The sequence below is a fragment of the Zingiber officinale genome, chromosome 3B (assembly GCF_018446385.1).
Source record: "Zingiber officinale cultivar Zhangliang chromosome 3B, Zo_v1.1, whole genome shotgun sequence".
Classification (NCBI taxonomy): Eukaryota; Viridiplantae; Streptophyta; class Magnoliopsida; order Zingiberales; family Zingiberaceae; genus Zingiber; species Zingiber officinale.
In genome coordinates, this window is record NC_055991.1 from 12337917 (window position 1) to 12410005 (window position 72089).

Sequence of the window (72089 nt, forward strand, 5' to 3'; positions counted from 1 at the left end):
ACACTCAATCAAAGTGTTAGACAACAACAAAATTAACTTAACCTAATTTGTCATTCATCAAAATCTGAGTTAAACCGTTAGTGCTAACCACACCAACAGAAGTCAGTGACTAAAGCCGAGATAAGACATCAAGATCTGAGACCAAGACATAGGCAATGTGACGACTAAGACTGAGCCAGATAGATGATGTCGGGATCTGAAACTGAGTTGGAGTGGATGTCGATGACTGAGACCCAAATGTAGGTGATGTCAGCAATTGAGGCTGAGCTAGGTAGGTGGTGTCGGGATCTAAGACTAAGTTGGATTGGATGTTGATGACTGAGACTTAGATGTAGGTGTTGTCAATGACTAAGGCTGAGACATAAGTGATGTGGCAACTAAAGCCAAGCCAGATAAGTGGTGTCGAGATCTGAGACTAAGCTAGAGTGGATGTCAGTGACTGAGACCTAGATGTAGGTGATGTCAATGACTAAGGACGAACTCAGATGTAGGTGATGTTAGTGACTGAGGTTGAGCTAGGTAGGTGGTGCCGGGATCTAAGACTGAGCTAGAGTGAATGTCGATGACTAAGATCAAGATGTAGGTGATGTCAATGACTAAGGTCCAACTAAGTAGGTGGCGCTAGGATTTGAGAGTTTTTGCAGAGAAATGATTCTCAATGGGGCAATTGCGCAGCCTCCCTACCACATGTCATAGGCCACGAAGAGTTTGAGCATGATTGAAGAATGAGTGAATGACACATTGAGGTTGGTGTTGAGCTGCCTTGAGAGTAGATGAAGTCAACAATTGAGGCCGAGACGATATGACATAATCTAAGATTGAGCTGGAAGCGATTTTGGCCGCTGAGGCTGAGCTAGACTAGTAGTGCCGAGATCTAAGACTGAGTTAGAAGCGAGGTTGGGAGCTGAGACATGGAGGATGTCTAGATATGAAGCCAAGACAAAATGCATCAGGGTTGGGTGCTAGGAATCAAAGGATGTCTGAGTCGGAAGACGAGACAAGAGTAGTGTCAATGACTAAGGCCAGAATAGGTGTCAGGATCAAGAGCTAAGATAGGAGCCATTGTGTTGGTGCAGGGTGCACCAGAATCAAACCTGAGTTTTGATGTTGTCAAAGGTTCAAGTTAAGTCTTGTTGTGATCTAACAAGTTAACTAAGTGTGCAAGCTATTTACTCAACCAGTGAAAACCCTAGTCGCGGCTAGGCAGGGAAAGTCTTAGCAAATCGTGGATGTCAGGCAGGAAGCCCAAGTGGGTCAAGAGGACCCGACACTTGGCAGGGAAGCTCGATAGGTTTGGAGGACTAAAGATTGAGAAGAAGTCCTGGTGAGCTAATCCGATACTGAGTGACAAAGTCCAAACATGTCTGGAAGATCAATGTTTAAAAGGTAGGTTGAGGGAAACAACTGGAAAGGAGCGACGGTGAGGTCGTGTTCCGGAAAGGAACAACCTTAGTTCGTTGATTCAGCTGAAGAAATTGGGAAGGTTTCTAAGTTGAGATTAAGACAGTATTACTGTCAAATACTACACATGCATCATATAACTGTGCTAACCTTTGTTTTGTAGGAATATATCTATTTAAGCCTATTTTATAGGAACCGACCTGATCGATTTATCGAATCCAGGGATCGATCGACCGAACCAGGTTAACTTAGACCATAGATCAGACTAAGCAAAGTTTGGTTAATATTGATCGTTCGACCGAACCAGCAAATCAGTCGATCGAACCGTGATGACATGACAGAGATCAGATCGAGCCTAAGCAAAGAAGGAAGCCAGGCTAATTGATCAACCCAACACAGTGATCGGTTGACTGAACGATCACCTCATTAATAATGAATTAAGTGTGAATCTCGACGAATAGGGAAAGTTCATTGTTCGGTCAACTAAACAAGGTGATCGATCGATCAAACCATTAAAGCTCATAAATGCGCAAGGATCGAATCTCAACAAAGAAGGAAAGCACAGAGTTCAGTTGACTGATAGGAGGTTCGGTGGATCGAATGTATTAGTCGACCGATGGATTTATCAATCGACCGAACCATGCTTATAAAAGGAGAGCTCGAGGTCTGAGGCAGCAATCAAGTTTTCTATTCACCTTTGTGCAAAGGCTCGGTTCATTTTACTGCTCTGTAACACATCTTCAAGTAAGCTATTACTTCGGCAAGACACCGACAATCTTTATCTATACTCATTTTCTGTATCCTTTAATTTAGCTTTCATTGTACAACAACAACCAAGACTTTTTCCACTAGGTGGGGTCTGCTGTATGAATCCTTTTACGTCATTAAGCTCTATCTCCCAGTATATGATCATCTATATTTAAATAAATTTTATCTTATTTTATTGTTGCTGACCAAGTCTTTTTTAGTCTTCCTCTTCATCATTTGATATGCATGTTTATCATAGTCTCACATCTCCTAACTGAAGCATTTATTGGTCGTCTAAGTACATGTCCGTACCATCTTAAACATGTCTCTCGGAGTTTTTCCTCAATAGATGTAACTTCGACTTTTTCTCTAATGCACTTATTTCTTATTTTATCCATCCTCGTATGTCCACACATCCACCTTAACATTCTCATCTTTACAACTCTCATCATCTGCTCATGTGTTCGAGTCATAACACAACATTCAGCTCCATATAACATAGTGTAGGATCGAAAAGCGCTAGATGGGAGGGAGGGTGAATAGCGCTCGTGGCTAATTCGTTCGTTTCAAGTAAACTCAAAGTAAATACGCAGCGAAAATAAGAGAGAGACAAACAAAACACAAACACCAAGGATTTACTTGGTTTGGAGCCTGTGGCAACTCCTACTCCAAGGTTCGCACGTAAGAGTGCTTTTCGATGGGCAATCACAATAGATTCAAAAAATTACAACTTTCAATTACAACATTAATGCACTAATTAAAAGTATACCGACAAATAAGGAAGCAGAAATTAAGGCTTTCAATTGTTGGAGTCGAGTTACAGCTTTGTAGGATTGTCCTTTAAGCAGCACACGGAAGAAGGATCACAAGTTTGTGTTGTTCCTATGCATCTGCTCGAACCAGGCTTAAATAGCCTGCTGAAGGCGCCTTCAGCCTCCATAGGAGGCACCTTCAGTCCCGAGTCAGCCGCGTTGATAGGCTCTGCGGCGTTCGCTGCTTATCCACGCGAAGGCGCCTTCAAGCTCAATGGAAAGCACCTTCCATCGGTTGTCCAAGGCACCTTCAGAGTCCTTGGAAGGCGCCTTCTGCCTGCTTCCTGCGCAGCTGTAGCCAAGGCGCCGGAGGCGCCTCCAATAGCCCGGAGGTATCTCAGACACTGTTCATCTGAGCATTCTCTTATGCAACTCCTTTCTTGCAAGGCATATTATTCTACAAACAAAGTATACCCTGTAAAACAAAGTTAACATAATAAAATAAGATAAATACAAGTATTTGACAATCATCGGACTGCCCGATTCTGACTTCGAATTTCACTCCGAAAATCCTAGGTCGAATCGACGTCTATTGTTCCCTCACCGGGGAACACGTCATCACCTACTCCTCTCAAGAGAGTTTACTTGTTGCCAAATTGATCCTCCAGACCAACTAGACTTTTGCTCAGCGTCCAAAACTTCTGATCTTTATGTTGGATGTCCGCTCCATGACCCGTCCAGACATCCACCCGGTTCGCGATACCAAGATTTCAACCTAGAGTCCCCGACTCTAGGATTTTTGTCTGAAGTCTTCAACCCGCCAAGACTTTTCATCTAGGGTTACCACCCCATAAGACCTAGGGTTACTACCCCCTAAGACCTAGGGTTACCACCCCCCTAGGGTTTTCCTCTTGTCTAACCGCAGTTAGGACTTTTGCCTAAGAACACTTAGGACTTTCTTGCAAGCTCATTTAAACTTGTTAGATCACAAGACAACTTAACTTTGGACTCTTTAACATAATCAAAACTCAGGTTCGATCGTCGGATGCTTCCTGCACCAACACATTGTTGGATAGAGAAGCGCTAGAGGGGGGGGGTGAATAAGGTTCGTGCCTTTTACTTATTGAAGTCAAAACGTATCGAGTTAAGCAGTAGAAATTAAAATAAACACACACACAGAGAACTCCAAGATTTACTTGGTTCGGAGCCTAGGGCGACTCCTACTCCAAGGCCCACGCTCGTTAAACGTTTACTTTGGGAAACAACTATAATCGCACAAATTTACAGATATGTAATACAAATAGATCAGTTATTAATCTTATACCGACAACAGAAAAAAATGAATTTGAAGCTCTGGGTCGTCGGGGTGTTGCTACAACACTTCTGGAACGTTTCTGGAGCAGCACACGGAAGAAGGATTGCTTGGGAATTGATTAATCCAATGTGCTAGTCAAGTGCTCCTTATAAAGCTTGCTGAGGGCGCTCTTAATCCCCTTGAGGGCGCCCTCATCCGCGCCAAATCCGCCGCACGGATGAGCTCTGAAGAAGTCCTCACTGATCCTCCTGAAGGCGCCTCCATACTCCTTGAGGGCACCTTCAAAGCTGTCCGAGGTGCCTCAAGCCTCCATGAGGGTGCCTCCAGCCTTGCTGCGCGAACTTCTCAGCCTTGCACCCGAGGCACCTCCAAACTCCATGGAGGGCGCCTCGGGTTAGGGGTGTAAATAAGTCAAGCCGCTCGTGAGCTATTCGAAGCTCGATTCGATAAAAGCTCGTTTGAGCTCGTTTAATGAGGCTCGTTAAGATAAACAAACTAAGCTCAAGCTTCACAATATTCGGCTCGTTAGCTCGTGAACATATTCGTTAAGCTCATAAATCAACTTTTAAATAAAAAATAATAGTTTTGATATTGAATTTATAAATTTTACACTCTACTTATGAAAAATATAGACAAATATATTAAATTTATTTATTAGAATAAAATTATAAATTTTAACAAGAATATTATATTTTTTAAAAAATATATAATTTTGTTTTTAATGAATATTTAAATTTATAATTTATATTTATTAAGCTCGTTTAGGCTCGATAAAAGCTCGAATAAGCTCGTGAGCCATGAATATATTCATTAAATAAAACTCGAGCTCGGCTCGATTATAAATGAGCCAAACTCAAACATCCAAGAGTTCGGCTCGGCTCGATTACATCCTCGGGTACTATTCACCCGAGACAAACTTTGCTCTTTAGTCCCTACAAAATATGTTAGCCTACAAAATAATAACATACCTTGTAAAACAAAGTTAACACATAATAATAACATAAAATAAGTGTATGACAATTACCGGACTGTCCGGTTTTGACTTCGAATTTTTGACCGGAAATCCTAGGTCGAACCGACGCCTACTGTTCCCTCCGCGGGGAACGCATCCTCACCTACTCCACTCAGGAGAGCGTACCTGATGCCAGTCTGGTCCTCCAAACTGATTGGATTTTCTGCCTAGAGTTACCACCCACTAGAACCTAGGATTACCACCCCCTAGGTTTTTTCGCCACCTAGTGTTACCCCTCTAGGACCTAAGGTTACCGTCCCTTAGGGTTTTCCACCACCTAGGGTTACCACCCCTAGGACCTAGGGTTACCACTCCCTAGGATTTTCCACCTACCTAACCATAGTTAGGACTTTCCTGCAAACTCATTCACATATATTAGATAACAAACCAACTTAACTTGAACACTTTGACATAATCAAAACACCGGTTCGATCGTCGGATGCTTCCCGTACCAATAATCTTCCCTTTTTTGATTATGACAACACGGTTCAAAGTTAAGTAAAAAAATATAACAACAAATAAGAAATTATGACAATAAATAAGAAATATAGACATGAGCATGAATGTAAAAATTTATAAAACTTATGCTTCTTCTTATGTTTAAATTCTTAATTTACTTAATTTCTTAAAAATTCTTAATTTACTTAACTTCTTATTGACTTTTCTCTTCCCCTTTGACATAAATAAAAAAGAATAGGTAGAGAGAAAAAATAGAAATATATTCTATGTAATTCTAAGCTCCCCCTGAAGAGTAGCATTTAGCTGAATTTAGTTTTAAAAATGCTTAGCTACTTTAGAAATGCTTTGAAAAAATATTTAACTTTTTCAACAAAAACATAGATAAACATAAGTTTTGTATCTTTTTCAAAAAATAAACTTAGCTAAATTTTCATCTTTAAAATTGATTGCGTTGAGAAAATACCTTGCCAAATAGCTAAGTTTAGAAAATATTTTAATTTAATATTTAGTTTTGAAAATTACTAAGCTAAAAACTTAGCTGAAAGGGAGTTTAATAAACATTAGGGGTTGAAAGAAAATTTTCTTGCAAAAATACTTAGTTTTTTCAACAAAAACTTACCCCCCCCCCCCCCCTTTTTTAAAAAAAAAATTATTTGAATTATTTTCTTTGAAAACATTTTTATCAAAGACTTAGCTAAACTTTTGAAAATAATCGTTTTGTCAAGTATTTAGTTTTAAAAAGACTTAGCTTTAAAAAGACTTTGAGAATTTTAACACTTAGCTTTAAACGTAAAACACTTAGCTTCAAGTAAAGGTTTAAAAAAGTACTCGACTTAAAACAGATTTTAATAAAAGCTTTAGTTAAAGAAAAAATTTAATAGAATCTTAGATTTAAAGTTAAAAACTTAACCAAAAAAATATTTTATTGAAAAACTACTTAATTAAGTAAGTGATTTGAAAAATACTTGAGTAAATACTTAGTTTTTGTATATAATTTACTTTCCATTTTAAAAATAATTTGAATTTTTGGAAATATTAAAAAAAAAATTTAAAAAACTTAGCTCGACTTCTTTCACTCCCCTTTGATTAATGCCTTAATAAATTCTTAGGGTCCTAGAGTCCAAGCATGTAAATTAACAAAAACTTAGCAATGATTTTCCTAAATTTTCATCTCACCCATTTTAGGTTATCAAACATGTTCAGCTTATGAGTGAGTATGAGACAGAGCTAACTTTATTTAATTCTTATCAATATTTGAAATTGAGATAAGTTTGAAAATTTAGTGAGTTTGAATTTCAAATGAGTAAACATTTAAAATTTTGAAGATTTTGAAAATATAATTAATTTAGTTTTAAATCATAATTTGAAAATATGATTTGAGAATTAATTAAGATTTTTAAAATTAATTATCATTAAGATTTTGAATTAACTATAATTTGAAAATTAATTATTATATGATTTGAAAATTGAAAATTTAATAATTAATGATTTGAAAAATTCTAATTTTGTAAATATTGATTTTGAATTTCGAAATTCTTATGATTTGAAAATTATAATTTTGTAGATAATGATTTTGAATTTAGAAATTATTATGATTTGAAAATTATAATTTTGTAGATAATGATTTAGAAAATAATTATGATTTCGAAATTAAGATTAAAATTAATTAAGTTAAATTTATTAAATTGATTAAATTGATTAAATTGAATTAAGGTTGATTAATTAGATTAAATTAAATTAGGTTGATTAAATTGAACTAAGTTCATCCTAGGTCTATCTCACCCGATTCAAAGTTGTCAATCAGGGAATATTATGTATATTTGTGGGATGGTTATGCTTAATTTAGATTATGCCTAAGGATTAATTTACATTTGGGTTAAACTCAGGTTTTCCAATTAGTCAATTAAATACACATTTCAAGGATCGGCTCCCAGGCTGTGGCGAGACACTAGGCTTTCTTGGGTATGAGATCATCCATCACTTCTAGACAGAGTCTTTCAAAGAAATTATATATTTAATTTTCTTTTTAAAACCCCTAGGTTTAACTAATCAAGTGTAAATTATGCCTAGGTCCTTAATCTATCCTGATCTAAGCATGCATATTGTAAGGAAAAGAAAATAACAATCATCAAACAATTCTATTTATTTATAAAGATAATTTTTCTATTGCCTCCCCCTGGATCATAGACTCGATATGATCTATCAAGGTAATGGACTTGATCCTTGGGAATTCAATATTGACCAAGTCCAACTTGATTGACCAAGTTAGACTTAGGTACCCATGCTTGGACTACCTTTCTATTTGGTTTGTTAACAAGTGATAGATAAAATCGGTATTTTCTTTTAGTTTTAAATCCTAATCCGGATCAATTGTATATGACCTTCTGTTTTCCAAGAATCAAGTCGAGATTCTTGGGACCCAGTGTAAACCGTTCCAATGTTATCTTCAAATCCTTGACTTGAGTTTTCAGGCTGGAATTCTCTTCCTCAAGCTTTTGGACTTGAGTTGAGGTTCCAATCTGAATCGGGTTAGTCAAGAATTCGGAGTTAGTCACTTCTTTAAGGGTTGTTACCTCCTTTAGAAGTGATTTGATCCGAATGTTAGATTTAGCTAATTTCTTTAACAAATAAGAAACTAAATTTTCTAAATTAATACCAGAAATTAAGGAGCTTACAGTGAGTTTGGGCCCTTTGGAAATGGATACGGATCTGTGACTTTGTTCAAACTCAGTTTCTGACTCGCTCTCGGTTTCGGACTCGAACTCGGACTTGGTTTCGATAATATTTGCTTGTACCGATAGAGCGAGAAAGCTTACTTGTTCTTCTTCTTCGGATTCGGATTCGTCTGATGACTCGGACCATGTTGCCTTCAATACCTTCCTTTTCCGTTGCCTTTGGTTTGGACAATTCGGCTTGTAGTGCCCCTTTTGGTTACAGCCGTAGCAAGTAACTTTAGTCTTGATCTTCGTGTTCGTTTGAGTTGCCTTTTTCTTTTTCTTGCTAATCTTCCAAACCAGTTTTATTAGTTCGGCGGTAATCTCGTCGTCGTCTTCTGAGTCTGTTTCTTCTTTGGACTCGGGTTCGGTTCTGCATCTTGGTTTTCATTTGCGCGATCTGCTTATACCTGCAATCAAGGCTATACCCTTCTCGGTCGATTGTGCGTTAACTTGTTCATGAAATTCAAATTCAGCAAATAGTTCATCTAATTTAATTAAAGATAAGTCCTTAGAAACCTTGTAAGCATCTACCATGGATGCCCACAAGGTGTTCCTTGGAAAGGTGTTTAGGGCATACCTTAGGATGTCGCGGTTCTCCACTTTCTGTCTGATTGCATGGAGTCCGTTGAGTAGATCTTGTATCCGGGCGTGGAGCTGGCTAGCCGTCTCTCCTTCCTGCAATTTAATATTATACAATTTATTGAGAATTAGATCCCTCTTACTTACCTTTGTATCGGACATGCCGTCGTGCAACTCGATCAGCTTCTCCCATAGTTCTTTGGCCCTCGAGAACGGGCCGACGTGGTTCAGCTCCTCCTTCATCAGTCCACATTGGAGGGTGCAAGTCGCCTTGGCGTTAGCTTCTACTTTCTTTATCAGAGTTGCGTCCCAGTTCTCGTATGGTATTGGTTTGCTGGCTCCGTCAGTTGGTAGTTCCATCCTGGTTTTAACAATTACCCAGACTTCAAAGTGAGTCTGAAGATATAACTCCATCCGGCCCTTCCAGTAGCCGAAGTCCTCTCCGGTGAAGAGCGGTGGGCGAGCGGTGCTATAGCCTTCTTGGAGTACCATAAACACGAAATCAACTGCGCAGATAAAAATAGAAAAACTCGTCCTGGGACTTAATCTTGGATTAGTAGTGTGGTTTTTTTTAAAAAAATAAAATACGATCTCGAGTGGTGTTGCACCGACTTCGAGAGAAGAATTCGATTATGAAAAAACTAGATCGGAAGGCGACAAGAATGTCGATTCTGATCGACTTCGAAAAACTGAAAAACACCACGAAAAACGTGCTTGATTGGTGGTTGCACCAAATCAAAGTGACTTTGCATTGATACCAATTGTTGGATCGAGAAGCGCTAGAGGGGGGGGTGGGGTGAATAACGCTCGTGGCTTTCACTTATCGAAGTCGAAAACGTATCGAGTTAAGCAACGGAAATTAAAATAAAAACACACACACAGAGAAATTCAAGATTTACTTGGTTCAGAGCCTAGGGTGACTCCTACTTCAAGGCCCACGCTTGTTAAACATTTACTTTGGGCAACAACTATAATTGCACAAATTTATAGATATGTAATACAAATAGAACAGTTTTTAATCTTATACTTACAACAGATAAAATTGAATTTGAAGCTCCAGGTCGTCAGGGTGTTGCTACAACACTTCTGGAGCAGCACATGGAAGAAGGATTGCTTGGGAATTGATTAATCCAAAGTGCTAGTCGAGTGCTCCTTATAAAGCTTGCTGAGGGTGCCCTCAATCCCCTTAAGGGGCGCCCTCATCCGCGCCAAATCCGCCGCGCAAATGAGCTCTGAAGAAGTCCTCACTGATCCTCTTGAAGGCGCCTCTATACTCCTTGAGGGCGCCTTCAAAGCTGTCCGAGGTGCCTTAAGTCTCCATGAGGGCGCCTCTAGCCTTGCTACGCGAATTTCTCAGCCTTGCACCTGAGGCGCCTCCAAGCTCCATGGAGGGTGTCTCGGATATTGTTCAAGCGAGACAAACTTTGCTCTTTAGTCCCTGTAAAATATGTTAGTCCACAAAATAATAACATACCCTGCAAAACAAAATTAACACATAATAATAACATAAAATAAGTGTATGATAGTCATCGGACTGTCCAATTCTGACTTTGAATTTTTGATCGGAAACTCTAGGTCGAACCGATGCCTACTGTTCCCTCTGCGGGGAATGCGCCCTCACCTACTCCACTCAGGAGAGCATACCCGATGCCAGTCCGGTCCTCTAGACTGATTGGACTTTCTATCTAGGGTTATCCCCCCTAGGATCTAGGGTTACCACCCTCTAGGATTTTCTATCACTTAGGATTACCACCCCATAAGACCTAAGGTTATCACCTCGGTAACAGTAGATTTCGACTACAGAATATTCTTGTAAGGTTCTGTCGAAGGGGGCAGTCGACTGACACTTAGGGCAGTCGACTGATACCAGTCTAAAACTGTTTTTAGCATTAGTTTGTGACCATGTCAACTCGCTTAGATGTATGGGATCCAAGGGGGATTAATACATGAGTTTAGGGTCAGTTTGGATGATAAGTTTTCAACAATTGGGATATTGTTGGAGAACTTTTTGGATGTTAGGCAAAGGGGGAGAAGTAAGGTTTAATTGGGAAAACCTTAAGTTCCTTTGTGTAGGGAGAGCCTTGGGATAGGTTCTTAAAAAGCCTTGTGATAAAATCCTAGCTCAATGGGGAGCTTAGGTGTAGGGGGAGCCTTGGGATAGGTTCTTAAAAAGCCTTGTGATAAAATCCTAGCTCAATGGGGAGCTTAGGTGTAGGGGGAGCCTTGTGATAGGTTATAATGCATGTTTGCATCTTGTTTCGGCGGTTGCCAAGTGTGTATCCTTGGCAATGTAAGTCCATTCGGCGGTTGCCAAGTGTGTAGCCTTGGCAACGTAAGTCCATTCGGCGGTTGCCAAGTGTGTAGCCTTGGCAACGTAAGTCCATTCGGCGGAGTAAGTCCAAGTGTGTAGCCTTGGCATCGTAAGTCCATTGTTTTTAGCATGTTTATTTGCTATATGTTTTCCCTAATTTAAACGTATTGCCAAACACCAAAAAGGGGGAGATTGTTGGAGCAATCCCAATGGTCCGCGGGACCATGTGTTTTGGTGTTTGGGCAAAGGGTTTAAGTTAGGTTTACCCTCGTTATTTGATATGTGTACTTGAGTTGTGCAGGACTGCAGGTGACACATGTGACTCAGGTTGACGGCTTCAGGTCCGGTGAAGGATGGAGCATCCGAGGGACCGTGGACAAGGCAGCAAGGACAAGGGCCGAGGGAAGCGACTTCGAGGCATACGCGAAGGATGACATTGAGGACGAGCCGCGGGCTTGAATGCATCCGAGGGACGAGAGCCAAAGGAAGTAGGCTTGAAGGCAAGAAGTCAAAGCTGCAAAAGAAGCATCAAATGAGTTGTAAGGGTGAGGGTACGAGTGCATGAGAGATTGTACTCGGAGTAAAATCCTAGTTTTAGGGTTTTACTGTAGCGACACTGTAGCAGCCACTGTAGCGCACTGTAGCAGTTACTGTAGCGCATTGTAGCAGTCGAATGGTGCATGGACCAGTCAACTGATGCACTGTAGCAGATAGCCGTTGAGAGAGCCGTTGGGCTGGCATCAGTCGACTGGTGCAAGGACCAGTCGACTGGTAACGGGCAAATCATGTTCTGATTTGTTCCAAGCTCTATAAGAAGGAGGTTGGTATGGCCGGCCAAGGTGACGAAATTAGACTTGGTTAAAGCATAATTAGTAGTCACCAAAGTGCTCAAGGTTCCCTTGTGTCCAAGAGGTCTTGGTGAGTTTGTGGTGAGGTTTCTCCACCCACAAGGAGGTTTGAGCTAGCCGGAGTTTCCGGGGACTAATCCACCGACGGATAGGGATCGTCCACCTTACGGACACGCCGTGGAGTAGGAGCTTTATCTCCGAACCACGTAAATCGGCGCGTGTTGGTTTGCTTGCTCTTTCTTGTTCTTTATATTTGTATTTAGCTTTCGTATTTGTGTTTGTATTATTTGTATTCCGCTGCGCAACTAACAAATACGTAGAAAGCGAGCGATTTGGGGGCACCGTCTATCCAACCCCCCTTCAAGCCGGCCGCAAGATCCTCCAACAGTTTTCCCTTTCTCATTTCTCGTTCCAAACCCATAACTCCCATATACCCTCTCATATTCCTCAGTTTTCACTCCAACATGTCATTTAGATCACCTCCTATTAAAATCATTTCATTTGGTGGATATTTTGTAATATTTCATCTAAGTCCTCTCAAAATCTTGATTTGGTAACTTCATTTAATCCTACTTGTGGTGCATATACATTAATTATGTCCATAGTTTCTTTCGCCACTATTATCTTAAGAGTTATAATTCCATCTCCTTTTCTAACTACTCCTACAACTTCATTCTTTAACAAACTATCTACAATAATATCCACTCTATTTCTTGCTTTACTCTTTCCAGTGTACCATAACTTAAAACTCAAGTTCTCTATCATATTTACCTTCTCGCCTATCCATTTTGTCTCTTGTACACACAAAATACTAATTCTTCTCCTAATCATCATATTTATTACCTCCATTAATTTATTAGTGAGAGTTTCTATGTTCCATGTTCCAAATATTAGATTATTAGTTTTTCTATCATATTTGTTCTTATCTAACCTATGGTGTGAGAACTCTTGCCTATTTAACACTACATCCAAGTTCTTATGGAGATGTAGCGGTCTTTGCTGAGACATTACAGTCAGATCCTGTAACGCGAACTCTTACATATTTAGCATTACACCCGAGTTCTGGAGATGTAGTGGTTCTTGTCGAGACATTATAGTTGAACCCTGCAACACGTTCCTTCCGGGGAACAACCTAGCATTAGTACAATAGTTTAATGAATCCATTCATTGAATATTTATCATAGTTTTGACGCTGGCTGGTAGCCTAACGCAACCTTCCTCTTTTATCCGGGCTTGGGGCCGACTATGACCGGTCGTCATGGGCGGAGTTTTAGCTTGCATTGTACTTAAATTCAAATAAGATAGTATGTTGTTACTATCTTATTCTTTTCATTTGTATGAATTGCTTCTTTTCGAAGATTTTGGAAAGAAGAGTTTTAGTGGATTGCCCAATGGTGCGATCAAGAGATCGCAGATCTTGGAATAGGAGTTGACCTAAGCTCCGAACCAAGTAATTGAAACGAGTTCTTTATTCTTCTCTGCATTACTCTTGTTTTAATATTTTAAAAAAAAAATTAACGTGTGATATTCACCCCCTCTTTTATCGCATCTTTCGATTCTTCACATTGTAGTTGACTTATACTTAATCAAACTTGAATCTCTAGGATGAACTTATTGAGCCGATTCAATTTGACTCGAGTCTTATTTGAACATAATCCAATTTCTTTTGGATCATATTTGACTTATTTTGATTTTGACTTTGACTTTGAAATCAACATGACTTTTAACTCCATAGGATACATGACAGTTTCAAAAAACCACCACATCAGTGACAAAGAAATAACTAAAACAAATGGAACAATGGGGTCTGAACTCTGAAAGAAAGCTATGACAAAGATGACTCTGGCCTTATCCCCAAGCCATCCATATAGTCAAAAGAAGCTGCTCCCAAATCCTTAAACAACTATACATAAATTAAACCCTTATCTTGAAAGCACTAAAAATGTCTTTCTCATAACTAAAATGATTGAGCAAAGCGGAAGGTTGGGACATTTATAGCTGGGACAAACGTCTTCATTCCAGTTTTGTCTTTCTTCAATTAAGCACACCCAACTTTCTTCTGCCTACAGAAACTCACAGAGAATCTTCCATTATTGTGCTTGTTAACTTGGTTGAATCCAGCAAACACTCCACTTATCGTTTAGGTGTTTCATGTTTGTTCAACTTTACATAACTTAAAAGTTCCCTTTCAGTTTCTGAAGTAAGGAGCTTCATATATAAGAGGATCCTCAAGTGAGCTTTAGATTGTCAGCCTTCATCTAAAGAAATTTATGGTGATGACTGCTGATTTATTAAAAGAATCAAAATTTAAATTTTAATAGGACGAATATTTTGAATATATATATATAGCAAAACACATGTTTAAGGAGACAATATAAAAATAATTATTATTGTACTATTTAATTAAGAATTTGAAACCTTTAATAACTAATTTTAGTGAAAAAAAAAATTAAATTATATTAATGTCCATTTTTTTCATACTAAAAATAATTTTAAAATTTATTAATAATTTTCTTTGATTATTTTTTATATAAAACATACGTACATTCTCTTTAATCCCACATATTAAGATTGTCAACACCGTGAACAGAGAAACTTCTATAAATAACTTGGGCCAGCGACATTAAAAAGCATCCGTTTCTTAGTCTTTTGACTAAGATCAAGTGTAGTATATATTCTTATCAATTTAATTTTTTATATAAAAAATTAAATGAGAGAGAGTTCGTTACAATAGCTTGCTGCTAGGGTTCTCGAGTAATTACCAAGTCTAATTTATGGACTTGGGATACTAATTTACGCATATTCATATATTATATTACACATGTAATATGTGTACGCGATAGCTAGTAAAAAATTAAGGACAAGAATCTAAGAGCGTCATTTTTTTCTTCGTTAAAAAGACCCTACTTTATGTTTTTTTTTTTATCAAAAATGCATCCTATGTCTCTGGTAAAATGACACAACTATCCTCTACTATACTATTCTCATTATTATATTTCTCCTCTTAAATCTTTAATCTGGGTCACATTGTAGCAACTATGATTTCATGGTTGCTACACAGTTATAGTACCTATGATTTCGTAGCTGCTACAACTGAGCCGCCACACAATCATAACAGCTATGATTTTGTAGCTCCTATAGCATGATTTTTTTTCTAAGACTAAAATTGTTCGCAGCCTCTGAAAATACTTTAAATGATGTTTTTTGAGCTGAAATTGAGTTGTTATGAATTTGAATTGATAATCAGTTGTAGATCTCTGAACGAGCATCAATTTGACATATTGTGTGTCCCGTGATTCAACTTGAGTTAAAAATTATAATTTCTCAAAATTTAGGATTTAACATTTACGTTGTAGTAGTTACGATGCTGCCATGTAGTTATAGTAATTACGGTTTCATAGCCACTACAATGTGAATATTAAATCCTAATTTTTGAAAGGCCATAACTTTTAATTTAGGTTGAACCAAGAGACACATAATATATCAAATTGAAGTCTGTTCAGAGATTTATAATTAATTATGGAGTGGAACCCATAATGGTCTAGTTTAAGATTCAAACAATATCATTTAAAACCTTTTTTATGCTCCAAATAATTTTAGTCTTAATCAGTGGTGGATTTACATGGGGACTGGGGGGGGGGGGGGGGGGGGGGCCCCCCATCTACCGTGTAAATCCCCCTATATATATATATATATATATAATGGTGAAGGAGTACAAGATGATGAAATTAATCTTCCTTTTTAATATATTTTAAATGGGAATGATAGACTTATTAAATATGCTATATAATTTTTAGAGAAAAATATTTCTTTTGGGTGTTTTTTTAATTTACCTGATAGGAATTATGTTAGAACGCACAGGTAAGATTATTTTAAAAGATTGATAGTTACAATAAAAAAAATTTAAATGATACTTTCATTAATAAAAGGAAAATGATCATTAATTATATACAAACATTATTAGTAATAATATTATTAATTTATTACTATATAAATCTTTTCTAATTTATGGTATAGACATTTATCTCGATCTTCTCCAATTCACTCCAAAATCATTGTTATTACTTTTATTGTAAATTATGTCATTGTCTATCGCCAGAATTTAAAATTGATTACATATTTAGAAAGTCTGCAACATAAATTTTCTATTGGTAGTTTGATACCAAAATCTTGAAATCGTTGGCCCTTTTTCATGTCGGAGCTACATTTGAACTTGTTCGCTATTGTTGTCTCATCAACCACTATGTAACCCAGGACGGTGATTTCTAAGTAAATTTTGACCTCGATTTCAGTCCTAAATTGAGAATTCGGAGGTTGTTCAAAGGTGTACAAATTTCCGACGATAATTATTTTTGTCACTTAACATGCGACCCCCTCAAATTTAAAATTCTGGATCCGCTCCTGGTCTTAATTTGTTTTTTCAAATTATAGCACCTACGAAATTGTAACTGTTACAACTGTGTGACAGTTCAGTTGTAACAACTAAGAAACCGTATCAGTTACAATACACTACGATGTTGCCATGTAGTTGTATTCAGATTGAATCACGAAACACACAATATATCAAATTAAAACTAAAAAAATATCATTTAAAGTCTTCTATGAGGCTTCAAATAATTTTATTCTTAATATATTTTTATATATTAAAATAATTATGAAATCATAACCGATACAATGTAATAATTTAATTATAATAGTTATGAAATTATATTTTTTATAATATATTTTAGGTTTATGATTTAGATGAAAAATACTAGAGAAATAATAATACTAATAATATAATAGAGGATAATTAGATGGCGGTGGGATAAAAGCATACCCTTTTAATTTTTACTCAAAAATTAAACTATAAATGGGCACTTAATTCTGATTCCTAAAATGTGTCCTCCACGTGGTGTGGACTCCACACCTCATGTGTATATTTATTATCTTTTTATTGCTATTATTTTATAATTTCAATATCACCTTTAAAAAATTACATTTTTCACATAAGTAATTTAATTGATCACCATGCAACCTAAAATATTGCCTATTTAAACTAATTTTATTTTTTAAAGAAATTGATCATAATTTATTTTCATCATCAAATTTAATTTAATTTGTTTCTGTTATTTGTACTCTAATTGTTTCATGCGATCTAATTAAAATTTATACGTATGTTTATCAATTTTATTTTTTTATTGAAGTTAAATTATATAAAAAATTCACATATATATAATTTGTCGAAAACGTGGACTTTTAGTAAATTTCATCAGAAATTTAATTTGGAAATCACTAACTGTGCATCCCCTAACTAGAGTAAACAGGCAACAACAGCAACAGCCAGCCAGCGGAGCAGCTTCTGCTTCGCTCAGAACGCATCAGCAAATCACGTGCCTCGTCTCCGTTCCATGTTTCACCGTTCACGCATCCCGGTGTTTAGGGTTTGGTGGCAGAATCAATCAGACTCATATTGTTCTGGAGTTGCTCATTCTCTCCTTTTCGTTTCGCTGCTCTGCTGCGCGATTCATGACTTCCTCCGTCGCGGCCGCTGGCTCTTCTTCTTCTCCTCCTCCTCCTTCCGCATTGGGCGGTGGCGGAGATGGCGGAAGGAAGGAAAGGAAGGAGGCGCTGGGGTGGATCGAGTGGTTCAGAGGATGGTGTGCTATCGTCTGGGAATTCCTCTTCCAGAGGATCGCCGCCAGCCACGTAGAGAACCCGTTGCCCCTTCCGCCGCTTGACGACGTTACCTGCATTGTCACCGGCGCCACTAGCGGCATCGGCCTGGAGATCGCCAGGTCCTTCCTCTCGTTCAAATTAGTAATTCTTGGAACTGCTTGCCTTCTTGCATCCTAGTTATGGGCCCGATCTTTCGTTTAAGCAAAATCCTTCGTTTATGGTGTTATTGAATGGTATCTTGCACACTGACAAGTGATAACCAGTCTGAAGATGTGGATTAAGGAACAGCGATTTCTTTCTTTCAGCTGATGTTTACATTCAAATAGATGCTCGTTTTATTTTGGATCACAACAAGTGACCTTGGCTGCCTATTAGGAATGCATTTTGCGGAGGCAGTTAGTCTTATTTACGTTGCATGACATTGCTTTATTATAAATTGCACAACGAGGAATCGGAGACCAATTTGGACACGATGTTGCATCTTGATTCAAATTTGCCACCATTTCTTTTCCTTTGCATCCATGAATGGTACTGGAGAAAAAAAATTGACACCATAGCCATCTCTTGATGTCTTACTGCATAATTATGGCAATTTCAACTAGTCATCAAACAATTGGCTGCCCATATTATTTGAATTTGTCCACAGAAAGTCCAAATTATGGACGGAGTGTTCAAAATTATGGATAGAAATATTGCTCTGTAATGTTTCTGTTATTGTTCTCCTATTTTTTTCATATCATATGCTCTTTGGTTTTGCAATATTATTTGCTAATGTCCAGGTTTTATCATAATTTGAAAGTGCAAATTGCAAACCATATCAGATTGGAGATTGATATAGCTTTTCATTGCATTGCTTTTATCATTGCTTGTCCTTTTATTAATTGAGATTAATTGGTTGCCATTAACAGGCAACTCGCAGAGTCAGGAGCACATGTTGTAATGGCTGTAAGGAGACCGAATTTGGCTCATGAACTAATCCAGAAATGGCAGAATGACAAGTCAGAGAGTGGCCTACTACTTAATGTTGAGGTATATGCAACTGAGAAGCAAAACGCAAACAGATCCCTGTCATCGCTGCCTCATAAATTATACAAGTTGTAACTATTGTCGATCTGGTTGTTGGCCACTATAGAATTATGTTGTTTTTCTTTTTAATTTCGTCTTGCAAGTTTAATGAGGTGGGCCTTACCATCTCATAATGAAAGAAGCATTCTTATCTATTAAGTGAAAATCTTTTGCTGCAATTTGATTATCTCGAGTGGTCTCAAATTCTTAAAATCCCAGGTGATGGAACTTGATCTGCTCTCTCTTGACTCTATTGTGAGATTTGCTGAAGCTTGGAATGCTCGGAATGCACCATTGCATGTGTTGATCAATAATGCTGGCATTTTCTCTATTGGAGGTTTGAATCATTTCTACCAGTTGATAAATTTCAGTAATTTTCATGCAAAATTGTACTAATTCCTTATGTTAGTTTCCTAACCATATGAAGTTAAAAACACTAAATTCAATGGATGAAATGATGTGTCATTTTTAGTCAGTGCAATGACAATAAGCCATTAATCAAAAGTATTTTTCTTTGCAATGATATAGCTATAAATGAACTTTTCTAATAAAGAATTATTACATCACCATTAATTATAATTTTGATGTATGTTATAGTGTCAACTTTCAACCAATAGTCAGTCATTTAGAATGCATCAAGTGACTCTTCCATGTATACTCAATATTTGATACCCAGTCTTTTATATCTACTTTGATTTATTTTACTTTTTAATACAATTATCCTTAGTTCTCAGATACAAATTAATACTTGCAAGCTGCAAGAACAGGATTACTTATGTTGGCCCACCCTCTTTGGGAACTGAATTTTTTATGTTAAGTCATTTCAAGAGTATGATTTTAGAATTATTCTTCAATTGTTTAAAATAGAAAATTGAACAAATAAACTGCTGATTGTGTCAGTTCCTGTTGGACAATTTCTCTAAGGGAATCTTGGATTCATGTTCAGCTCTAAGTATCTGAATCTATGAAATAGGGACTTGGTTAATCATAGAAATTGGTTTTTTCATGCGTCCATGTTTCATGGTCACTAGTACCAGCTTTATCCTGGAGATAGATCATACCTAGTTTGTACTTCTGTTTAGATATCACTTTTTTCTTCACAACATATACAACTTTTATAGCGTGGAGAAATTTTCAATGCATGCCAGAATGCTAGAATCTGCACATTGGCTTTGTAATAAGTCTAGTTAGTGGTATATTGTAAAATATGCTTGAGCTGTGTATGGTTTGTTGACCAGGATTTAACTACCCATTTACGGTTTGCAGTGGGTCAATGCCCCTCCATGCTTTTCTTTTCAAGTACTGAGACCTTGTAGTTACCTAATCCACCCTACATACTAATATCATTAGTAAATCCTTGTTTCAGATGTTAGCCACTGAACATTAAGATGCATTTCTGATGCTGAACATTTGATGTTGAAGTATCACAGTCACGAGTACTATATTATCGGAGTAGGCATGATGAATGTTCACTGATTGTGTGTTCTAAATATGCCATAGGATAACTTTGTTGGTCCAAGAGCTTTTGCCTGATGCCTAGTTCTATTTGTATATTACTCTGTTTCAAATTATTATCATTGGTTTTTCTTATTGACCCCATCTAGTTGAATGTTGATAAAATTTGTTTTGCATGGAGAAGGCAGCTTAGATTGACTATTCTTAGGCTTCGATTCATGGTGGCATCTCTGGTGCACATGGTGACCTCATCACATTTCTTCTTGAACAATCTCCAGTTCTCCATGTTATTATATTCTGGACCATTTAAGCCTTGCTGATGTTATTGTTTGTGATTTTGTAATCTTTGTGTAGATCTAATCTTGTATGGATTCCATGTGCATTTCATAGGCCCACTTAGGTAAAAGAAGTTTGCTTTTCCAATCTTTAGAAGATTACTATTTTGATATATCCTTCATAAACTGTAGTTGTTTGAGTGGCATATTGGTGGAAGCTTCTGTATGCTTAATCTGTTTACAATTTATGCAGACCTGACACTTGATGACTCTAACTTAGCTAATTTTTCTTAGAACCTCAACGTATTTCCAAGGATGGGTATGAGGAACATTTGCAAGTAAATCATCTTGCCCCAGCATTACTTTCATTGTTGCTTTTTCCATCACTTCTCCGAGGATCTCCAAGCAGAATTGTCAATGTCAATTCTATTGTAAGTTGTATGTGAATATTGAGAACACAAGTAAAAAGAACTTTCTTATCAATTGCATCATGTAGTTGGTATGTCTCAATTTGTCTTTCATTTGCTTAGAATTTATTTATTTAGATCATCTTTATATGATTTACGGAGGCAGGGAATATAAAGCCTCAAGGATGATTTCTGAGGACATTTACCCTACCTTTTGAGCACTTTCTTATTTCTTTAAATTGATGAGGTCTCTTCTAGGTAACTTAGGCTTCTGTTTGTTCTTTAGATGCATTGTGTTGGTTTTGTGGACACAGAGGATATGAACATGACTAGCAGAAGGCGTAAATTCACAAGTTTAGCTGCTTACTCAAACAGCAAACTTGCACAGGTAACTGTATTGAACGTCTTGATGCGTTTTAAAACTCATTTTGTAATTTGTATCACTTTAATTTCTGCCAAAGGTGTGTTTGGGATCTATAATTTCTATGATTTTTTAAAGTTTCTAGTTAAGCCTTTTTATATATATAAAAAAAAATTAATGCCATTTGAATCATAATGCAACTCTTGTTCTTTAAATTCTTGACTATTTGAGTTAACTGATGTTGCGACTTCTGGTTTAGGTGAAATTTAGTAGCATCCTTCACAAGCAGATACCTGCAGAAGCTGGCATCAGCATTATGTGTGTTTCTCCTGGTGTTGTTCATACCAATGTTGTGAGTCTGTATTTCATAAATTTCTTCACTATGTTTTAGCATTACATGACCTTTAAGTTTGCGTTTCCTTTTTATTTTTGATTTAGTAATCCCATGACATCTTCCATGTTGGTTCTGGCAAATAACTCATGTTGCCCCACAAAATAGACACAAAGGCAAAGGGAACTCAAGTATTCTTAATAGGCATTTCTATTGAAGAAGGCACCCTGGCCATCTTACTAGGCACTCTATTTGATTTACATAAGCTGCTAACTAAATTTAAACTAGAAACTTCATTGCATTGCATATGGGCTAAAGTTTAATAACCTTTACGTTTCCCTATTTAATTCTTCTAGCCTTGATTCCAGAAGATGCAACTTGGGATGCCAGTATCCATAAGTGAGAGATATTCCAACTTTTGAGTTGCTGACAACATTGTTGTTTCACTGTTAACTTATGCATATGGGCATCTAACGATGTTCACGACATACATATTTTCAATCTGCAGGCAAGGGATCTACCGAAAATCGTCGTAGCAGCATACCACCTAATTCCATATTTCATATTCAGTGCTTTAGAAGGTAGGAACTTTTTGAGTTGGCTAACCTCATTCGTTTTTTCTGATGACTCCTATCAATAAAGAAAAACCACTTGGCCATTGTAGGTTCAAGAAGCACTTTGTTTGCAGCCACTGACCCACAGGTTCCAGAATATTGTGCATTGCTGAAGTCTGACGAATGGCCTGTATGTGCCTACATCTCATTCGACTGTCGCCCAACGAATCCATCTGAGGAAGCCCACAACTTGGAAACTTCTCAACTGGTTTGGGATAAAACATTGGAGTTGATCGGCCTGCCATCTGATGCACTGGGCAAGCTCATTGAAGGGGAGCCAGTGCAATGCCGATACACTTCAAAGGCCCAATGAAATGACACGATTTCCACAGATTGTTTTGCGCCTTCGCTAGTCAATAAGATTCACAATTAGGGGAACTGGAATTGCTATCACTGTAGTGTGCTTTATCCATTGAGGCCTTCGTTGTAATGCCCGTAATGTCTCCTAGTGTACTGAATGGTTAACCATCTTCTCTGTGATTAGTGACGTAAACTCCAGATTCCATGGGTCAGCAGATGTAGTGGTTCTACCAAAGCTATGTTAGATTAGTTAATTAATTACTGATTAGAGGGCAAATTTGACATGGGGTAATTTTGAAGTCTGAAATCGAATCCAAATCTAAATCGGTGAGCATTTTTGCCGCGCCAGATCAGATTCGTAGTAAGGGAAACCCTCGACAGCTGATTCTAAAAGAGGCAGAGAGATGCCTCTGGGGAAGTGGTGGAAGGAGAAAGATCTCCTTTAAAAGGCAGGCACTGAAAAAATACACAAGTAAAGGTCGAACATCAACAACTAGAGGGTTGCTCAATTCCTTACAAGGCAGAGGAATTAAGGTGGTCTTCAGTGAATCGAGGTTGGGGAATAGGGTTGCTATTTCAAATTAAAACGTCCAAATTTAAAATTTTCTAACTTAATCTGCACCAATGGCAACCATATCATTGTTCAAATTCAAAGACAACTAACTTGGGATATTTTCTCTCTAGTGAGAAGAATACTTAAAAATAATGGTCGTCTGGATGAGTTTCTATGAGCGCTTTTCAATTTTATTTCTGATGTCAGATGGAAAATTTCTATGGGACCAAATTAATCATCCTCAAGATTAATCAGTTCGAAGAGCTGGATACATGATATCGACTAAAAAAAAGTTAGCCCTCGGGGCATTGGTGCAAATGTCACCACGCCTTCTCAGTTTCCCATGCATATATAGATCGAGTTTCAATTTTGATGAATTAAGAATGAATCTTCCTTAATGGATGGTTGACCTAAGAACACTAGATTGATGGGTTGTCTGTTGCAAGCACTTCCCAATTTAGCTTGATAGTCGGTGAGAAACTTCTGTAGAGCCGGACCGATCACCCCAGGTATTAAGATTTGTTTTTTAATTACAACGCATAGCAGAAATAATTTTCCTTCAATGGAATGGCAAACCTAAGAACGTTGCACGTTAGATATTGAACCGCAAGCGCTTCACAATTTATTCTGATGGTCAGTAGAAAAATTATGTGGGACTGAATCGATCATCTTCAGAATTAGTTGGTTCGAGCTAGATACCTGAATTATCCAAAATATCAAAAACAAAATAACGCCCCTGAGCTATGTGCAGCGATAGGCGCTCATGCAGTCTCCAAGCATCCACAGTTCGATATGCAACTGCAGCATATTATAGGACATTTTCCTCTAGTAAGATGACAAATTTGGGATGTTAGGCTGTTGGATCACTTGTTGCGAGCACTTCCAGATTAAACCTAACGTTGGTGGAAAAGTTCTATGAGACTAGGTCAACCATCCTCAAGATTAGTCGATTCGAAGGGATGAATACTCGGTGTTAACTTAAAAAAATTCAAAGACAAACTCACCCCTAAGGCTATGGCGCAGGGGCAAGAAGCCCATACAATTTTTCAAACATCCACGGTTCAATTCCCAACCACATCGTACTGTAAGACATTTTCCTCTAGTGGGATGACAAACATTGTGGCAAAAAACCGAATACGCTCGCCCCCAACGCCCCCGCCAACCCGTCCCAAGGTCAACACAGAGGAGGTAAATCACGGACGGTTACTAGCCTTTGAAATAGTGATTAACATAAGGGGGGTATTTACCTCAGTTTTGTCGAGATTCGAACCCCAGACCTCATTGTGGCAACACCTCATGCACTAGCCACTAGACCCATCCGAGGGGACAAAAACTATATGGGTAAATTTTTTATAGTGACCGAGACCACCGCCGAAACGACCCCTTATCAGAAACCCCCGAAGGAATTTTTGGGTGAACGGTACCACTTAATTGATAAGAGCCTGCGCAGGGGGGTGCACCTCAGTCAAAGAGTACAACGTCATAACCAGAGCACCCCTGATTCGATTGTTAGTGGGATGACAAACATGAGAATATGAGATGTTGAACTGTTGGGCCGTCCACTGCGAGCACTTCCGAATTTACTTTGATAGCCGATGAGAAACTTCCGTGGGGTCGAGATTGTTATCTGAGGAATAGTTGATCCGAAGGGCCGGATACATGATGCTAGCTAAAAAAAATCAAAGACAAACTTAATTGCCTTATGGCACAGCGGTTAAGGCTCTCCAACAATTAACCAGACATTTAAAGTTTGATTTTCAACTACATATACCGTATGAATTTTCCTACATTTTCTAATTTACGTTAGTAGTCTTATATTTTCTAATTTACATTAGTAGTCGATGAAAAAAATCAGATTTATCCGCTCCAAGATTAATCAATTAGAAGAACTAGATATCTGGATTATCAAAAAGCATTCAAAGAACTTTTTTTTAGCAAACACCATGTATCTAGCCATTCGGACCGACTAATCTTGAGATGATTGACTTGACCCCATAAAAATTTCCATCAACCATGAAAATAAATCTTAAAGTGCTTGTAACGAGCAGTCCAATAGCTAACATCCTAGGTTTGTCATCGCATGAGAGCACAGTGCCCTGCAATGTACCGTAATTAGAAATCGAACCGTGAGTGCTTGGGATACTGCATGGACGCTATGCTGTTACATCAATAAATAAATAAATAAATAAATAATAATAAATTCAAAGACAAATTTTACCTTTTCCGATACTGCAATGAATCAGAGAATTGACGAAACATGATTCAATTTGAAAATGCAGTAAAAATTACTGAGATTGTTTCACATACAATAAGAGATTCCTTGAGATAACTCCAACTCGGAAGACAGCTTGGCAAATCCTATACAAATTGATGCTCCACAAGTTACTGATATATCTCAGAAACTTGTATGGAATTCCCAGTAAATGATGATTGGGATCTCAAAAGAATTGCAACCCAAAGATCCTTCCATTTAAGCAAGTCAGGACAAGCAACAAAAATCATCAGAGGAAAAGAGACCTTCAAAATGCCTACTGCAAGATCATCCACACATGCAGGACGAAGCATAAGCCCTGCCATTTGGAATTAGCACAACCATTCTTTGATTGCTTTACCACTAGCAACGAACCTTCCGGGATTCTTTCGATCAATTTTCATTGGACTACTTGTCTGAAACATTATCTCCCTAACCAAAATTTTAATCGGAGATTGCCCCCTTCTTTGACTATGATTCCCTGTTCCGCAGATTATGGAGATCTCCAATGGCACTGCATTCTCCTTGGAGAACCGCAGTCTCAGCTCCTGCATCCAATTCAATAGGATTATGTATGCTGAAGTGACATGAAATCCATGCAAATCCAATTTCGACCCTGAGGAAGACCACTCCAAGTTCTCATCCAAAACAGACGAAGCAATTAGATTCTTAACCAGCAAGGCTTCGGTGCTTGACGACGATGGCGATTCAGCCTCCAGCTTCTTCAATAGAGCATCAACCGAGAGAGGAAGAGCTCTTGAATTGGACTCGCAAAAGGATTGAATTGTTCCTTTTGAGCAAATTGAAAGAAGCGCGGGGCAGGAGTTCAGCACGCAATTGAAGGTTCGAACGGAGAAACCAACACCCAAAGCTCTCATTTTTTCCATCCAGGAAACCATTTCCGAGAGCTTGCCATGGTGGCCGTAGCAAGAAAGAGCAATGTTGCAGCATACGGTGTCGATTTCTGCTCCCGCGTCTTCCATCGATCGGAGAATCTTTCTCATCTCCGAGAACAGACCCAGTTGGCCATAGCTCTGGATGACCATCTTGAATTCCGGCGGCGATGGCTCGAATCCGGAGGATGCCATCTCGTTCAGTTTCTCCTCGGCGTCGGCGGGCTTTCCCATCGAGCACAGGGCTTTGATCGACGACCCGTGGAACCGCCTATCGGAAAAGGGAATCTCTTGCAGATGTTCATAGGCCTCGTGGAGGGATTGCGTCAGCCCTTGCTCTGAAAAGGCATCGATGAGGTCGCAGTAGAAGAGGGCGAGGTCTCGAGATGCGTTTAACCTCGCAACAGCGTCCGAGGCTAGGGTTTGGGCCGCGTCGTAGCGGCCTTGCTTCTCGAGCACCGCGATTACGCTGGCGGCCAGCTTTGACTTCCATTTGAACCAGCTGGCGTCGTTGATTTGCTCGTAGATCTGCACAAAGGAATCAAATTGCATACTTTGCAAGACGGGAAGAAGCAGCTCAAAGGGGAATTAGAAGGGAGAAGAGGAAGGGTCTCACGGCGAGAGTGTAGGGGGAGGAGAGGTAGAGGAAGCGGGAGAGAGCGAAGAGGGCAGCTGATTTGGAGGACTTGGCGAGGAACTTGCGAATGAGGCGGTGGGTTGCGGCGGAATCGTGGGGAGAGGCAGTGTGGAGGGCGGAGAGGAGGCGGTCGGCGTGCTTGCCGCTGCCGGGGAGGGCGGCGCAGCGGAGGGTGGCGGAGGCGGAAAGCGAGGAGCCCGCAGCCGTCCAGATCAGCGCCATCACGTGTTCGCTGAAGCTCGCACCGTGGTCACTGGAAGTGGAGAACGATAGGGTTCTTATTATTATTATTATTATTTCGAAATTTACACTTTGTTTCGAGTATTTTTTTAGTTGACATGTATAAATTTTTCGAACCGATTGACGATTGGTTCGATCCCATCCAAAATTTTCAAAATTCGATCAGGATACTTTCACAAATCCGTTATTCATCTCGACCTAGAAATTCTTAAAATCCATATTTAAAAGTCTACTATCGCATCATAATCGGAGGCAGTGTTTAACCTAGTAAGATTATTGTATAATGATGCCGAATAGGATGTCAAGATGAACATCTATTTAACCTAGCGGCACGAATATTGCAGTCTAGGCACGAGCGAACCTATGCAATGAGGTCTACTGGCAAGGTAGATACTAGGGAAGGCGTAGTCTGACTTGACCCGGGCCGGTAACCCTATACAACGTGCTCCACCTTGGACTGTTTGACCGGACCCTATGCACAAATGATCAAGGATTAAGGGGAAATGAAGTGATACAACAAAATCCTCCATGAGTTAAATCACAACTAAGGAGCTCGGGATCAAAACTGTGCATGCCTTAGTATACTTTTTTTTTTCATACTTTAATTATCTGTACTAATGGTTAGTAGTCATCCGTAATTTAGATAAAATTATGATGATGATTTAGTTATCTTTTTTCTTTATAATGATGATGGACTTATAAGGGAAAAATATCTCCATTGATATGAGACCTTTTGGGTAGAGTCAAAAAAATAAAACCATGAGTGTTTAGATCCAAACTAAACAATATCATACTATTGTGGAAATATCTAAATTCTTTTGGTCATAACAATTGGTATCAGAGCTTTGACTACCAGAAAGACTAACTGTCGACTGTGCACAAGAGTCATGGTCTAATCGAGCTATATGAGTGGAATATTAACCTCAAACGAAGAAAGTGAGGGCTCCCATATCTAGATCAAGACGATCAAACACTAGGTAGAGAAGCCTTAGTTGCGACTTAGTAATGAAGACCTAGTAAGTCAGTTGGACTAAGGGGTAAGGAAATCTTAGTAGGTCGGTTGGACCGAGGAACAGGAAAGTCCTGGTGGGTCAATAATCAAATGACATCAAGTGGATAGGCTTGAGGGGGTAGTCTTTTGCTTGGGGGGGGGGGGGGGGGGGGGGGGTTGTTCTATTGTAATGGTTACAAACAAAATCTCACACTGAAATACATGGAAATGATCATGGACTTATAAGGAAAAGATTTCTCCATTGGTATGAGACTTTTTGGGTAGATCTTAAAAATAAAACCATGAGGGCTTAGGCCCAAAGTAGACAATATCATACTATTATTGAGATATCTAAATTTTTTTAGTCCTAATAACTTTCACAATAATTAAAGCTTTTTGGTTTTTTTTTTTACAAACCTATTAAAAACCTAGCATTGGAGATGCCCTTAGTGGAACTCGGTGATCGACTCATCTTTCTACCTTCTTCGATGGCCTAAGTGGCTACCTTTTGCTCGATCCTTATTAAAGAAATGATTCTAATTGATTGACACAATCAATCTATTTAAATATGATTTCCTGAATATATTCTATCTAATTAGTTCATATCAAATAAGGTCTCAGTTTCCTTATTTTATGTATTGAGAAGTTTGTATATATTCTTATAATTTACTATTGATTAATATACAAAAAATTAACATAACTTTCTTCCTACATATTTTCATACTTTTCATGGTATCAGAGTGAGGTTCTGAAAACAATACACTTCTGCTACAATAATGGGAGAAGAAAGCTTGAAGGAGAAGAGAGCCAAGCAATCGAATCCTCTTTCTTTGCATCATTCCAACCACCCTAGTCTGATTCTCGTCTCCAAATTACTTGAAGGAAATAATTATGGGCAATGGAGTCGTACGATGCGTATTGCTCAAAGTGCAAAGGCTAAAATTGGTTTTGTCAATCAGACAATCAAGAGGCCGGAAGAAAATCATGATACATTTCAAACAAAGGAGCATTGTAATCACATGGTACTGTCATGGATTCTTAACAAAAGTGAAACAAAGACCGTCTTCTGATGTGACGTGGGACCGACAGACAAAATACTCTAAACGACTCCACAATCTACCTGCTATCTGAGGAAAAAGATAATATACAACTACAGTGGTGAGTGTGGGTCACTCAGCGTAATAGACAAGATAGTGCATGGTCTATATAAAAATATGGAGATCAAAGTATACAGTCTCATCAGGAAAATAAGAACATGATCATAAACTAACATAATGAATGTACATACACAATATGGATCCAACACGTAATATCATGATCATAATGTTATAGTAAATGAACCTACCCAATCTAGAACTAACATATAAGGTCAAGATCGTAAATTACATAATAAATGCACATACCCAATCTGGAATTGACACATATAGTATAATGATCAGTAAACTCATCGGGGATCAGCAACAGACATGCTTGTAACACCTGAGCAATATAACCGACAGCATATACATGTATAATAAATGAGCATGTATGCAGCATGACATCCATATGCAACAATCATATCTCAAACAAGTGCAACATACCACAATTATATGTAGCTAGTATCTACTAGATATGTATGCAAATATATATCCACAAGATGCACCGCACATCATATGCAAATGCGCATGCATGCCACATGGTGTCACTCTCGCCCGTCCCTCCACTTGCCAGGACCCTTGTGTGGCTAAGGGGTCGGGATAATGACAATTGTATAACCTCCAACAAACATTACTCTCGAGTGGCCGAGGCAACAGTGCGCTAAGTAGTTATCTAACTATATAGCGATGGGGTCCCAGACTGCTCACAACGTCGGATATCACAACGCCTAGTGACGGGTGGCACGATAGGACAAGCGGCAACTACTCCAGCTACCATTACCCATGAGTGGCCGAGTGTGTACACACACAACATGCAAATGGATAATCAACCAGGTGACTCCTACAACGCATACCAATCATGTGTAACTCAACATCAAATGCATAATCAGTATGTTAACTTAGTCAACAAGATCTCCTCTATAATACATACTCTACATGTGTACACACAATAGAGTTTAGATATTCAAAAGTCAAGATTGTATGTGATATAAATAGATCATCTCAAAGGTCAAGCATAAGTATCAAGCAGGATAATAATACAGATAGATTTAAGGTAAAACAACCTAATCTATCAATCAAAAATAACCATGCACTAAATTCAAAGGACTAAAGAGACCAAGTAAGAAATATCCGCTTTAAATGTAGATCATGCCAATATAACTCCCATATTGAGACGCTCGTCTCGTATCAAAATCTTGCAAATCAATACATTTTATTTAGCTAATTCCACCTGAATTAAATAGCTAAATAAAGCCTCCAACCTAATTAGGGTTAACCCAAATCAAATGGCCATTAATTTAACCCTAATCAATGATTAACTCCCATTAACCTCAATTCCTTAATTGAATTAGATTTAACATACATCAACCCTAATTCTCACCAATTCCTCCATTTGATTAGTTTATGTCTAACCCAACATTATTAATTTACCCATCATTTAATCCTTTTGAATCAACTATTAAACATGATGAATCTATAGGATTATACAACGATAATCAATCGTTACCTCTGTTTCTTGTTCTTCGACGATAATGCACAATCTCTTAGATGGCTACAGTGAGCAAGAAGGTGGCTCATGGTTAGAGGGATGGCTGGCATAGGGAAGCTGTTGAAAGATATGGCCAGAGCTTAGTGTATCCACTGCCCCCTAATTCAAACACTCCAAACTTAGCACTAGGTATCAATCAATCTCTCAATTCATCGGCGATCGGTGGCTGAAGGTAGGGATCTGATGGTCAGCGACCAACACTAGGTAAAAATGGCGATGCCAACTTAGAGCATGATAGGAACCTGAGGGCCTATTACGTGGAAAAATCGAAAGAGAAAAATGAAAAGGGGGATAAGGTGATCACTTTGAGGGGATCAACCTCCAATAATAAAATGAAATTGATTAACTAAAAGGAAAATTACTTGTCTTCTAAAATTACATAACGTCTCTTTAAATAGATACCTAAACGACCTTTTCAAAGGAAAATATCTAAAATAAAAATACATTTTTAAGAGAAAATGTCTTATCTAAAACTTACCTTATAAAAGGAAAAGGTCTAAAACTTATCTTAGATAAGGAAATAAAGTTAAAAGATTTATTTGAATAGATCCATTAAAGGATCCTATCATTCCACCACCATTTAAAACAACCTTGTCCTCAAGGTTGTTTAGCAATAAACTCTGGAACATTTTCTTGAATGGTATCATATAATTCATAAGTATTGCTTCGATTCTAACTTCGGATGCATCGAGTTCAATGACAAATTGCTTATTAGGTAGTGCAAGAACTAGTGTTGTCATCATAGCCTCCTTTAAAGTATGGAATACCTTTTTTGCTTCAAGACACCATCTAAATGCATCTGCGAGACCCAGAAAATCACGTAATGCCTTGATACTCTTTGGGATGGGCCACTCCATCATAACTAGCACCTTTGAGGGATCAGTAGCTACTCCTTTTTGGCTTACAATATGACCAAGATATTCCACCTTAGTTGTCCCAAAACTGCACTTAGCTCTTTTCACAGAAAGAGAATGCTCACGCAAAAGAGTGAGTACTTTATAAAGGTGATGCAAATGATCTTTGAACGATGAACTATAAACAAGGATGTCATCAAAGAAATTCAAAAAAACTTACGGAGGTAAGGCTTGAAGATATCATTCATCAAACTTTGGAATGTAGAATGTGCATTAGTTAAACCAAAAGATATGACTAAAAATTCATAATGACCATCATGAGTTTGAAAGGCTGTTTTTGGAATATTTGGATGATGGATTCTTATCTGATGGAAGGCTGAACGAAGATCCAACTTTGAGAAGAATGAGGAACCTCCTAATTCATCAAGTAATTCATCAATGATGGGGATGAGATACTTATCTTTCATTAATTTTATTGAGTGTTCGGTACTCTACACACAATCGCCAATTTTCGCCTTTCTTTCGTATAAGCAGTACTGGAGAAGAATATGGAATTACACTTGGGCGAACGATACCAGCCTGAAGCATCTCTTGTACAATCTTCTCAATTTCCTCCTGTATGAAAGGGTAGCGATAAGGCCTAACATTTGCTTTAGGATCTTTTTTGATGGAGAGTTGCATGAGAAAAATGGAGCAATCTTTCTTTAATAACTACTTTGCCTGATAACTATTGATTGATGTGATAGTATCTTATCTCTTGCCTCTGATACAAACTTCTTTTCTTTGATCTTGGAAGCGCATTGTTAGTTGAGAGAAATTTCATATTATGTCTCCTAATGTTCTCAACCATTGTGCTCCAAGTACAACATCACATCCATCTAGGGGAAGAAGAAAGAGATCTGTCATTAATTGATAATTTGATAAGAAAATTTTAATACTATTGCACTTTCTTGGACTTGTAAGTGATCTTCTATCCGCCACCTTAACATCAAATGTAGATGTTTGCTCTATTTTTTGTTTAAGCCTACTTGCCAAGGTTGAGTCTAGAAAATTATTGGTGCTTCCTGAATCTATAAGTATCATTACTGGTTATTTTTTAATGAATCCTTTTACCTTCATCGTTTGCAGAGTTTGTAGTCCTTCTAAGGCATGAACTGATATTACCATAGAGTCATATTGTACTTCGTTGATATTATCTTGTGTTTCACCTTCATCGAAATCATCTTCTTCCTTAGAGTTCTTCATTGGTTCAATCATCAATATCCTCTTTTGCTTGCATTGATGACCACGGTGCCACTTTTTATCGCAATGCCAGCATAATCCCTTCGTCATTCTTTCCTTGATCTCTTCTTTTGTCAATCTACGGGGTGTTGAACAATGTGATGTGTTTTCATGAATTACCTTATTATTTCTTCTTCCTTCCTCATTGATCTTCTCTTCTTGTAGTCGTGCAAAGGATAAGGCAGCCTTCATAGTGTGGGGTTGATTTATTTTTACTTCTCGTTGTATATCAAGGCGAAGTCCTTCAATAAAAGTGCATAGTAATTACTTTTTTGACCAATCACAAGTTCGATTAGAGAGTTGCTCGAATCATCCTTGGTACTCCAGTACGGTTGTAGTCTGTCGAATTTTGACCAATTCTCCATCAACATTCTCATAATCGGAGGGACCAAATCGATTGAGGAGTTCTTCTTTGAATTCCTCCCATTTTAGAGGTCCATGGCATGCTTCAAGCCAGTCATACCATTGGATGGCATTGCCTTCAAGGTTTATAGATGCTAATTCTACCTTTGCATAGTCCAGTGTGCTGTGGAAGCGAAAATATTTTTCAGCCCTTAAAATCCATCCAATCGGATCGTTGTTCTCCCAGCGAGGAAATTCCACTTTCATACGTGGAAGGTTGTGCTCTCGATCTTCATTTGAGTTCACTCTATGGTTATATTGTTGTTGTCGAGACTGCTGATTGATTCCCCTTTTGATTAGTATGCTTGAGCTGGAATTTGCTTCTAAACGATCCTTTAATTCTTGCACTATTGTGACCAACGATGCCATAGTTTTTTCGAGTTGATCCATCCTTGTCTCATGCTTAGCTTCAAACTCTAGAGCCCATTTGGCATCAAGATGAGATCCTCCGGCCATCGTGTTAGAGTAGATTTTCTTCTCTTGAAGTCGGGTTAAGACCATACGCTGGTTGAAGTTGCTACGAGATACTATAGGGTGATGATGAAGTGAACGTGCTCTGATACCAAGTTGATAGGAACCCGGGGGCCTATCACATGGAAAAATCGAAAGAGAAAAATGAAAAGCGGGATAGGGTGATTACTTCGAGGGGATCACCCTCCAATAATCAAATGAAATTGATTAACTAAAAGGGAAATTACTTGTCTTCTAAAATTACATAACGTCTCTTTAAATAGACACCTAAATGACATTTTCAAAGGAAAATGTCTAAAATAAAAATACATTTTCAAGAAAAAATATCTTATCTAAAACTTGTCTTATAAAAGGAAAATGTCTAAAACTTATCCTAGAAAATGAAATAAAGTTAAAGGATTTATTTGAATAGATCCATTAAAGGATCCTATCAGAGCAAAGGGGAACGACAACACTATCGAGATGGGCTTGGCATTGTGAGTGGACGATGTCGTTCTTGTGCAAGGAAGCGGTGGCGATCGATCAATATCGACCAGTGATCGGTGACACAGTGAGTTGATTCACCTAGGATTCGCAAGAAGAGGGCAAATGGTAACCTCTTGCTCATGGTCGGAGAGAGATCAGTGATGACATGAGAGGAAGAGGGCTCAGCAGAAGGGAAGTTTGCAGACATCTTGCTTGCGAAGATCAGGCGAAAGGAAGAATGGGCAGCAACTAGATCGAAAAGATCAGAAGCAATGGGAGCACCAACGGTGTTGTTGGAGAAGAGATGAGGAAATCGACGAATGAGGAGAAACAAATAGGAATAAAACTTAGGTTATTAGATATATACCTAGGTTTATGTATATTAGACTTAGGTTAATTGATTGCAACTTAATTAGGATAATTGAAATCAATCAACTCCCACTTTAATTAGGTATTCTAAACAGGCTTTTCACTATCCCAATCGATTCATCCCCTTAAACATGTCATATGTGTTGGGGTTGCAAGATTGCAAACATAGTCCCACATTGAAAACACATGGAAAAGATCATGGGTTTATAAGAGAAAGATATCTCCATTGGCATGAGGCCTTTTGGGAAGAACCTAAGAGCAAACCATGAGGGCTTAGGCCCAAAGTGGATAATTGTTGGTTGCTACTCGGAAAGCCTAGAGGTTCCACTGTACAAAAATTTTGTACAAAGGTCTGAACCTTTTCCTAGCTACCATGTGTTCTTTTAAATTAAATTTTGGATCGCCTGCGGAACTTAACACGTTTGATCCAAAACTTAATCTATTTGTTCTTTTAGGTTTTGACTTGGATCTCCTGCGGAACTTAACACGTTCGACCCAAATCACCTTAAGTTATTAATTCCATTAAATATTAATTTCCATAATTGGTTCCCAGTACTGACGTGGCGAGGCACATGGCCTTCTTGGATATGGGAGCAACCACCACCGACTAGACAAAACCTTTTATAGAAAGCTAATATTTAATTTCCTAAAATAACTTTAGGTTAACCGAAAAGAACAATCAAATCACAAGGAAAAGAAAAAACAAAAGAACACAACATCGAAAAATATATTCGAAATTCTAGAATCGTAAGCCTCTTGTATTTGGTATTATTTCCAAAAATAACTAGTATGATGCGGAAAGAAAAATTACTAGTCATACCTTTTAGAAAGACCTCTTGATCTTCTACCGTATTCCTCTTCTAACCTCGGACGTTGTGTGGGCAACGATCTTCCGAGATGAGAAACCACCAACCACCTTCTTCTCCTCCTAGCTAGGTTCGGCCACAAAAAGCTTAACCAAGGATGAAGAACAAAACACCAACCAAGCTCCAAGAGATGCTAGCTTTCTCTCATTCTTCTTCTCCAAGTAGTATCCGGCCGCCACAAGAGCTCCAAGCCTTTGAGAGTTTCGGCCACCACAAAGAGGGAGAGAGGAAGAGGATGGCCGGCCACTCCAAGGAATAAAAGAGGGAGAGAAATAATAGAGGTTGTCTCATGAAGGCACCCTCACCCCTTCTTTTATATTCCTTGGCCTAGGCAAATTAGGAAATTTAATTACAATAAAATTTCCTTAATTCCCTTGACATGATTTAATTGAGAAAAATAAAATAAAATTTCCCAAATTAATCTCTAATGGCCGGCCACATTAAAAGAGATAAATTATACAAGTTTTAATCAACAATTAAAACTTCCTAATTTGTTTCCGGAAATTTTAAAATTAGAATTTCTCTTTAAAAATCTCTTCATGGTTGATAAAAAGAAATTTCTATAATTTTAATTTTATCAACATGTGGATAATTTTAAAGAGAAAATAAAATATCTCATCAATCTACAAATAAGGAAAGAGATCTAATCTCTTTCTTTAATCTTTTATAGATCTTTTACAAGAGAGATATTTTAATTTTAATTCTCTTTAATAAATTATTTCTTCCACATAATAAAAAATTAAAATTAAAATTCTTTTTTAATTTAATTTGGCCGGCCCCCACTAGCTTGGGTTCAAGCTAGGGCCTGCCACCCAATTTATACCTAGGCCGGCCCTAGCTTGGTTCCCAAGCTAGCTTGGCCGGCCCCCTATTGGTGGGTATAGAAGGTAGGTATAGGTGGGTATAGTACTCTATAAATAAGAGGCTACGATAGGGACCGAGAGGAGGAATTGATTTTGGTCTCCCGATAAAATTAAGCATCCCGTGTTCGCCTCGAACACACAACTTAATTTTATCAATAATAATTCATTCCACTAGAGAACTATTATTGAACTACCGCACCAATCCCAAATTACATTTTTGGGCTCCTTCTTATTATGAGTGTGTTAGTCTCCTCGTGTTTAAGATATCGAATGTCCACTAATTAAGTGAGTTACTGACAACTCATTTAATTAATATCTTAGTCCAAGAGTAGTACCACTCAACCTTATCATCATGTCGGACTAAGTCCACCTGCAGGGTTTAACATGACAATCCTTATGAGCTCCTCTTGAGGACATTATCAACCTAGTATCTCTAGGACACAGTTTCCTTCTATAATCAACAACACACACTATAAATGATACCATTTCCCAGCTTATCGGGTTTATTGATTCATCGAACTAAATCTCACACATTGATAAATTAAAGAAATAAATATCAAATATATGTGCTTGTTATTATATTAGGATTAAGAGCACACACTTCCATAATAACTGAGGTCTTTGTTTTTTTATAAAGTCAGTATAAAAGAAACGACCTCAAATGGTCCTACTCAATACACTCTGAGTGTACTAGTGTAATTATATAGTCAAGATAAACTAATACCTAATTACACTACGACATTCTAATGGTTTGTTCCTTTCCATTTTGGTCGTGAGCTACTGTTTATAATTTATAAGGTACTGATAACATTATCTTCTGCATGTGACACCACATACTATGTTATCTACAATATAAATTAATTGAACAACTACAACTAAATGTAGACAATTTGACCAAATGTGATTCTTTATTCATAATGAATGTTTACAAAGCTTAGGCTTTCAGTATACACTCCAACAATAATATCATGTCATTGTGAAGATATCTAAATTCTTTTCGATCCTACAATTGGTATCAGAGCCCGGACTGCCAGAAGGTTTAACTGCCGACTGTGCATAAGAGATATGGTCTGATTGAACCATGTGGGTACAATATTGACCTCGAATAAAGAAAGTGCAGACTCCTATGTTCGGATCAAGAGGACCAGACACCAGGCAAGAAGTCCTAGTTGCGGCTAGGCAAGGAAGTCCTAGTAGGTCGGGTGGACCGAGGGGCAGGAAGTCCTAGTTGCGGCTAGGCAAGGAAGTCCTAGTAGGTCGGGTAGACCGAGAGGCAGGAAGACCTGGTGGGTCGAGGATTGGACGTGGGAAGCCCGTGGTCCTTTGTTTGAGGGGGGGATTATTGGGGTTGCAAGATTGCAAACATAGTCCCACATTGAAAACACATGAAAAGATCATGAGTTTATAAGAGAAAGATATCTCCATTGACATGAGGCCTTTTGGGTAGAGCCCAAGAGCAAAACCATGAGGGCTTAGGCCCAAAGTGGACAATATCATGCCATTGTGGAGATATCTAAATTCTTTTCGATCCAACAATATGTGTTGGTGCGGGAAGCATCCGATGATCAAACCTGAGTTTTGATAATGATAAACGATTCAAAGTTAAGGTTGTTTGTGATCTAATGTGCTGAATGAGTTTGTAGGAAAAGTGTAACACCTGGAAATTCTCAAAATTATTTTAGAGATATTCTATGATTTTTCTGGAATTTTAGAATATTTTTATGGAAATTTTAAAGTAGCGGAAGTAGCAAAAATAAATAGAATTGTAAAATAGCCTACGCGGGAATTGAACCCGAGACCTATTGGGCCCTACGCCTTATAGAGGACTCTAGTAACCAAGTGAACCCAGCAGGGCCGTGCTGAAAGAAGAGGGAATCAATTGTAGTTATATTTGAGTTGGGCGAATTAACCATTTAATATAAATAGGAAAAAATTAAGTGAGGAGTTATTAGTTTCATCGGAAGCTTTTCCTCTCCTCACCCTAATTCCACCGAACCTCTCTCCCTTCTCTTCTTCTCTCGGTGCATCAAGCCAAAGAACCTAGGGTTCCATCCCTAGGGCCATAGGAGAGTCGTCCGACAACATCAAGGGTACGAGGACGCCCCTCTCCGCGAGAAGAACGCATAGACGCGAGAAGATCATCGAAGAGATCCCTTCTCCGGAAAACCTAGCGTTTAGATTTGTAAGGAACTTCGAGCAGGAGGTAAGAAACCCCTCACCTGCAGTATAAGTAGTTCTCGTGTGATTGCATGCTTTAGTTTAGTAGTATAGGGATTTGTGGCACAAAGGGTGTGCAACAGGGCACGCCAAGTGCTCGATAGTATGTTCAGTACAATTAAAATACGACTTAGGCATTTTAATAATTTAGCTAAATGCAATAGAAGCATTTATTTAGCATATGCAGGTTTACTACAGCTTATATGGGACTACGGTCCAATGGGTAGGCTCCCACAGTCGCCTCTAGGTTCAGAGAACCTAGCTCTAGGTTCAGATAACCTAGAAATAGCAAGATAAGTAAAATTCAGCTATAATCAGTATTTCATTTTAGCAATGGCACTGTACTGGATTATATATCCATTGGGTTGGGCTCCCACAGTCGTCCCTAGGTTTAGATAACCTAGTAAACCCTACTAAATTCGGGACTTGTAAACCCGGGTCTAGTTAGGGATGCGCGCATAGCAAGTATAGTTGCCGGGCCCAAACAGCAGCATGATTATTATTTTAACCTATTTATGAAATAGTTTTCAAAACTTCACAAATAGTTATGTGAATTCAGTACAGCTTTAGCATTAGTTTAGAATTAGCTCAGTTCAGTTTGTTTGTATCAGTTTAGTTTTCTATTGATACCATATGATAGCATATGTTAGCACTTGTTGCCATGACTAGTTTGTTTGTATGTCATGCTATGCTTTTACATGTTCAGTATATATATTTCAAATAGCATGCTTTAAAAACATAAATTGCATCGTATGCATGTTTTAGTGAGGTAGATGGTTTCTTACTAAGCTCTCAAGCTTACAGATACTCTTTTCCTTATACTGCAGATAAAGGTAAAGGAAAGATGGACTAGCGGAGGCTGGAGGACAATGCAACGAAGATGTGTGTGTGAAAAAGGAGTTTGGAATGAAGATCTTAGGGATTTAGCAAGTCTAACTATTAGAACCTTGTTACTTTTAGTTTTCGCATTTCAGTTTGCTTAAAAGTCATGAACTAGTGAAATATGCACCATGCCATGTTTAGAATGCTAGTTAATTGTTGTTAGAATGCATTTCAGTTAGTTTAGAGTTGGTATATGAGATTTCTGCTCGAACCAGGGCTGAAATCGGGTTCTGATATGAAATCAGAAACCCCGATCGATCAGCCGAGCGATTGGAGGCTTCTTGATCGATCAGCTGATCAATTGAGCAGCTTATCCCGCGAACAGAATGCGTCTGGATCGATCAGTCGATCGATCCAGCCGAGTTTCATCGCGAATAGAAGGTTTGTGGATCGATCAGCCGATCGATCCGAGTTGAACACGCGTACAGCGCGTCGTCGAATCGATCACTGGATCGATTGGACATACTGGATCGATCAGCCGATCGATCCAGACGTTAGTTCCCGCGTACAGTAGGGTCCTGAATCGATCATTGGATCGATTGCCCAACCGGGATCGATCAGTCGATCGATCCAAATTAGTCTCCGTGCACAGTAGCACGCTGGATAGATCCGTGGATCGATCAGAGGCCTAGTACTAGCTGAAAACACTTTAGTTCAACTCTAGATGACAGCAAAGACCTAGAACACCCCTTCTAGCATAGCCATAGCAATTCAAGGGGTAGTTTAAACATTAAGTTCAGATAGTATAGTGGTTAACAGAAGCATATTCATTAGTTCAGCAAAATTTTCATCAGATCAGCTTTCCGCACATGAATTTGACAGCATAAGGTAACGGTCGGCCTCACAGCCTAGTTAGTAGAAGGCGGGTCGTTACAGAGTGATATCAGAGCAAGTTCCATACTTCCCTCACACACATCAGCATTGAACCTGCAGCTTCCAAGTAAGAAACGTCTCTCACTTTATTATGTTCTTTCTTTCATGTTTATAGATACTGTAGCATGTTAATTTATGATAGTATCTAACATGATAACAATAGTTAGGCAAATATGATTGTCTTAGTTATGTATGTCCTCTATGTCTCTAGAAATGGCACGAGGACGCCCAGCTAGAAGGGCACCAGCTACTGAGGCCCAGCCTGATGCAGGCAGTTCAGTGCCTCCCCCAGACCTTACAGCAGTAGTGGCTCAGTTACAGAAGCAACTAGCTGAACAGCAACAGGAGATAGCCACCCTCAGGGCTAATCAGCAGAACACTTCCACTGTCACCCCAGAACCCAATTTAGCAACCCCAGTGGTGATAGAGGTTCCACCAGTCCAACCTACAGCACCCGTAGCCCCAGCAGTAGGGGCAAGGGGAGAAGCCTATCTGATCCAGTGGCAGAGGGTTAAGCCAGAGAACTTCTCAGGCACCAGTGAACCATGGGATGCTCAGGCCTGGTTCAAAACACTGGAGAGTACGATGGAGCTTCTGGACTGGCCGGAACATGAGAAGGTGAAGTGTGCCTCCTTCTGCTTGACAGGGGATGCACGCATGTGGTGGGAGAAAATTAAAGCGAAGCGCCCAGTGAACCAGATGACATGGGCTGACTTCGAGAAGGAATTCTTCGAGGAGTTCTTTCACATGCGGGTCACAAACCGCCACTATGACGAGTTCACTGAATTTCGCCAGGGCAACCTTTCAGTGGAGGAAGCCGTGAAGAAATTCAATAGATTGGCTCGTCTATGTCCTGAATTAGTCAGCACTGAAAAAGAACTAGTCCGGTTGATGCTCAAGATGCTAAGGCCGGAAATAATAATGAACGTGACCAGCGGCGTCCATAGGCCGCAAACCACTGAAGAACTAGTAAGCAGTGCTTTGACCACCGAGCACTACCAGAACAATATCAAACAGTAGAAGCAAGTCCTCTCAGAGTCCAAAGGTCAGGGAGGCTCGGGTACTCAGAAACCCCAGGGCCACAGCTCCCACGGCTCAAATTGGAAAGGAAACTCCAGCAACAAACGCAAACCAAGGAGTTACCCAAAAGGAGGACCAGCTAATAAACAACCCAGCTGCCCCAAGTGTTCTACTTGTGGGAGATTCCACCCAGGAGTTTGTCGCAAGGGCACACGGGGATGCTTCGAATGTGGACAAGAGGGGCATATGGCTAAGCAGTGCCCAAACAAGACCGGTTTTCCTCAGCCACAGCCGATTCAGCATGGAGGCCAGCCAACCCAGTTACGCCAGATGCAGGCGGCTTTAGACGGTCCATCCATCAGCCAGGGTAGACTAGAAGCCCCCTCAGCCACGACGAACGCAAGGATCTATTCACTCACCAGAGAGGATGTAGCGAATGCTTTGACAGTTGTTACAGGTCAGATTAGTATTTTACAGCAAAGTCCAACTGTCTTATTCGATACTGGGACAACCCATTCTTATATATCCAGGGCATTCGCCGAAAAGTTAGCAGTACCCCCAGAGGTATTCAGTGGTCAGTTTCTGACGACACTACCTTCGGGAGAAATTATGGCATCCAAGCACTGGCTCAGAGCAGTGCCAGTCATGATAGTAGACAGAGAACTCTTTTGTGATCTGATAGTGCTAGATATGACTGATTATGATGTCATTTTTGGAATGGACTTCTTGATGAAGTATGGCGCTTCTATAGAGTGCCGTAAACAGAGAATTGTATTCCAACCCGAAGCAGGAGTGCAGTTTGGGTTCGTCGGAGAACCAAAGAGAAAGGCCAAGAAGTTTCTCTCAACTTTGAAGGCACAGAAACTACTAGATTCAGGATGTACGGGATTTTTAGCGCATGTAGTCAATACCAGTCAGGACAAGGACCAAAAGCTAAAAGAGGTTCGAGTTGTATGTGACTACCCAGCAGTCTTCCCTGAAGAGTTACTAGGCCTAGCACCAGACAGGGAGATTGAGTTTGAAATAGAACTTATTCCCAATACAAATCCCATCTCCAAAGCACCCTACCGCATGGCTCCAGCAGAACTGAAGGAACTTCAGGAGCAACTACAGGAGCTGCTTGACAAGGGCTTCATACGTCCTAGTCATTCATCATGGGGAGCGCCTGTATTGTTTGTGAAGAAGAAGGACGGGAGCATGCACCTGTGTATAGATTACAGGGCACTAAACCAAGTCACGATTAAGAACAGGTATCCTCTTCCCAGAATAGATGACCTGTTCGATCAGCTAAAGGGAGCAGCAGTGTTCTCTAAAATAGATCTCAGATCAGGATATCACCAGGTTAGAGTTAAAGAAGGTGATATACCTAAGACAACCTTCATGACCAGATACAGACACTATGAGTTGTTCGTTGCTACTCGGAAAACCTATAGGTTCCACTGTACAAAAATTTTATACAAAGATCTTAACCTTTTCCTAGCTACCATGTGTTCTTTTAAATTAAATTTTGGATCGCCTGCGGAACTTAACACGTTTGATCCAAAACTTAATCTATTTGTTCTTTTAGGTTTTGACTTGGATCTCCTGCGGAACTTAACACGTTCGACCCAAGTCTCCTTAAGTTATTAATTCCATTAAATATTAATTTCCATAAAAGGTTCCCAGTACTGACGTGGCGAGGCACATGGCCTTCTTGGATATGGGAGCAACCACCACCGACTAGACAAAACCTTTAATAGAAAGCTAATATTTAATTTCCTAAAATAACTTTAGGTTAACCAAAGAGAACAATCAAATCACAAGGAAAAGAAAAACAAAAGAACACAACTTCGAAAAACATATTCGAAATTCTAGAGCGTAAGCCTCTTGTATTTGGTATTATTTCCATAAATAACTAGCATGATGCGGAAATAGAAATTACTAGTTATACCTTGTAGAAAAACCTCTTGATCTTCTACCGTATTCCTCTTCTAACCTCGGACGTTGTGTGGGCAACGATCTACCGAGATGAGAAACCACCAACCACCTTCTTCTCCTCCAAGCAAGGTTCGGCCACAAAAGAAAAGCTTCACCAAGGAGAAAAACCAAAATACTAACCAAGCTCCAAGAGATACTAGCTTTCTCTCCTTCTTCTTCTTCTTCTCCAAGTAGTATCCGGCCACCACAAGAGCTCCAAGGAAGGGAGAGAGGTTCGGCCACCACAAGAGGAAGAGAGGGAGAGGATGGCCGACCACACCAAGGAACAAGAGAGGGAGAGGAATAATAGATGTTGTGTCTTGTGAAGGCACCCTCACCCCTTCTTTTATATTCCTTGGCCTAGGCAAATTAGGAAATTTAATTACAATAAATTTTCCTTAATTTCCTTGACATGATTTAATTGAGAGAAATAAAATAAAATTTCCCCAATTAATTTCAAGTGGCCGGCCACATCATTGGAAAACAAAAGAGGACAAGTTTTAATCAACAATTAAAACTTCCTAATTTGTTTCCGGCAATTTTAAAAAAATAAAATTTCTCTTTAAAATCTCTTCATGGTTGATAAAAGGAAATTTCTATAATTTTAATTTTATCAACATGTGAATAATTTTTAAAGAAAAAATAAAACATCTCTCCAATCTACAAATAAGGAAAGAGATCTAATCTCTTTCTTTAATCTTTTGTAGATCTTTTACAAGAGAGATATTTTAATTTTAATTCTCTTTAAAATATATCTTCCACATAATAATAAAAATTAAAATTAAATTTCTTTTTAATTTATTTGGCGGCCCTACTAGCTTGGGTTCAAGCTAGGGTCGGCCACCAATTTTATACCTAGGCCGGTCCCCGGCCCCTATTGGGTGGGTATAGAAGGTGGGTATAGGTGGGTATAGAACTCTATAAATAAGAGGTTACGATAGGGACCGAGAGGAGGAATTGGTTTTGGTCTCCGATAAAATTAAGCATCCCGTGTTCGAACACACAACTTAATTTTATCAATGATAATTCATTCCACTAGAGAACTATCATTGAACTACCACACCAATCCCAAATTACATTTTGGGCTCCTTCTTATTATGAGTGTGTTAGTCTCCCTGTTTAAGATATCGAATGTCCACTAATTAAGTGAGTTACGACAACTCATTTAATTAATGTCTAAGTCCAAGAGTAGTACCACTCAACTTTATCGTCATGTCGGACTAAGTCCACCTGCAGGGTTTAACATGACAATCCTTATGAGCTCCTCTTGGGGACATTATCAACCTAGTATCTCTAGGACACAGTTTCCTTCTATAATCAACAACACACACTATAAGTGATATCATTTCCCAATTTATCGGGCTTATTGATTCATCGAACTAAATCTCACCCATTGATAAATTAAAGAAATAAATATCAAATATATGTGCTTGTTATTATATTAGGATTAAGAGCACACACTTCCATAATAACCGAGGTTTTTGTTCCTTTATAAAGTCAGTATAAAAGAAACGACCTCAAATGGTCCTACTCAATACACTCTGAGTGTACTAGTGTAATTATATAGTCAAGATAGACTAATACCTAATTACACTACGACCTTCTAATGGTTTGTTCCTTTCCATTCCGGTCGTGAGCTACTGTTTATAATTTATACTGATAACATCATCTTCCGTATGTGACACCACATACTATGTTATCTACAATATAAATTAAATGAACAACTACAAACAAATGTAGATAATTAGACCAAATGTGATTCTTTATTCATAATGAATGTTTACAAAGCTTAGGCTTTGATACACTCCAACAATCTCCCACTTATACTAATGACTAAGCTGCCATATCTTCTACCATACATCTGATTCCCATTTCCTCCACATGCCGATCGAAAGCTTTCGCCGGAAGGGCCTTAGTGAAAGGATCTGCCAGGTTATCCGCTGATGCAATCTTGGCGATGACAACTTCTCCTCGCTTCACGATATCTCTTATCGGTGGTACTTGCGCTCTATATGTTTACTTGCCTTATGGGCTCGTGGTTCCTTCGAGTTTGCAACTGCACCGCTATTATCACAATAAATTGTGATGATTTTGGGCAAACCAGGAATCACATCTAAGTCCATTAGAAAGTTCCTGAGCCATACTGCTTCTTTAGCTGCCTCAGAGGCTGCTACATACTCAGCTTCCATGGTTGAGTCCGAAACGCATTTCTGCTTAACACTCCTCCATGAAATGGCTCCACCTCCTAAAGTAAACACATAGCCTGATGTAGACTTACTGTTATCCCTATCTGATTGGAAATCTGAATCAGTGTAACCCACAAGGAGCAAATCGTCTGCTTGGTAAACTAGCATATAATCTCTAGTCCTTCTCAGGTACTTCAATATATGCTTTACCGCAGTCCAATGTCCTTGTCCAGGGTTACTCTGATATCTGCTGACCATGCCCACGGCAAAACAGATATCAGGTCTCGTATATAGCATTGCATACATTAGGCTTCCTACAGCCGAAGCATAAGGAACTGCTTTCATGTCCTCTATCTCTTTTGATGTCTTTGGAGACATCTCTTTAGATAGAGCTACTCCATGTCTAAAAGGTAAGAAACCTTTCTTGGAATCCTGCATGCTAAAACGAGCAAGGATTGTATCTATATATGAAGCTTGGGATAGACACAACATTCTTTTCTTACGATCCCTTATAACTTTGATCCCAAGAATGTGTGCACATTCTCCTAAGTCCTTCATATCAAATTGTTTGGACAACCATACCCTTACGTCTGATAATACCTTGACATTGTTGCCAATTAACAAAATATCATCTACGTATAGTACAAGAAATACCACCACGTTTCCGTTACACTTCTTATATACACAAGACTCATCCGGACTTTGAATAAATCCATATGACTGGATTACTTCATTAAACCGGATGTTCCAAGACCTTGAAGCTTACTTCAGTCCATAAATGGACCGATTGAGCTTGCACACTAGATGCTCTTTGCCTTTTTCAATGAACCCTTCTGGTTGCTTCATATGGATGTTCTCTTCAAGACTTCCATTAAGGAAAGCTGTCTTGACATCCATTTACCAAATCTCATAATCCATATGAGCAGCAATGGATAAGAGTATCCGGATAGACTTAAGCATGGCTACCGGTGAAAAGGTCTCCTCATAATCGATTCCCTCTTTTTGAGTGTACCCTTTTGCAACAAGCCTAGCTTTGAAGGTTTCTACCTTCCCGTCTGTCCCTCTTTTCCTTTTGTAGATCCACTTGCATCCAACAGCTTTTACACCATCAGGTGGTTCTACAAGCTCCCAGACCTTATTAGAGTACATGGACTCTATTTCAGAATTCATCGCCTTTTGCCAAGATGCTGCATCTGTATCTTGGAGTGCTTCATCATATGACCGGGGATCAGGTTCATGTTTACCCGGGATCATGTCCGAAGACTCTCCCAAAAACATGAATCTCTCAGGCTGCCTCACAACCCTCCCACTACGACGAGGCACTGTCTGTGGTTGTGTATCATGTGTGACACGTGTTGCAGTCTCTTGTGGTACTTCATCTTGTACTGTTGGTACTGAAGTAGACATGTCCTCTCTAAGTTCTTCTGAAACGACTTTACTACTAGGCTTGTGATCCATTATATAGTCTTCTTCTAAAAACTGGGCATTGGTGCTAACAATGACCTTCTGGTCTTTAGGACTATAAAATAAACCACCTTTCGTTCCTTTGGGATATCCTACAAACACGCGAACTTCTGTACGAGATTCTAACTTATCAGCATCTGGTTTCAGCACATGTGCTGGACTACCCCAAATCCGAATATGTCTTAGACTGGGTTTTCGTCCATTCCACAATTCTATGGGAGTAGAAGAAACTGATTTAGAAGGTACTAAGTTCAGAACATACACTGCTGTTTCCAGAGCATATCCCCAAAACAAATTTGGTAATTCTGAATAACTCATCATCGATCTAACCATCTCCATAAGAGTCCTATTCCTTCGTTCTGCTACACCATTCTGTTGGGGTGTTCCAGGTGCAGACAATTGGGATTGAATCCCGGCCTCTGATAAGTAATTCCTAAACTCTCCTAAGAGGTATTCGCCACCACGATCAGATCGTAGTGTCTTGATACTTTTACCTAATCGTTTCTCCACATCAGCCTTGTATTCTTTGAACTTGTCAAAGCATTCGGACTTGCGGCGCATTAGGTAAATGTATCCATATCTTGAATAATCGTCTATGAAAGAGACAAAATATTCAAAACCTCCTCTTGCCTGGACAGACATAGGACCACACAAATCAGAGTGAACCAACTCTAACACTTCTTTGGCTCTATACCCCTTGGCCTTGAATGGCCTCTTGGTCATTTTACCTTCTAAGCAAGATTCACAAGTTGGAAAATTTTCCAACTCTAATGAACTCAAAAGTCCATCGGCTATAAGCCTCTGAATCCTACTTAAATTAATATGACCAAGTCTTAGATGCCAAAGATATGCTTGGTTCATTTCTGAAGGTTCTTTTCTCTTATTAGAATTAGAAGATGAGTTATAAATTTCCATGTTTTGCTTTGTGGAAGAAATTGGATTTAAAATATACAAATTGTCAACTAATGTACCAGAACAGATAATCACTTTATTTCTTTTAATAACTACATCGTTACTGAAAGAAACTGAATATCCATCTAAAAACAGTTTAGAAACTGAAATTAAATTCTTTCTAAAACTGGGTACATAAAGACAATTTCTTAAAACCAAATTTCTATTTCTACTAAAAGACAAGTAGACATCTCCCACTACAACAGCTGCCACCTTAGTAGCATTGCCCATGTAGACAGTAATCTCCCCTTCAGATAGTCGTCGGGTTTCCTGGAACCCCTGCAAGGAATTGCAGACATGATCAGTGGCTCCCGTATCTACACACCAGGTGCTGGTAGATAACACCGCTAAACATGTTTCAACAACTAGAGTATGAGATATACCTTTGTTTTGGTTCTTACGAGGACAGTCCGCCTTCCACTGCTTGCGGATGAAGCACTTGCCCTTCGACTTCTTCATTCCAACTTTAAATCCCGTACACTGAGATTTATTCACTTTCTTTGTTGAACCACTTGTTTCTTCTTCTTCTTTCCTTTCGGTTTAGAAGTAGAACCATTTTCAAGATAGTGAATTTGAGCATTGTGACGAAATAACCCTTCTGCTGAAGTTCTGTCAGTAGTTCCCCTAATGAATAAATCCTTTTATTCATATTATAGTTCAAGCGGACTCAAAACTTCTAGGTAGGGTTTGGAGGATCATATCGATCCGGGTTTCCATCAATTTCTCCTCCAAGGATCCGATTTCGTTCGGATAAGCCATCATCTTTAGGATATGATCCCTTACAGGAGTACCCTCTTGCATGGTGGCTGTCATTATCTTTCTCATGGCTTCTTGCCTAGAAGCCCTATCCTGATGACCAAAGAGTTCCTTGAGATTGTTCATGATATCATAGGCTGTTGGTAAATCTTGATGCTGATGTTGCAATACATTTGACATTGAAGCCAAAATGTAACACCGTGCCATCTCATCTGCTTTTACCCATTTCCTATGATATTCAATCTCCTCTTGGGTAGATTCACCAGTAGGTGCATCAGGGCAATGCTTAGTTAGTACAAATTTATAGCTTTCAGCAGTAAGAACAATGTCCAGGTTTCTTTTCCAATCTATGTAGTTAGGTCCAGTAAGTCTATTTTGTTGAAGTATGATGGACAGTGGGTTGAAAGACATCCTAAGAATCACAAATAACTTTTGGTCAGAACTCTAAATTTAGAATAATATTGATTCCTCAAACAATACTATTTTAAATTAACCAACACCTTAAAACACCGTGAATTTTATATGCCACGTTAGTGTGGACGTATACAAATTCAACATTTGTAAAAGGAGGGTTTTAACCCATTAATTTTGTTATCTTGTCAACCTAACTTTTTGTCAAATAAAATTAATAGTTGGTATTATTTGGTCACACAAATAATAGCAGTGACTCCGTTGGGGAGGATACTATTAGATGTGTCTAAGTGTACATCATTATTTGACACTAAGTCCATTAATAAGATTATGCCCCTTCCGTTGGGGAAGATCATACGCTCTTAATTAACTTCCTATAGTCATCCAAAAATGGAAGTCTGTTCTAGTGATCCGCAAACAAGCTCATCCGTTATGGAGGCAGAGCCAACGCGCAAGCTTGTTTGCATCACTTACAAACCAGTAATGGAGACCATGGGATTTACTTAAAAATCCCTCTCCCACTTAGTTATTTATGAATGAGGAATTTTAACTATGCTAGCCTACTAAACTGTAAACCAACATGCACACACAGCACAATATAAAAGCAATAAATAGAAAATCTAATTTTCAACTATTATGGCTTTTATCTCTAGTTGTCCTCCGTGTGTTGTCATCCCAAGCTGCTGCCATATTTGGCCACCGCCACCGGGATTAGCTGTCGCATCCATCTTGCTCCTAGTTCCGCTGCGCCTCTGGTCCTTAGAAGGTTCCACGCTTTGCAAGATTCGATCCGCGACATAAATAGAATTTTACATTTTTGATCCTATATTCCATAAAAGGAATGTACATGTATCTAGATCAAAAATAAAATCCTAATAAAACTAAATACAGCTCCTGCTGTATTTTAATACAATCATGCACACACATATAAATTGCCCTTGACATGTCCAAGGGTCCAATCACACACATAATAACTAAAAGCCATAATAGTTGGATCCTGCATCCATAGAGTTAGCACATCCTACTATTAACCTGCCTAAATTATGTATGACATGTGCATAATTAAACTAAATACCAAATACACAGAGGCAAAACCCTAGCTCTGATACCAATTGTTGGTTGCTACTCGGAAAACTTATAGGTTCCACTGTACAAAAATTTTATACAAAGATCTGAACCTTTTCCTAGCTACCATGTGTTCTTTTAAATTAAATTTTGGATCGCCTGCGGAACTTAACACGTTTGATCCAAAACTTAATCTATTTGTTCTTTTAGGTTTTGACTTGGATCTCCTGCGGAACTTTACACGTTCGACCCAAGTCTCCTTAAGTTATTAATTCCATTAAATATTAATTTCCATAATTGGTTCCCAGTACTGATGTGGCGAGGCACATGACCTTCTTGGATATGGGAGCAACCACCGCCGACTAGACAAAACCTTTTATAGAAAGCTAATATTTAATTTCCTAAAATAACTTTAGGTTAACCAAAGAGAACAATCAAATCACAAGGAAAAGAAAAAACAAAAGAACACAACTTCGAAAAAACATATTCGAAATTCTAGAACGTAAGCCTCTTGTATTTGGTATTATTTCCATAAATAACTAGCATGATGCGGAAATAGAAATTACTAGTTATACCTTGTAGAAAAACCTCTTGATCTTCTACCGTATTCCTCTTCTAACCTCGGACGTTGTGTGGGCAACGATCTACCGAGATGAGAAACCACCAACCACCTTCTTCTCCTCCAAGCAAGGTTCAGCCACAAAAGAAAAGCTTCACCAAGGAGAAAAACCAAAATACTAACCAAGCTCCAAGAGATACTAGCTTTCTCTCCTTCTTCTTCTTCTCCAAGTAGTATCCGGCCACCACAAGAGCTCCAAGGAAGGGAGAGAGGTTAGGCCACCACAAGAGGAAGAGAGGGAGAGGATGGCCGGCCACACCAAGGAACAAGAGAGGGAGAGGAATAATAGATGTTGTGTCTTGTGAAGGCACCCTCACCCCTTCTTTTATATTCCTTGGCCTAGGCAAATTAGGAAATTTAATTACAATAAATTTTCCTTAATTTCCTTGACATGATTTAATTGAGATAAATAAAATAAAATTTCCCCAATTAATTTCAAGTGGCCGGCCACATCATTGGAAAACAAAAGAGGACAAGTTTTAATCAACAATTAAAACTTCCTAATTTGTTTCCGGAAATTTTAAAAATAAAATTTCTCTTTAAAATCTCTTCATGGTTGATAAAAGGAAATTTCTATAATTTTAATTTTATCAACATGTGAATAATTTTTAAAGAAAAAATAAAACATCTCTCCAATCTACAAATAAGGAAAGAGATCTAATCTCTTTCTTTAATCTTTTGTAGATCTTTTACAAGAGAGATATTTTAATTTTAATTCTCTTTAAAATATATCTTCCACATAATAATAAAAATTAAAATTAAATTGCTTTTTATTTTTATTTGGCCGGCCCTACTAGCTTGGGTTCAAGCTAGGGCCGGCCACCCAATTTTATACCTAGGCCGGCCCTAGCTTGTTCCCAAGCTAGCTTGGCCGGCCCCCATTGGGTGGGTATAGAAGGTGGGTATAGAACTCTATAAATAAGAGGCTACGATAGGGACCGAGAGGAGGAATTGGTTTTGGTCTCCCGATAAAATTAAGCATCCCGTGTTCACCCCGAACACACAACTTAATTTTATCAATGATAATTCATTCCACTAGAGAACTATCATTGAACTACCGCACCAATCCCAAATTACATTTTTGGGCTCCTTCTTATTATGAGTGTGTTAGTCTCCCTGTTTTTAAGATATCGAATGTCCACTAATTAAGTGAGTTACTGACAACTCATTTAATTAATGTCTAAGTCCAAGAGTAGTACCACTCAACCTTATCGTCATGTCGGACTAAGTCCACCTGCAGGGTTTAACATGACAATCCTTATGAGCTCCTCTTGGGGACATTATCAGCCTAGTATCTCTAGGACACAGTTTCCTTCTATAATCAACAACACACTCTATAAGTGATATCATTTCCCAATTTATCGGGCTTATTGATTCATCGAACTAAATCTCACCCATTGATAAATTAAAGAAATAAATATCAAATATATGTGCTTGTTATTATATTAGGATTAAGAGCACACACTTCCATAATAACCGAGGTTTTTGTTCCTTTATAAAGTCAGTATAAAAGAAACGACCTCAAATGGTCCTACTCAATACACTCTGAGTGTACTAGTGTAATTATATAGTCAAGATAGACTAATACCTAATTACACTACGACCTTCTAATGGTTTGTTCCTTTCCATTCTGGTCGTGAGCTACTGTTTATAATTTATAAGGTACTGATAACATCATCTTCTGTATGTGACACCACACACTATGTTATCTATAATATAAATTAAATGAACAACTACAAACAAATGTAGATAATTAGACCAAATGTGATTCTTTATTCATAATGAATGTTTACAAAGTTTAGGCTTTCAGTATACACTCCAACATGAGTTCGTAGTCATGCCCTTCGACGTGACAAATGCTCCAGCTACTTTCATGGACCTCATGAACAGAGTATTCAGACAATACCTAGATAACTTTGTTATTGTCTTCATCGATGACATCCTTATCTACTCAAGAACTCAGGAGGAACATGCAGAGCACCTGAAAACAGTATTGCAGACCCTTCAGCAGAACCAGCTGTACGCCAAGTTCACGAAATGTGAATTTTGGTTAGATCAGGTGTCCTTCCTGCGTCACATCATCTCGAAGGATGGTATTATGGTAGACCCCAGTAAGATAGAAGCTGTGAGTAACTGGAAAAGACCCAAGAACGCAGTGAGATCAGAAGTTTTTTGGGAGTAGCAGGTTATTACAGAAAATTTATAGAGGATTTCTCCAGAATAGCCTCCCCACTGACATCTCTTACCAGAAAGAACAGAAAATTCCAGTGGACAGAGGACTGTGAGAACAGCTTCAGTGAGCTAAAGAGGAGATTGACCAGTGCACCTATTCTAACTCTACCAGAAAATACAGACAGTTTTGACATTTATAGTGATACCTCTAAGTTGGGATTAGGAGCAGTACTGATGCAAGAAGGTAAGGTGATCGCCTATGCCTCCAGACAACTCAAGGATTATGAGAGGAACTACCCTACTCATGACCTCGAGCTTGCAGCGGTCGTGTTCGCCCTCAAAATTTGGAGACAATACCTGTATGGAGCTCAGTGTAGAGTGTATACAGATCACCAGAGCCTGAAGTACTTCTTTACTCAGAAGGATCTGAATATGCGATAGCGTAGATGGCTCGAACTGGTCAAAGATTATGATGTAGACATCCTCTATCATCCAGGAAAAGCCAATAAGGTGGCAGACGCACTTAGCAGGAAGTCCAGCGCCACCTTACTATCACTAGCAGCCATGTCACCACCCCTACAGAAGGAGATCACAGATTTCAGCCTTGAACTTATAGTAGGACAGCTCTCTACTATGACATTAGAATCCACCTTGCTTGGTGACATCCAGACAGCTCAGGGACAGGATCCTGAAATTCAGAAAATCAAGCAAGGACTAGCAGAATCAGAAAGTGGAGAGTTTAGAGTGTCCGCTAGCGGGGTGTTGTATTTTGGTGATAGGCTCTGTGTTCCAGATCAGGAGGAACTACGAAGGAAGATCTTAGACGAGGCTCACAGGACTCTTTATGTGATGCATCCGGGTTCCACCAAGATGTACCAGGACCTAAAGAAACGTTTTTGGTGGCCTGGGATGAAAAGAGACATTGCTAGATATGTTAGTACCTATCTGACTTGCCAGAGAGTCAAGGCAGAACACCAGAGACCAGGAGGAGTTCTGCAGCCTATCCAGATCCCAGAATGGAAGTGGGAAGACATTTCTATGGATTTCATAGTGGGACTACCCAGAACCACGAATGGTTTTGATACCATCTGGGTAATAGTCGATAGATTGACTAAATCAGCCCACTTCTTAGCTATCAGGATATCCTACTCCATGGAACAGCTAGCTCAGTTGTATCTCAAGGAGATCGTTAGGCTACATGGAGTCCCACGAACCATTATCTCAGACAGAGACAGTAGATTCACATCACACTTTTGGGAGTGTGTACAGACAGCATTGGGCACTAAGTTAAAATTTAGCACAGCTTTCCATCCTCAGACAGATGGTCAGACGGAGCGAGTAAATCAGGTACTCGAAGATATGCTCCGAGCATGTGCCCTACACTTCAAGGGAAGTTGGTGCAAATATCTGAGTTTAGCAGAATTTGCATACAACAACAGCTATTAGGCCACTATCGGTATGGCACCTTATGAGGCTCTCTACGAGCGGAGGTGTAGATCTCCAATCTGTTGGTGCAACCTTAGGTCAAGGTTGACCTGGTTGACCAGACTCGAGTTGACTTGACTCGAGTTGTGTTTTGATGTTTGACGAGTTATGTTTGACAATGTTTGATGTGAACAGAAAAGTTATATCTTGATGTTTGACAAGGATATAAGCTTGGGAGATTGTGGGTGCAACCAGTGGTCAAGGTTGACCTGGTTGACCCGAGGTGAGTTGACCAGACATCTGGTGAAAAGTACAAGCAGGGAGCTTGGCACGGGAAAGTCCAAGTATGGAGACTTGGCACGGAGAAGTCCAAGTATGGAAGCTTGGCACATGGGAAGTCGGAGAGGGCTCGGTAGCTCGTTCTCCGGACTGTGGTTAGAGAGGGCTCGGGAGCTCGTTCTCTGGACCGGATGGAAGTCGGAGAGGGCTCGGTAGCTCGTTCTCCGAACTGTGGTCAGAGAGGGCTCGGTAGCTCGTTCTCTGGACCGGATGTGGAAAGACCTGGTGAGTGAAGCCAGGCAGACGGGAAAGTCCTAGTGAGTGAAGCTAGGCAGTTGGGAAGTCCTGGTGAGTGAAGCCAGGCAGTTGGGAAGTCCTGGTGAGTGAAGGCGGGCAGATTGGAAATCCTGGTGAGTGAAGCCAGGTGAAAACCCTAGTGAGTGAAGCTAGGTGAAAGTCCTGATGAGTGAAGCCGGGCAAGGGAAAATCCAGATGGATCAAGGGTGATCGGACATCTGATGTTGAGAAGGTCAAGTAGGTCAAGGGAGTGACCGGATACTTGACACGAAGAGAAAAGTCCAAGTGGGTCAAAGGGATTGACCGGACACTTGGTGGGGAGTCTTAGCAGGTCAAGGGAGTGACTGGATGCTAAGCATGATGTACCAATAGGTCAAGGTTGACCGGATGTTGGTTTGGAAGACTTGGGACTTGGTTTGGGAAAACCAAGCTCTGGATCGATCTGGGGACCGATCCAGTGATACCATGGATTCACTGATCGGTAACCAAACAGAATGCTTCTGTGGATTATCTGATCGGTCTGAAGACCGATCAGGAAGCAAACAGAAGAGAAGAAGGAGAAAGGCTGATCGGTCCCCAGGACCGATCAGGGTCTTCCTGGACCGATCAGGACATAGCCTGATCGGTCCAGGCTTAGCCTGATCGGTCCCCAAGACCGATCAGAGAAGGTCTGGACCGATCAGGAGTGTGCCTGATCGATCCAGGCCCTAGCCATTGCGACACAACGGCTAGTTTATGTGCTTCTTCTTCGCAGGATATATAAAAGGAGATCGAGGGCTTCTACAGAGATAACTCTTCTTCTTTCTACCTGATTGTGATCGAGCTTTGCTGAGCTCCGAAGCTTCGTGTGAGCTTCTTTTACTGAGTTGCTTGTTGGCATTCGTCCGTGAAGTTGGTGCTTCATCTGGGACTTCAGTCGACGAGAAGGCAAGCGAGTATTTGTACATTCATTGTGTATTTTGTTCTTGCTCTTCTTTGTATTTCCATATTGCTGTTGCAAGCTATTGTGGCGAGGTTTCTCCACCCACAAGGAGTATTTATTAGCCGGTTCTCCGGGGACTCATCCACCGACGGATTGGTAGGCTTCGTCCACCTTACGGACACGCCGAGGAGTAGGAGTTTCATCTCCGAACCTCGTTACATCATCGCGTTGAGGTTTGCTCTTCCTTATTTTCGTTTCTATTGTTTTATTTTCCGCTGCGCTAACCTGATTTGTAGAAAGAAACGAACGATTTGGGGTCGGCTATTCACACCCCCCTCTCTAGCCGAGTACATCGATCCTAACACAATCTGCTGGTATGAGAGTGGTGAACAGAAAGAACTAGAACTTCAGACAGATCTAGTAGCAGATACCACAATAGCTATACAGTAAATCCGCCAGAGGATAGAGACAGCTCAGAGCTGCCAGAAAAGCTATGATGATACACGGCGCAGACCCCTAGAGTTTTCTGTTGGGGATACAGTGTTCCTCAGAGTAGCTCCCATGAAGGGAGTAATGCGTTTTGGGAAAAAGGGCAAGTTAAGTCCCAGATATGTGGGACCATACCTTATCATCAAAAGAGTTGGCAAGGTAGCATATGAGCTAGAGCTACCTCAGGAGATGTCAGCTATCCACAATGTATTTCATGTCTCTATGCTGAAGAAGCATATCCCAGATGCCACCCAGGTGATTGAGCCCCAGTCGGTACCAGTCCGCGAAGACCTCAGCTATGACAGTCGACCTATTCAGATAATAGACCGAGCAGTTAAGAAATTGTGGAACAAGGAGGTACCATTAGTAAAAGTTATTTGGCAAAATCACACCACAGAAGAGGCAACGTGGGAGACAAAAGCTAGTATGAGACAGAAGTACCCAGAGTTATTCTAAGTTCGAGGATGAACTTTTTATAAGGTATGGGGGATTATAACACCCAGAAATTCTCAAAATTATTTTAGAGATATTCTATGATTTTTCTGGAATTTTAGAATATTTTTATGGAAATTTTAAAGTAGCGGAAGTAGCAAAAATAAATAGAATCGTAAAATAGCCTACGCGGGAATTGAACCCGAGACCTATTGGGCCCTACGCCTTATAGAGGACTCTAGTAACCAAGTGAACCCAGCAGGGCCGTGCTGAAAGAAGAGGGAATCAATTGTAGTTATATTTGAGTTGGGCGAATTAACCATTTAATATAAATAGGAAAAAATTAAGTGAGGAGTTATTAGTTTCATCGGAAGCTTTTCCTCTCCTCACCCTAATTCCGCCGAACCTCTCTCCCTTCTCTTCTTCTCTCGGCGCATCAAGCCAAAGAACCTAGGGTTCCATCCCTAGGGCCATAGGAGAGTCGTCCGGCAACATCAAGGGTACGAGGACGCCCCTCTCCGCGAGAAGAACGCATAGACGCGAGAAGATCATCGAAGAGATCCCTTCTCCGGAAAACCTAGCGTTTAGATTTGTAAGGAACTTCGAGCAGGAGGTAAGAAACCCCTCACCTGCAGTATAAGTAGTTCTCGTGTGATTGCATGCTTTAGTTTAGTAGTATAGGGATTTGTGGCACAAAGGGTGTGCAACAGCGCACGCCAAGTGCTCGATAGTATGTTCAGTACAATTAAAATGCGACTTAGGCATTTTAATAATTTAGCTAAATGCAATAGAAGCATTTATTTAGCATATGCAGGTTTACTACAGCTTATATGGGACTACGGTCCAATGGGTAGGCTCCCACAGTCGCCTCTAGGTTCAGACAACCTAGCTCTATGTTCAGATAACCTAGAAATAGCAAGATAAGTAAAATTCAGCTATAATCAGTATTTTATTTTAGCAATGACACTGTACTGGATTAGATATCCATTGGGTTGGGCTCCCACAGTCGTCCCTAGGTTTAGATAACCTAGTAAACCCTACTAAATTCGGGACTTGCAAACTCGGGTCTAGTTAGGGATGCACGCATAGCAAGTACAGTTGCCGGGCCTAAACAGCAGCATGATTATTATTTTAACCTATTTATGAAATAGTTTTCAAAACTTCACAAATAGTTATGTGAATTCAGTACAGCTTTAGCATTAGTTTAGAATTAGCTCAGTTCAGTTTGTTTGTATCAGTTTAGTTTTCTATTGATACCATATGATAGCATATGTTAGCACTTGTTGCCATGATTAGTTTGTTTGTATGTCATGCTATGCTTTTACATGTTCAGTATATATATTTCAAATAGCATGCTTTAAAAACATAAATTGCATCGTATGCATGTTTTAGTGAGGTAGATGGTTTCTTACTAAGCTCTCAAGCTTACAGATACTCTTTTCCTTATACTGCAGTAAAGGCAAAAGAAAGATGGACTAGCGGAGGCTGGAGGACAATGCAACGAAGATGTGCGTGTGAAAAAGGAGTTTGGAATGAAGATCTTAGGGATTTAGCAAGTCTAACTATTAGAACCTTGTTACTTTTAGTTTTTGCATTTCAGTTTGCTTAAAAGTCATGAACTAGTGAAATATGCACCATGCCATGTTTAGAATGCTAGTTAATTGTTGTTAGAATGCATTTCAGTTAGTTTAGAGTTGGTATATGAGATTTCTGCTCGAACCAGGGCTGAAATCAGGTTCTGATATGAAATCAGAAACCCCGATCGATCAGCCGAGCGATTGGAGGCTTCTCGATCGATCAGCTAATCGATTGGGCAGCTTATCCCGCGAACAGAATGCGTCTGGATCGATTAGTCGATCGATCAAGCCGAATTTCGTCGCGAACAGAAGGTTTGTGGATCGATCAGCCGATCGATCCGAGTTGAACCCGCGTACAGCGAGTCGTCGAATCGATCACTGGATCGATTGGACATACTGGATCGATCAGCCGATCGATCCAGACGTTAGTTCCCGCGTACAGTAGGGTCCTGAATCGATCACTGGATCGATTGCCCAACCGGGATCGATTAGCCGATCGATCCAAATTAGTCTCCGTGCATAGTAGCACGCTGGATCCATTCGTGGATCGATCAGAGGCCTAGTACTAGCTGAAAACACTTTAGTTCAGCTCCAGATGACAGCAAAGACCTAGAACACCCCTTCTAGCATAGCCACAGCAATTCAAGGGGTAGTTTAAACATTAAGTTCAGATAGTATAGCGGTTAACAAAAGCATATTCATTAGTTCAGCAAAATTTTCATCAGATCAGCTTTCCGCACATGAATTTGACAGTATAAGGTAACGGTCGGCCTCACAGCCTAGTTAGTAGAAGGAGGGTCGTTACAAAAAGTCCTAAGGTATCTTAGGCAAAAGTCCTAGCTGCGGTTAGGCAAGCAGGAAAACCCTAGGGAGTGGTAACCCTAGGCGGAAAGACTTGGCGAGTCGAGGTCTTCGGGCAAAAGTCCTAGAGTCGGATACTCTAGGTGAAAAGTCTTGGTGTCGCGAAGCAGGTGAAAGTCTGGACGGGTCGTGGAGTGGACGTCCAGCGGAAAGACCTGAAGACTCAGGCGCTGAGCAAAAGTCCAGTCGGTCTTAAGGACCGGACTGACAACAGGTATACTCTCCTGAGTGGAGTAGGTGAGGATGCGTTCTCTGCTGAGGGAATAGTAGGCATCAGTTCGACCTAGGGTTTCCGGTCAAAAATTCGAAGTCAGAACCGGACAGTCCGATGTCTGTCAAACATCTTTTTATATTCATTATTATGTGGTAACTTTGTGTTGCAAGGTATTTTTGGGACTAACATATCTTGCAGAGATAAAGGAGCAAGCTTTGCCTCGGATGAACAATACCTGAGGCACCCTCTATGGAGTTTCGAGGCGCCTCAGGAGCAAAGGCTGAAGAGTGCGCGCAGCGAAGCTGGAGGTGCCCTCAAGGAGTGCCGAGGCGCCTCGGATGGCATTGGAGGCGCCTTTAAGGGAGATGGAGGCTCCTTCAAGAGGATAGGCTGCGAAGGAGTCAAAGCTCATCCTCGTCGCGAATTTAACGGTGATGGAGGCACCCTCAAGGGTCTTGAAGGCATCCTCAATGGTCTTTATCAGGAGGTCTCGACCAGCAGCTGGAAATATCAAGTTCTAAGCGATCGTTTAACTGTTTGCTGCTAACAAGACGTTCCGGCTGAGCCATAACAAGATCCCGACGACCAAAAGTTGCGAATTTCAAATTCCTATTGTTGGTATAATTTTTTAGTGCAGTTAAATTGTAATACCTGATTGTACTATTTTCCGAAATTATAGTTGTTGCCCAAAGTAAACGCTCAACGAGCATGAGCCTTGGAGTAGGAATCCTCCAAGGCTCCGAACCAAGTAAAAATACTTGGGTCCTTCTGTGTTGTGTTATTTATTATTCCGCTGCTTTTACTCGTAAGTTTTCCGAATACGAAAAGTGAAAGCTGTTGGAGCAATCCCAATGGTTCGCGGGACCATGTGTTTTGGTGTTTGGGCAAAGGGTTTAAGTTAGGTTTACCCTTGTTATTTGATATGTGTACTTGAGTTGTGCAGGACTACAGGTGACACATGTGACTTAGGTTGACGGCTTCGGGTCTGGTGAAGGATGGAGCATCCGAGGGACCGTGGACAAGGCAGCAAGGACAATGGTCGAGGGAAGCGACTTCGAGGCATACGCGAAGGATGACATTGGGGACAAGCCGCTGACTTAGATGCATCCGAGGGACGAGAGCCAAAGGAAGTAGGCTTGAAGGCAAAAGGTCAAGGCTGCAAAGAAGAGTCAAATGAGTCGTGAGGGTACGAGTGCATGAGAGATTGTACTCTGAGTAAAATCCTAGTTTTAGGGTTTTACTGTAGCGAAAATGCAGCAGTTACTGTAGCGTATTGTAGCAGTTACTATAGCACACTGTAGCAGTCGACTGGTGATGGATCAGTCGACTGATGCACTGTAGCAGAGCCGTTGAGAGAGCCGATGGGCTGGCACCAGTCGACTGGTGCAAGGACCAGTCGACTGGTAACGGGCAAATCAGGTTGCTGATTTGTTCCAAGCTCTATAAGAAGGAGCTTGGTATGGCCGACCAAGGTGACGAAATTAGACTTGGTTAAAGCCTAATTCGTAGTCACTAAGTGCTCAAGGTTTCCCTTGTGTCCAAGAGATCTTGGTTGGAGTTGTGGTGAGGTTTCTCCACCCACAAGGAGGTTGAGATAGCCGGAGTTTGCCGGGGACTAATCCACCGACGGATTGAGGGATCGTCCACCTTACGGACACGCTGTGGAGTAGGAGCAAGTTATCTCCGAACCACGTAAACGCCTTGTGTTAGGGTTTGTGTTTGGTTTATTATCTTCTTCCTTATTGTTTTTAGGTTAACTTTCGTATTTGTTAGTTTATTTTTGTATTCCGCTGTGCACTAACATTATAGGAAGTAAAGTTTTGGGTGAGACGCTATTCACCCCCCCCTCTAGCGGACGTCAAGGTCCTAACAAAAGCCACGAGCGCTATTCACCCTCCCCCCACTCTAGCACATTTTCGATCCAACAATTGGTATCAAAACGGGGTTGCTTCGATTTGGTGCAACCACCAGTCAAGTATATTTTTCGTGGTGATTTTCAGTTTTTCGGAGTCGATCGGAATCAGTATTCTTGCCGCCCTCCGATTTTTTTCATAATCAAATTTTTCTCGAAGTTGGTGCAACATCACTCGAGATTGCGCGTTACATTTTCTTTTAACCGACACTACTAAGCCAGGATCAAGTCCTGGGACAAGTTTTTTGTTTTCCTTATGCAAGTTTCTATGGCTCTTCAAGAAGGCTACAGTACAACTCGACCTCTGCTTTTTGCCGAAGAGGACTTCGGCTATTGGAAGGGCCGAATGGAGTCATACCTTTAAACACACTTTGAAGTCTGGATGATCGTCAAAACCGACTTGGAACTCTCAACGGATGGCACCGACAAGCCAATACCATACGAGAACTGGGACGCAACTCTGATAAAGAAAGTAGAAGCCAACACCAAGGCGACCTACACCCTCCAATGTGGACTGACGAAAGAGGAGTTGAACCGCGTCAGCCCGTTCTCGAGCGCCAAAGAACTATGGGAGAAGCTGATTGAATTACATGAAGGAACATCCGACACCAAGGTAAGTAAGAGGGATCTCATTCTTAACAAATTATATAATATAAAGTTGCAGGAAGGTGAAACGGCGAGCCAGTTGCATGCATGCATTCAAGACCTTCTTAACGGTCTCCACGCAATCGGACAAAAGGTAGAAAATAGAGACATAATCAGGTATTCACTTAATGCTTTTCCAAGGACTACTTTATGTGCATCCATGGTAGATGCTTACAAGGTATCCAAGGATCTCTCTTCAATTAAACTAGATGAGTTGTTTGGTGAATTTAAATTACATGAACAAGTTAACACTCGATCGACCGAGAAGGGTATAACTTTAATTGTAGGTACAAGCAGAGCGCGCGAACCAAAAGCAAGACGCAGAATCGAATCGGAGTCATAAAAAGAACTGGATTCAGAAGATGACGACGATGATCTCACGGCCGAACTCATCAACTTGGTGAGAAAACTCTACAAAAAGAAGAAGGGCTTCAACAAGAAAGACATCAAGAAGGTGATCCAGTCCAAGGAGGCCTAACCAAGCTCAAAGATGAAGTTCGAAGTAATCTGCTACGGTTGCAATCAAAAGGGGCATATCAAAGTAAATTGTCCGAATCAAAAGGATGCAAAGAAGCAAAGAAAGAAGAAATCTCTGAAGGCGACTTGGAACGAGTCTTCTTCAGAAGAGTTCGACGATGAAGAACTCGAACAGACGAGTTTCCTTGCAATGACGGCCTGGGACCAAGTCAACGAATCCGAAAGCGAGGACGAATCGGAAGCTGAGTCCGAGAGAAGCCACAAATCCGTATCCATTTCTGAAGGGCCTAACCCCTCTGTAAGTATTTCTCGGTTATATAACTTAGTTAATTATCTGATGCATAAATTAGCAAAATCTAACATTCGGATCTAATCACTTCTAAAGGAGGTAACAACCCTTAAAGAAGTGACTATCTCCAAATCCTTGACTGACCCGATTCAGACCGGAACCTCAACTCAAGTCCAAAAGCTTGAGGAAGAGAATTCCAGGCTGAAAACTCAAGTCAAAGATTTGAAGATTGCATTGGAACGGTTTACACTGGGTTCCAAGAATCTTGACTTTATTCTTGAAAAATAGAAGACCGTATGCAATCAATCCGGACTAGAATTTAGAACAAAAAGAAAATACCGTTCATATCTGTCACTTGTTAACAGACCAAATAGAAAGGTAGTCCAAGCATGGGTACCTAAGTCCAACTTGGTCAATCAAGTTGGACTTGGTAAATATTGGGTCCCCAAGGATCAAGTCCATTACCTTGATGGACCATATCGAGACTATGATCCAGGGGGAGCCAATAGAAAAACTGTCTTAATAAATAAATAGAATTGTTTGATGAGTGTTATTTTCTTTTTATAATATGCATGCTTAGATTAGGCTATATTAAGGACTCAGGCGTAATTTGCACTTGATTGGTTAGTCCCAGAAGTTTCAAAAAGAAAATTAAATGTATAATTTCTTTGAAAGGCTCTGTCTAGAAGTGGTGGATGATCTCATACCCAAGAAGGTCTAGTGCCTCGCCATAGTCTGGGAGCCGATTCTTGAAATGTGCATTTAATTGACTAATTGAAAAACCTAAGTCTAACTCAAATGTAAATTAATCCTTAGAAATAATCTAAATTAAAGTTAACCATCTCATAAAAATACATAAGATTCCCTGATTGATAACTTAGAATTGGGTGAGATAGATCTAGGATGAACTTAGTCAAATTTAATTAAACCTTCAATTCAATACATTTTAAACCTTAATTAACGTAATTAAACATAACTTAATAAAAATTATTTTACAACTAATTAAGTAATTTAACCTACTTTATTAACTTAATCAAATTAATTAACTTAACCTAATTTATTAACTTAATCAAAATTAACTTAACTATTTAAGTTAATTAACTACTTAATTAACTTAATGAAATTAATTAACTTAATCAAAATTTTATTAAACCCAACAAATATAACTTAATTAAACAAACTAATTTAATAACTTAACACAAATTAAACATAACTTAATTAAATCTATCTAATAAATTAAGCATAACTTAATTTCTTAACAACTTAATTAATCCTTATTAATTTAACATAACACTAATAAAAATTAAATATAAAATTAAGTATGCAGGGCACCTCTCGAAGGCGCCTCCAACACAAAGGAGGCACCCTCAAGAGTGGCAGGAAGTTTCCCGCCACCTCGCCTTAGGGTGCCCCCAGTCATTCCGAGGCGCCTCCGATACAGCCTTTAGGGCACCTTCAAGGGCATTGAAGGCGCCCTCAACACGCGAACTTCCAGCGAACAAAGGCCTCTCTGTTAGCCATTTCTCGCCGTTTTCTCCCAAAAACAACCACACCGAGGCGCCTTCAACTCGGGTTTCTCCCCTCCAAACCTCATCAAAGCTTCACAATGTCCCAATCCATCTTAAATATTTTTATATACTTTTATTGTGCATTTTTATTGTTATATCTGTGTTTGGTTAAAATTAGGAAACAACGCAATGTTGTGTCCACTTCCGGTAGTGCCCTGTCCACCGATCCTAAGTTCCCCACTAAGCGACTTAGGGTTGATTTCATTGAGCATACATATTCACCAATTAAATGTAGATATTTAAGTAGACAATTTTTTACTAGTTATTGTCAGCATGTGGTCCAGATGATTGAGCACTTTTAGCTTGATAAGCTGGTTTAATACAGTAATGCAGTAAATTAGGGCTTATGTGCTCAGTTTTATAACAACTTTGAGAGGGTTGATGACCTGACCTATTCCACCAGAGTTGGTGGAATGAATTTTCAACTTACCCTCGCCTTGTTAGGTACTAGTCTAGGTCTTAGACCCTCTTCATGCCCATTTTTATACTACCCTAGTAGGGATCTACCATTTGACGAGCCATACTCCTACATTATATTGGATACACTCTATATGTACTTTTATAGGGAGGAGAGATCATCTGTAGTTTTGACTTCAGGTCAATCTCTCTTAGGGTCCAAGACTACATCATGTATAGAGTCCTGACTGCATGCATTTTGCCCATCACATCTTGGGACGTCCCGAAGATGTGCCCCTCTCATTCCTTCTTTTTGTATGCATTATGTTAGCATTTAGATATAGACATTACATTACACATATTTCATAACATCATTCATGCGGCCAGTCTCGTTATGTCCCATGTAGTCCACATGTCTTACTGTCATGTCCTGACATATATCTTCTCGACTTTAGAGATTGATACGACTCAGGGGACGATTACCTACCTTAGACCTTATGATGAGATTGGCCAGCGTCACCTTAGGTTAGCTCATATAGACATCACCGCTCAAGGGTTCCTCGCATGGAGAGGTGGGCCGCCGCCGGCCGATCTAGCCGAGGATGTGCCTATTGCTCCAGCTGAGGGTGCTACTCCAGCTGAGGGGTTCATCCTAGCTCTAGATGAGTATTTTTATCTAGCCAAGGGACAGGAGGAGTTATTAGAGTTCACGGATGTTGAGATGTTTGGGGTTCCTCTTGATCCATCACAACCCTCGACTTCAGCTCAGCTCTCGGAGTCAGCCCAGCCTTCCACTTCTATATCTATCGAGGATAGACTTGCTCGACTCGAGGAGTCTTCCGCACAAACGCGATAGCTTATCTCGGATGGCTTCCGTACACTACGGGCTGAGATGACCTCCGGATTCACTACTCTCCGAGAGGAGATTCTTCGAGCACTGCATGCACCCGAGCGACCTCTATCACCTCCTCCAGCTGACGATCCTCCTAGTTGATCATATTTTGGACATGCATTGTATCTATTGGAATTACACTTACTTCTTGTGTAGATAACACTCCTTTCTGTTTAGTCCTGTGCTTAGTAGAATAGAATTTACCTTTATTATTCTATTTTTTAACTATGTTTTTAACTCAGTTTGTTTTAAAATTATAGGAAAAATATTTTTCAAAATTCTAATTTTTATTAGTTTTGAAAAATTCTGGACTTAGCTTAGGAATTTACCACCTAGAAATCATGTACTCCTAGTTTCAGCCAGAGCATCTCACAAGCACACTATATTTAACTTGCTTGTGTATGAAAACACTTAGAATGGTGTGAGATGCATAGGGTACTGTCTGGACTTAAGAATACTTATGTCTGTGCATTAACATAAGTCTGGGCAATAAATACCAATTTACATTAATCAAGTTAAGTTATCCTGACTTACTCAAATCTAACTGGATCACTGACTTAACTTGACCAACCAAGTGAAAGCTAATACCTCTTAGGTAAACATCTAGTAGCTAATGGTTAGACATTTGGATAAGGGAATTTAGTTTTAATTTTTTTAATTACTCATGCTTGGACTTTAGGACTTTTCGGAAAAGAGACCTAAATTTTTAAATTTGACTTGCTCTTTTTCCTAAGTGAAAGTGGCCTTAGTTAAAGTTTTACAAGGTGATTTAACTAAGTAAAATTCTTTTTGAATTTTTTTTAAAGTTTTATCAAATATCTTTTCGCTCTTTTTAAACTAAAGTTGTTTGCTAAGTTACTTTTCAAAGTCAACAAACTATTCCTTAGCTAAAAACTTCTTTCCAAAACTAGTTTATGAAATGTTTAAGGAAAAGATTTTTTTTAAAAAAAATCAGATTATTTTCTCAAAAATAATCTAAGTATTTTCTCAAAAATCAGATTATTTTTAAGACCTAAGCTCCATACTTAACCTTTGATAAAAATTTTAGCTAAAAAGTCTAAAAGCTAAGTTTTTATCAAAATGTTTTCTATCAAATTTTATTTAGCTAAGTTTTTATAAGACTAAATCTTTTTAAAAAAAATTTAGCTAAGTTGTATCAAAACCTTTTGAAAAGCTAAGTTTTAAAAGCTAAAATAGTTATTAGCTGTGTACTTTTTAAGCTATAACTAAGGCCTATTTTTATTAATTTCTAAACTTGTATATTTTTATTATACCCTATTTTTGCTATTTTTTTTATATATGGCAAAGGGGGAGAGTATGAAAATTCAAATATGAAAATTTTAAAAAGAAGAGCTTTAATTAAGGGGGAGCCTTGTATTTAAATTCATTTATGCTTGCATTTATGCTTGCATTTATGCCTGCATTGTTATTTTATGTTATGCTTGCATTTCTTGAAAATTCTTTATAGCATTATCTTTACTTAACTTTGAATTTCGATTGCCATAATCAAAAAGGGGGAGATTATTGTTGCGGGAAGCTTCCGACGATCAAACCTTAGTTTTGATAATGGCAAATTCAAAGTTAAGATTGTTTGTGATCTAATGTGTTAAATGAGCTTGCAAGAAAAGTCCTAAGGTATCTTAGGCAAAAGTCCTAGTTGCGGTTAGGCAGGTAGGAAAACCCTAGGGGGTGGTAACCCTAGGCGGAAAGACTTGGCGAGTCGAGGTCTTCGGGCAAAAGTCCTAGAGTCGGATACTCTAGGTGAAAAGCCCTGGTGTCGCGAACCAGGTGAAAGTCTTGGCGGGCCGTGGAGTGGATGCCCAGCAGAAAGACCTGAAGACTCGGGTGCTGAGCAAAAGTCTAGTCGGTCTGGAGGACCGGACTGGCAACAGGTATACTCTCCTGAGTGGAATAGGTGAGGACGAGTTCCCCGCTGAGGGAACAGTAGGCGTCAGTTCGACTTAGGGTTTCTAGTCAAAAATTCGAAGTCAGAACCGGACAGTCCGGTGATGGTCAAACATCTTTTTATATTTAATATTATGTGCTAACTTTGTGTTGCAGGGTATTTTTGCAGGGATAAAGGAGCAAGCTTTGCCTCGGATGAACAATACCTGAGGCTCCCTCCATGGAGCTTGGAGGTGCCTCGGGTGCAAAGGCTGAAGAGTGCGCGCAACGAAGCTGGAGGTGCCCTCAAAGAGTGCTGAGGCACCTCGGATGGCATTGGAGGCGTCTTCAAGGGAGATGAAGGCGCCTTCAAGAGGATAGGCTGCCAAGGAGTCAAAGCTCATCCTCGCTGCAAATTTGACGGTGATAAAGGCACCCTCAAGGGTCTTGAAGGCACCCTCAATGGTCTTTATCAAGAGGTCTTGACCAGCAGTTGGAAATATCAAGTTCTAAGCGATCGTTCAACTGTTTGCTGCTAACAAGACGTTCCGGCTGAGCCATAACAAGACCCCGACGATCCAAAGCTGCGAATTTCAAATTCCTATTGTCGGTATAATTTTTTAGTGCAGTTAAATTGTAATACCTGATTGTACTATTTTTTGAAATTATAGTTGTTGCCCAAAATAAATGTTCAACGAGCATGAGTCTTGGAGTAGGAGTCGTCCAAGGCTCTGAACCAAGTAAAAATACTTGGGTCCTTCTGTGTTGTGTTATTTATTATTCCACTGCTTTTACTCGTAAGTTTTCCGAATACGAAAAGTGAAAGCCACGAGCGTTATTCACCTCTCTCTCCTCTAGCGCATGTTCGATCCAACAATATGGACTCCATTTTATTCTCGAAAAATTTTTAAATTACCAGAAAATTTAATAAGGCTATTACTCCAATAACACTTATTATTTAATTATTATTTGAGTGTTGCTTTGCTAAAATTCTTATTTTTTTCAAACATGTGTTTTAAAAAATAAAATGCAAGACTTTTGAAATTTGTTTAAAAATACTTTAAATATTTTGAAACTTACTTCGAAAACACTATGAAATTTTTTAAATTTCTTTAAAGGTTGTTTTTCCACTTTGAAAAATAACTTGTCTTTAAAAATAAAAAAAACTATTTTGAAAATACTTTCAAAACTATTCTACAATGATAAGGTGCAACAACTTTTCAAAAGTAGCATAACTTATCTTTTCAAAACTTTTCAAAAATGTTTTCTAAAATTGTTTGTATAATTCTTGCAAATTTTATTTTACAAATGGTTTATTTTCTAAAATCAATTGTCAAAAGATTTTTAAAAATCAGAAAGTTTATGTAAATTTTATTTCTCCCTCCAATAAACCTAAAAGTTTTTTAAAACAAATTATTACTTGCTTGTGTATTTATAATTTGGTATACTTATCTGCTTAGTTTGATGGATGACAGAGAGAGAGAGGGTTAGGGTTTAAGTAAGAAAACTAAGGAAAATCTAAAAAACTCTGGAAAACTTAACCCTAAATGATAAAGAGATTAAACTTAATTTTTTAATTTTTTGTCTCTTAAAATCATTTCTTATATATATGTTGTTTTTTTGCATATATTCTTTCTAATTTTAACCCAGGTTGTCATTACATAAAAAAAAAGAAGAAGAGATTGTTGGTGTATTTGATACCAATGATCAAACCTGAGTTTTGATGAATGACAAGTGGATTAAAGTTAGATATGTTATTAATCTAACCTTGTTATCGAGTGTGCAGGGTTTACTAACTTGACGGGTCAAGAGGACCTGACACCAAGCAAGAAGTCCAAATGTGAAATTATGGCAGGAGGTTGGGATGTTTGATTCCCGATGGGAGGAAGTCTGGATTTGCGATTTAGTCAAGAGGCCGAGATGTTCGATTCTCTGTTGGTGAAGTCCGGATGTGTGATTCCAACAGAAAGACCTGGTGGGTTAGATTGACTTCAAGGAGGTAACTTGATGCTTGGTAAGTGAAGGTAAGTCACTAGAGAAGATTGACTATGTGAGGGCGTGTCTCGGTTGAGGGGACAGTAGGCATTGGTTCAATTTAGGTCCATTTCGAAAACCTAAATTGAAACCCTAACTATAGAGAACAAGGTCTAAGTCATAAAATTAATCATATTATTCTTGTGCTAACCTTGTTTTGTAGTTTAAGTATTTTTATATTGGACTAATATATTTTGCAGGCAAAGGAGCACAAAAGGCCTCGAGTGAACTCGAGGTGCCTCCCAGGCGATGGAAATTGCCTCGAGTATTGTTCATGGAAGGCGCTTTTAAAGTCTTGGAAGGTACCATCCAACGGATAAAATTAGACTTTGTCAATGAAAAGGAGCGAGCTATTTAGGATCAGATTTAGCACATTGGAGGTGCCTTCAATACTATGGAAGGTGCCTTCCATGCTTAATAAAAGGGCATCTCGACCAAGGCTTCTAAATCATTACTTCTACGATCATCTACGCATCCGTTTGAAGTTCCGACTACTCCAACTTTCTTCTGTTGCTCTGCTATGGCTCTGCTGTGTCTGGCCACTACTGAGGAGCCATCCAACATCAACCCTAAGCCGATCATCCTCAAAAAGTGTTAGGTAACAATAATTTAAATTCTATACTTAATTTCTGCTAAAAAGGAAAGTATATCGTGATACACTTGTCTTAGTTTTTTTGTACTCATTTCCTTCTTCTGGTGGCTCCAGAAGAGGTCTTTAGTGAATTATCCATCGATAGGTCCGCGGGACTTGAGTCTTGGAGTAGGAGTCATCGAAGGCTCCAAACCAAGTAAACCGCTTACGTTCTTGTACTCTCCTATTTTCACTTTTTCTGCTACGCATACTTACTTTGTGTTTAAAATTAAAAGAAAAGTTTTTAAAACCACACGATTCACCCCCCTCTTATGTGTGTCTCGATCCAATAGAAACTTTATCTTCAAGCCATTGAAGATTCATTACGAAACAGATAAGGTGCACCGATGGGGGCGTCTAAACTTGCTTCAGGCACCCGGACCTGCCATGTCAGCCAATGGACGAATTCAACCAATATGTTATAAATAGAGTCCTGGTCCTAGAAGTTTAGATAGCACAATTGTATTTCATCTACGAATTCTGTTTCAACTGTTTACGCTTTAACTTTTGTAAGAGGCTTCTCTGCCTTCAACAAAGGAGACTTTTTATTAGAGGTTACACTGCCTTGGATTAGCAACCTTCCCGATTGCAAATCAAGTAAACTCGGAGTCTTCTCTTACACTTTCTTTTGAATGCTATATTTGTCTAATTAATGTGTGTTTGTCCTTGCTAAGTAGCAAGAGATTAGTTTTTTAATTCTTATTTGCAGGCTATTCACCCCCATTTAGTCGGTCTTAGGAGACCAAAAATTAGTATCAGAGTCAAATTACCTCAGAAGAACTAACTGTTAATTGAAGTAGCAAAGAGATAGTAGGATTTAGCATCTATCCGCCAAAATTCAAGGGAAAGTTTTCACTATGGAAGTGAAAAATGGAGGTATACTTTAAATTAATTTTTATATTTTTACTAACTATGAAATATGATTTTGAAGTGCCTATAGATGAGAATGGAGAAGAAAAGGAAGAACATCACTAGAACAAAAAGCAACAGACCGAGTTCATGGCAAACGGTAAGTTCAAATTCTACCTCTTGAGTGTACTACCACCTCAAGATGTCAACCGAATCAGTGCTTACAACTAGGCGAAAGAACTATGGGAAAAAATACTAGAGTTTCATAAGGAATATCGGAAACCAAGTTGGCTAAAAGAGATGTGCTCCGCGACAAGCTTAGCAATCTACGATTGGAAAAAGGAGAGTCAGTTGCTCAACTACATTCGAAACTTAAAGAGTTGATTACTAGACTGACCAACCTAGGAGAAATGGTAATAAATATAGATTCAATAAGGTATACTTTAAATACATTCCCGAGAACTCCTAAATGGATCTCGATAGTAGACGTTTACTATATCTCTAAGAACCTCGAGATAATTAGTTTAGAAAATTTATTTTCTACCTTTGAATTACATAAATCTAGATGTGTAGGCATAAGAAAGGACAAAAAGACAAACAACAACGTTGCCTGGAACACGAGAAAGGTCGAATCAGATTCAGGCACTTCTCTCAACGAAGATGAAAAAGCTTACGTGGTAAGAAAATTTTCAAAATTTTTTAAAACTAACAAATTCAACAAGTCTCAGGCTAAGAAGCTTCCATGGAACAAGAGAAGAGTATGATGTTACAACTGTGATGATGAAGGATACATAAAAGAAATCTTTCCGAAATTAAAAGGCAATGACAAAGGATCAAGCAAACCGAAACAAAGGAACCTCAAATTAACGTGGGACGAGTCATCAGAAGAGTTTGAACTAGAGGAATATACCGGACTAGCACTAATGACAAGTCACCAAGAGAAGAGTATCGATAAAGGGGAATGTACTTCAGAGGAAATCAACGATGAAGGGGGAGAGTCAAACTCCAAAACCGAC

At 39.3% G+C, this 72089-nt stretch overlaps 2 protein-coding genes and 1 pseudogene across 2 annotated transcripts; 2 read left to right on the top strand and 1 right to left on the bottom strand.

Annotated features, from left to right (window-relative positions):
• Positions 1–14774: 14774 nt before the first annotated feature.
• LOC121968706 lies at positions 14775–14940 on the top strand (annotated as a pseudogene).
• A 2498-nt stretch (positions 14941–17438) lies between these two features.
• Positions 17439–22819, top strand: LOC122055917 (dehydrogenase/reductase SDR family member FEY-like). Its single transcript, XM_042617607.1, has 8 exons — positions 17439–17918; positions 18708–18828; positions 19084–19201; positions 20889–21025; positions 21288–21389; positions 21622–21714; positions 22202–22274; positions 22358–22819. Exons 1-8 carry the CDS (start codon positions 17650–17652, stop codon positions 22618–22620), a joined length of 1176 nt encoding a protein of 391 aa, XP_042473541.1. The 5' UTR covers positions 17439–17649; the 3' UTR covers positions 22621–22819.
• Positions 22820–25321: 2502 nt separating this feature from the next.
• Positions 25322–27221, bottom strand: LOC122055919 (pentatricopeptide repeat-containing protein At2g17033-like). Its single transcript, XM_042617608.1, has 2 exons — positions 26921–27221; positions 25322–26832 (listed from the first exon to the last, which is right to left on the bottom strand). The coding sequence occupies exons 1-2, from the start codon at positions 27161–27163 to the stop codon at positions 25744–25746; spliced, it is 1332 nt and encodes a 443-aa protein (XP_042473542.1). The 5' UTR covers positions 27164–27221; the 3' UTR covers positions 25322–25743.
• Between the last annotated feature and the right edge of the window lie 44868 nt (positions 27222–72089).

Excerpts from the sequence above, each read along its gene's own strand:
- LOC122055917 (XM_042617607.1), top strand. The coding sequence starts at position 17,650 with ATGACTTCCTCCGTCGCGGCCGCTGGCTCTTCTTCTTCTCCTCCTCCT. Across the intron at positions 17,919-18,707 it reads ATCGGCCTGGAGATCGCCAG|GCAACTCGCAGAGTCAGGAG; the intron begins GTCCTTCCTCTC and ends TGCCATTAACAG. Across the intron at positions 18,829-19,083 it reads GCCTACTACTTAATGTTGAG|GTGATGGAACTTGATCTGCT; the intron begins GTATATGCAACT and ends TTAAAATCCCAG.
- LOC122055919 (XM_042617608.1), bottom strand. The coding sequence starts at position 27,163 with ATGGCGCTGATCTGGACGGCTGCGGGCTCCTCGCTTTCCGCCTCCGCC. Across the intron at positions 26,833-26,920 it reads CCTCCCCCTACACTCTCGCC|ATCTACGAGCAAATCAACGA; the intron begins GTGAGACCCTTC and ends TCCTTTGTGCAG.